The following is a 72,089-nucleotide window of genomic DNA, read 5'->3' on the forward strand; positions in this document are numbered from 1 at the left end:
TTGTATAACAGTTTCAAAACTGTTATACCAATTAAAGTTTGGTTACGTTTTCACCCAAAAAACTAAATTTTTATTTTTTGTTTATATGGAAAAAAAAATTGTTTTAATAAGTTTCAAATATTGATTTGTATAACTGTTTCAAATGATTCAGTATAACAGCTTTCATTTGTTTTATTCAGTATAACAGGTTTCAAATTAAGAAAGTCGCATTCTTAATTTGTTTTAAACATTTCATTCCTATAAAACTACTACACATACATACATATTTTAGCTGTTGCACAAATCCTAAAACTTTTATAAATAGAAAACTGTTATACCATTACAATTTTTGTTAATTTTTAAACAACTAACCCATTTTATTACTTTTGCTAAATAATGTAGAACAAATTCAATAACTAACAAACTTGATCATGTAAATTTTCACCCTCTTCTTATAAAGGTAAAAAATTTATTCCTTTATAAGTTTCGTTCTTTTTTTTAATTTTGTTTGTATAACTGTTAAACTACTTAAAGTTTTGTCACTCTTTTACACAAAAAAACTAAATTTTTTAAACAAATGGCTGAAAACTTTGTATAACAGTTTTCAAACTATATAAATTTTTTCTTCAATATTATAGTTGTATAATAGTCAAAACTGTTATACTACTTAAAGATAAGATACTTTCTTATACAACATACCCAACCCAACCAACCCAAAATATTTTAACAAATATAACCATGTTTTTTTAGATAAGCGGAAACTGAACATATAACAGTTTGAATTGATTTCAAAATTTGATCAAGTAAAACAGTTTTCACCTAGGTATTGTCCAGAAAAATAACTCCAGATTAATATTTTTTTACTTTAATTGTATAACAGTTTCAAAACTGTTATACTACTTAAATTTTGTTAATTTTTTCACAAATACCAACATTTTTTTATTATTTACATATATGGAATCTAAAAATTTTTTATAACAATTTCAATAAAAACAAAAAGAAAGCAGTTATATAATATTTTTTTTTCTTTGTTTTGTTTGTATAACAGTTTCAAAACTGTCATATTATTTAAAGTTCTGTTGATTTAAAAAAAAAATTATATTTCTTACTTTTGAATAAAATATTTTTTTACTCTAATTGTATAACAGTTTCAAAACTGTTGTACTACTTACAGGTTATTAATTTTTTCACAAAAACCTATTTTTTTTTTTACATATATGGAATCTAAAAATTTTTTTATAACATTTTTTTTTTATAAGAGTTTCAAAACTGTTATATTACTTAAAATTTTGTTAATTTTTAAATTATTTATTTTTTTTACTTTTGTAAGCTAAAACTATTGTAGAACAGTCTCGACAACTTGATAAAATATAAATGTTCACTTTTCTTATTGTCCAGGTATTCATTCTTACATAATTTTCATTCTTTTTCAAACTTTATGAGTATAATTTCAATAACTTTTGAAATCTGTTAATGCAACATTTGTCGCCTAGATGTTGTCTAGGTAAACAAATTGAAACTATATTGATTTGTTTCCAATACATTAGTTATATAACAGATTTAAAACTGTTATACTATTTAAAGATAAGATATTTTCGTATGCAAAGACTTACTTTTTTACATTTTACATATATTTAACGTTACATAAAAAATATAAAAAAGGTTTTTATACTTAAACTGAAACGGAATATTTTGTATAACAGTTTCAATAACTTATAAAATTTGATCCAATATAACAGTTTTCTCCCTGGTATTGTTCAGGAAAACTACTACATTTCTATTCTTTGTTTTTTACTTAAATAATTTATTTGTATAACAGTTTCAAAACTGTTATAATACTAATATTTTGTTAATTTTTTCATGGCTTTTACATGTATATTTTTATAACAATTTCAATAATTACAACAACAGTGCAAAAATTTTCAGTGTTATAACACTTTGGAAACAGTTATGCAAACAAAATAATAAAATTATATTATTTTTATTATTTTGAAGTGAACTTATTTCTTACACGAAACACAAGAATGACTGTCATTCTTGTCATTCGTGTGGTGTAAGAAAAAAGTTCATTTGTTTTAAAATGTATCCATTTCCTGAAGAAGATTAGCGGTGGCAATCGAAATATTGGGAAATTTTAAAATAAAACAATTAATAAAAAACACCGACATCTGTTTTTAATAATTGTACATGACCTCAAGTCGAACTATCCACGAAATTATATACTATTATAAACTGTTATACCACTTAAAATTTTGTACGTTTTTAAAAAAATTCACCAAGTTTTTTACGCTTGGAAACTAAAAATATTGTAGAACAGTTTCAATAACATACAAACTTCATTGAATTTAAGCTTTCATCTTCTTATTGTCCAGGTAAAAAGATTATACATACATAACTGTTATACTACTAAAATTTCTTTTGTATAACTGTTATATTGCTTAAAGTTTTGTTATTATTTTACATCTATATACTTTATATAAAAGTTTCAATTACTTTAAAACAAACTGCTTTCATTCAATTTGTTCTTAAATAGGTTAATTGTATAACAGTTTCAAAACTGTTACACAAAATTTTTTATAACTATTATACACAAAAGGGTTACTTTTTTGTTACGTTTATTTTATAAAATTAACTTACCACTTTTTTATTTCATTTATTTCAATAATTTTATATTCCAGTTTTTTTTTAATTTCTTTAAAACTTTGCTCCACCTTAATATACATCTATAACTAATTAAACTTTGTTGTGCTGTAGACAATCTTCATCCCACACATTAATTTTGTATTTACTTGTAATTAAAACTTTAGTTTCAATAAAAACAAAAATTTCTAAAGGATATCTCTAAAGCTAGAGATATAGCATACCTATGTTTAAGCCAAATACTCAAACTAGGATTTGTTAAAAAAGTTTATGTAACAAAAAATATCTTTTAAAGATATTAAAAGTAAGAATAACAACAACAACAATCACCATCAACTAATAATACTAAGTAACAGATAAGCTCATGCATTGACATCAACTGCTTGGAGGGAAAATGTACTAAAGGCAATTTAAGCAAATTGAATTTGGGTTATTTATGTTGAAAAACTACAAAATTAAAAAATAAAATCTGAAATCTGAAATGCATGAGTTAAGAATTTAAGGCAAAAACTAAAGAATATTTTTAGGCTTTGAAAAATAAAATACTAATAAATTTACAGAACAGCCAGTGTAACAAGGTGTCCAACGTGGTTTGTGTGGTACTTGGAACATTAAAGCATTTTTACAAAAAAAATCGATAAAAGTACAACCTATCAATGAACGACCTTACCACCTTTACATGTTCTCAAGTTGCCTTTAGTACGTTTATGCTCTTAATTTCATATTTCTGCAAAAAAAAAATACCTTCAAACCCTGACAACCTGTTTAGATAAAATAAACCATGACTTTCATCCCTTAACCTTTCATTCCAATAACTCTGAGCTATTAATTAAAGTTATAACCTCGAATTAAGAAAATGTCATCCTACAGCCAATGCCACAACGCCCTTGCATTTGATGTCTTTAGGAGTAAACAATTCAGCAAACAACTCATCATTAGGAAATTAATTAATTATTTAGTTTTTACACACAAACACGTACTCATGTACTTGTCATAAACACCTACAAATATGTGTGTGTGTGTGTGCGTTTACTCACCTTCATCCCTATCTCTGTTTTCATAGGCATGAACCGATGTATATGAATTTCTCAAGAATGATTCGCATCAATTGACTGTGTACAAAATGTCATATCACCCCCCCTCCCCCCAAACTCTTATCGCATTATCTATGCTCCCCCGTTTTACATGGAAACCCCTGTTCTATTGAAGGGTAAATAGCATATGTATTTATAAATAAGGCTATTTTTAATTAATTTCTCTTGCGAAGAAATATAAGATTGAGTTATTGATTACTTTTATAATGTTTCCTCATTAATTTGTTTACATGCTTCTTTAGCCTTTAAGTATCATATAACATCCAAATGAAGAGAAGAGAATACATCAATTTGCTATAAAATGTTGTTATTCTTTTGAAGTACCATATAAATTCCGAATGAAGAGAAGAGTGATTCTCTTCAATTTGCTATAAATTGTTGTTATAATTTCGAGATTTTACAAAACCCAATAAAAAGCCGTTGAGGAAAAAACAAAAACTATGGTAGTATAAGTTATACAAATGTTCTAGTTTTTAAATGTTGACAACAAATAATTGTTTATATTAGAATTTATTGAAGAAAAAAAAACAATGTAAAAAGACAAAACGAAAGAGAGAGAAAAAGTATTAACATATAATAAAAAATAAAATCGAATGTAAATTTATGAAAAATATGACTTTTATTTAAAAACGGTTATGAAAATTGATGAAGAAACCATACCCTAAAAACAGCAGGACAAAAATGTGGAGTGTCCTTACATTGGCTTTCTTTCTCTGTAGAGATTTTGAAACGAACCAGTAGTTGGTTGTCACAAAATCGGATGAAAATTTAGGCTCCCAGGGGCTCAAGAAGTAAAATGGGGAGATTGGTTTATATGGGAGCTATATCAGGTTATAGACCGATTTGAACCATACTTGGCACAGATGTTGGAAGTCATAACAGAATGCTTTGAGCAAAATTTCAGCCAAACCGGATGGAAATTTACACTTCCAGGGGCTCAAGAAGTCAAATCGGGAGATCGGTTTATATGGGAGCTATATCATGTTCTTGACCGATTTGGACTGTACTTGGCACAGTTATTGAGAGTCATTATATAATACTATGTCTTAAGTTTCAGCCACATCGGATGAAAATTTAGGCTCCCAGGGGCTCAAAAAGTAAAATCGGGAGATCGATTAAATGGGAGCTATATCATGATCTTGACCGATTTGGACCGTACTTGATACAGTTGTTAGAAGTCATGACAGAACACTATATGCAAAATTTCAGCCAAATCGGATGAAAATTGAGGCTTCCAGGGGCTCAAGATGTAAAATCGGGAGATCGGTTTATACGGGAGCTATATCATGTTCTTGACCGATTTGGACTGTACTTGGCACAGTTGTTAGAAGTTATAACAGAACACTATGAGTAAAATTTCAGCCAAATCGGATGAAAATTGAGGCTTCCAAAGGCTCAAGAAGTCAAATCGTGAGATCGATTTATATGGGGGCTATATCCGGTTACTGACCGATTTGGACTGTACTTGGCACAGTTGTTAGAAGTCATGACAGAACACTATGAGTAAAATTTCAGCCAAATCGGATGAAAATTGAAGCTTCCAAGGGCTCAAGAAGTCAAATCGGTTTATATGGGAGCTATATGAGGTTATAGACCGATTTGAACCGTACTTGGCACAGTTGTTAGAAGTGATAACAGAAAACTTTATGCAAAATTTCAGCCAAATGGGATGAAAAGCCTTCCAGGGGTTCAACAAGTCAAATCGGGAGATCGGTTAATATGGGAGCTACATACGTGATAAGTATGGTCCGAATCGGTTTATAACCTGATATAGCACCCTTATAAACGAATTTCTTGACACCCTGTTGGGGCGATTCTTATCTGATTTGGCTGAAATTTGGCACAATGATTTCCACTATGATTTCCAACATCCAAACCATGTATGGCCTGAATCGGTTCAAAACCTGATATAGCTCCCATAGCATGGCAATCCTTGCCCATTATCCTTTTTTGCCTGTAAAGAAGTGGGGACTAAGAACATGACCAATGCGTTCCATGGTGCAGGGTATTTAAGATTCGGGCCGGACAAACTTAGCATGCTTTACTATTTATTTTCTTCGGGAAGATACTACGGTAAGTATCCTTTTATGGCAAGTTCGTTAAAAACCAAGAAGTTTCATAGTGCGTATACATAACATTATTTATGAAAATATAAATCATACGCAATGACAACCGATTTTTTGAACAGAGAGATTCTTAAGTAATGAGCTTTTAAGCCAATGTACGAAAAAATAGATACTATTGAAAATCCATTTTTATATCAGACACGTCTAGATCCAGCGCTGGATAGTTTTTGCTACACTCTCTGCAAGACTATCCCATCTAGACCGTGAAAACTGCGTAGGATATATATAGACATAATGGTCAAGCAGATCATGAAGGCCCTGAATGACAAAACAAGAGGCAAAAAGCGACCGCTATGGAATTGACAAAACAATAAAAACCCTCAACTGCCTGAGATCGTTCTGTAATTAATTATTTATATATTTCTAATAACAATACATATCCGTTCTCATCTACGCTTCTCTTGTTATTATCTAAAAACATTACCTAACACTTCCTATCTTTTTAATTTTCTTGTGACCATTACGATGAGCTCATATCCCTATGCGACCATTTTCAAGACAAATAGCAATCATGACCATAATTACGCATAATTAAATAACTAACAGTTCGTGGTGTTAAGATGATATTCCCATAGTAGCTGTAAATGGACGAAGTGATGCCCAATCATGTCCCAAAAAAAACAAGTAAAACAAAAACAAACAAACTCTCATACAGATTTTGTGGTATGTGGCTAAAATGCAAAGCGAATTATCTAGACAAAAAATAATCAAGGAGTAGTGTCCAAAATCAGATTGTGATTTATGCGCATAAGTGTATGACATGTGGGGGAATAAGTATTTTGATCACTGCAAACAATTTGTATTACAAAAGTTCACACTAACCTATTTTCTATGAAAAAGTTCATAAGAACTTTTAGCTATAAAACAGGAACTTTCTTAATTAAAAAGTTCAAAATTAACTTTTTCCATGAAAAAGTTCATAATGAACTTTTTTCTATGAAAAAGTTAATGATAATGAACTTTTTTCTATGAAAAAGTTCCTAATGAACTTTTATCGCTAATAAAGCTTTTAATCAGTTTTTATATGAAAACATTCATAATGAACTATTTTGTATGAAAAAGTTTACAATAATTTTTTTTCTATGAAAAAGTTCATAATGAACTTTTTTCTATGAAAAAGCTCATCATGAACTCTTTTCTATGAAAAAGTTCACAATGAACTTTTTTCTAAGAAAAAGTTCACAGTAAAATTTTTTTCCAAAAAAAAATCACAATGAACTTTTTTCTATGAAAAAGTTCACAATGAACTCTTTTCTATGAAAAAGTTCACAATGAACTCTTTTCTATGAAAAAGTTCACAATGAACTTTTTTCTATGAAAAAGTTTACAATTAACTTTTTTCTATGAAAAAGTTCACAATGAACTTTTTTCTATGAAAAATTTAACAACGAACTTGTTTCTATGAAAAAGTTCACAATCAACTTGTTTCTATGAAAAAGTTCACAATGAAATTTTTTCTATGAAAAAGTTCACAATGAAATTGTTTCTATGGAAAAGTTCACAATGAACTTTTTTCTATGAAAAAGTTCACAATGAACTTTTTTCTATGATAAAGTTCACAATGAACTTTTTTCTATGAAAAAGTTCACAATGAACTTTTTTCTATGAAAAAGTTCACATTGAACTTTTTTCTATAAAAAAGTTTACAATTCATTTTTTACTATGAAAAAGTTCACAATGAACTTTTTTCTATGAAAAAGTTCACAATGAACTTTTTTCTATGAAAAAGTTCACAATAAACTTTTTTCTATGAAAAAGTTCACAATGAACTTTTTTCTATGAAAAAGTTCACAATGAACTTTTTTTTGAGAAAGTTCACAATGAACTTTTTTCTATGAAAAAGTTCACAATGAACTTTTTTCTATGAAAAAGTTCACAATGAACTTTTTTCTATGAAAAAGTTCACAATGAACTTTTTTCTATGAAAAAGTTCACAATGAACTTTTTTCTATGAAAAAGTTCATAATGGACTTTTTTCTATGAAAAAGTTCACAATGAACTTTTTTCTATGAAAAAGTTCACAATGAACTTTTTTCTAGGAAAAAATTCACAATTTTTTCTATGAAAAATTTCACAATGAACTATATAATCAAACCAGGAGATCGTATTATATGGGGGCTATTTCAGGTAACGGACCGATTTAAACCGTACTTAGCGAAGCTGTTGGAAGTCATAACAGAAAACTAAGTGAAAACTTTCTGCCAATTCGGATGAAAATTGAGGCTTCCAAGGGCTCAAGAAGTCAAATCCGGAGATGAAATTTCGCATGTGGTGTTTTGGTATTACTTCCAACAACTGTGTTAAGTATGATTCAAATCGGTTCATAATCTGGAATAGCTGTCATATAAACCGATCTTAGATCTTGACTTCTTGAGCCTCTAGAGGGCACAATTCTCATCCGATTGGGCTGAAATTTTACATGAGGTGTTTTGTTATGACTGCCAATAACTGTGCTTAGTATGGCGCGAATCGGTCTATAACCTTATATAGCTGCCATATAAACCGATCTGGGATCTTGACTTTTTGAGCCTCTAGAGGGCGCAATTCTCATCCGATTTGGCAGAAAATTTGTACAACGGTTTCTCTCAGGGCCTTCAACATACGTGTCTAATATGGTCGGAATCGATCTATAGCTTCATACAGCTCCCATATAAACCGATCTCCCGATTTTGCTTCTTGAGCCCCTACAAGGCGCCCCAATTCTTATCCGAATGAACTGAAATATTACACAATGACTTCTACAATGTTCAGCATTCATATATGTTCCCAATCGGACTATAACTTGATAGACCTCCAATAGCACAACAGTTCTTACTCAATATTCTTCGTTTGGATAAAAAGAGATACTGTGCATAGAACTTGACAAATGCGATCCATGGTGGAGGGTATATAAGATTCGGCCCGGCCGAACTTAAAACGTTTATTCTGTATGTCTGTTGAAACCACGCTGCAGTCTTTAAAAATAGAGATATTGAGATGAAATTTTGGACAGTAAGATGTGTTAGGCCACTCGACATCCTTCTTCAATTTGGCCCAGATCGGTCCAGATTTGGATATAGCTGTCATATAGACCGAACTCTCGATTTAAGGTTTTGAGCCCATAGAAAGCACATTTTTTGTCCGATGTCGCCGAAATTTGGGACAGTGAGTTGTGTTAGGCCCTTCGACACCCTTCTAGAGTTTGGCCCAGATCGGTCCAGATTTGAATATAGCTGCCATATAGACCGATCTCTCGTTTTAAGGTTTTGGGCCTATAGAAGGCGCATATATTGTCCGATGTCGCCGAAATTTGGGACCGTGAGTTATGTTAGGCGCTTCGACACCCTTCTGGAGATCCAGAGATCCAGATCGGTCCACATTTGAATATAGCTGCCACATAGACCGAAGTCTCGATTTAAAGTTTTGGGCCCATAGAAGGCACATTTATTGTTCGATGTCGCCGAAATTTGGGACAGTAAGTTGCGTTAGGGCTTTCGACATCCTTGTTCAATTTGGTCCAGATTGGATCAGATTGGAGTATAGCTGCCATATAGATCGATGTCTCGATTTAGGGTTTTGGGCCCATAGAAGGCACACTTATTGTCCGATGTCGCCGAAATTTGGGACAGTGAGTTGTGTTAGGCCCTTCGACATTCTTCTTCAATTTGGCCGAGATCGGTCCAGATTTGGATATAGCTGTCATATAGACCGATCTCTCGATTTAAAGTTTTGGGCCCATAGAAGCCACATTTTTTGTCCAATATCGCCGAAATTTGGGACAGTGAGTTGTGTGAGGCACTTCAACATTCTTCTTCAATTTGGCTTAGATCGGTCCAAATTTGAATATAGCTGCCATATAAACCGATCTCCCGTTTTAAGGTCTTAGGCACATAAAAGCCACATTTATAATCCGATTATCCTGAAATTTTGGACAGTAAGTTGTGTTAGGCCACTCGACATCCTTCTTCAATTTGGCCCAGATCGGTCCAGATTTGGATATAGCTGTCATATAGATCGAACTCTCGATTTAAGGTTTTGTGCCCATAGAAGGCACAATTATTGTTCGATGTCGCCGAAATTTGGGACAGTGAGTTGTGTTAGGGCTTTCGACATCCTTGTTCAATTTGATCCAGATCGGTTCAGATTGGAATATAGCTGCCATATAGACCGATCTCTCGAATTAAGGTTTTGGGCCCATAGAAGCCACATTTATTGTCCGATTTCGCCAAAATTTGGGACAGTGAGTTGTGATAGGCCCTTCGATATCCCTCTTCAATTTGGCCCAGATTGGTTCAGATTTGAATATAGCTGCCATATAGACCGATCTTTCGATTTTAAATATTTGCCCCATTAAAAGCGCGTTTATTATCCATACTATGCACAGTTGTTGGAAGTCACATATTGAGACGTCAAAAAAACAGTTTGTGCAAATTTTTTTAAGAATAGGACCAAGATTGTGCCCATAAAGGGCACATCGGATGAAAGATATATATGGGGGCTATATATAAATCTGGACCGATTTTTTTTCAAAATCAATAGTGTTCGTTCTTGGACCAAGAAAGAGTAAGAAAGAGTGTGTAAAATTTTTGTGAAAATCGAACAACAAATGCGACCTGTACCTTGATTACAAGAATACATGGACAGACGGCCATAGCTAAATCGAATCAGGAAGTGATTCTAAGCCGATCCGCATACTTAGCGAAGGGGTTAGCTCTTCTCCATCTTAGCGTTGCAAACAAATGCACAAATCTATAACACCCTGTACCACAGTGGTGGTGTAGGGTATAAATATTGCCTTATGAGAACGGATATCTCTTTGAAATTGTTACAGCTGAGGTGTTAGCCAGATTGTGTGCTCAATTTCAAGGCACTAGGTTGTCCGGGTGCCTTTTAACAGGCCCCTAGTGTTAGTCACCCGCTCTCACTCGGAATATTTTTTACTAGTTTTTTTCGATTTTCTCCCACTGTGCATCGTTGCTTTACTATCAATAATTTCCACCATAAGGTAAAATTTTTTTTTCAAGTAAAAGGTTAAAATGTCTCTTATGCTATAAAATGCCCTGCACAATGGTTTAGTTTACCATATTATCTGCAACCTTACTGAGTATTTCCCAGTTTTACCCATTCTACCATGAGGTTAGCACCTGGATTTTAACCCTTTTCCCAACTTCACACACATGTGCTCTTTGGTGTTTATGACGCCTATTCTTTTATTTTTCCTCGTTTATTATTTATGTTCGTTGACATTTTTTCTGCTGAAATTTAATTATAGCAACGTATAGCAACTTTGGTGCTTTTAGCTTTGGAGACATTTTATTGTTTTATTAGAAATTAGCAACAATAATTAACAAAGTATCAACAACCATTTTCAGCACCATCAACCATGAACGGCACGTTTTTGGTTTATGATTCGTTAATGCGCATTAATGATAGACCACCGACCGATGGTGTCATAAAAAAGATAACGGCAAGAAAACAAATAGAAATGGTGAACAGTAACTCCGAACCGGAATCCAACGAAACAAGTGAAATGGGGTTAAGTTCGGCCGGGCCGAACTTTGGATAGCCACCGCCTCGGGTATATGTGTGAACCACCTTTTGTCATAATCCGGTGAAAAATACATAATTTATGCCCCTATAGTCCAATTTAGACCAAATTCGGCACGAACCTTGAGTGGTCTAATAAGTACACGTCATTGTTCAATTTTGTAGAATATACACCGATCTGAATCATATATGACACGGATGTCGAAAAGCCTAACATAAGTCACTGGGTCAAATTTCAGCGTTATCGGATTAAAAATACGCCTTTTGCGGGGCCAAGATTGTAAATCGAGAGATCGGTCTATATGACAGCTATATTCCAATCTGAACCGATCTGGACCAAATTGAAGAGGGATGTCGAAGGGCCTAACACAACTTACTGTCCAAAATTTCGGCAAAATCGGACAATAAATGTGCCTTCTATGGGCCCAAAACCTTAAATCGAGAGATCGGTCTATATGGCAGCTATATACAAATTTGGACCGATCTGAGCCAAACTGAGGAAGGATGTCGAAGGGCCTAACACAATTCACTGTCTCAAATTGTGGCAAAATCGGACAATAAAAATAAATGCCCCTCAAGACCTTAAATCGAGAGATCGGTCTATATGGCAGCTATATCTGGACCGATCTGGGCTTTAAATCGAGAACAACTCACCTTTTATGGGCCCAAAACCTTAAATCGAAAGATCGGTCTATATGACAGCCATATCCAAATCTGGACCGCTCTGGGCCAAATTGAAGAAGGGCGTCGGTCCAAATCTGGACCGATCTGGTCCAAATTGAAAAAGAGTGTCGAGTGGCCTAACACAACTTACTGTCCAAAATTTCAGGAAAATTGGATTATAAATGTGGCTTTTATAGACCTAAGAACTTAAATCGGCGGATCGGTCTATATGGGGGCCATAAAAAGATATAGTCCCATATAGCTCATCTACGAACATAACCTGCATATGAACAAAAAAACAATGTGTGCAAAGTTTCAGCTCAATATCTCTATTTTTAAAGACTGTAGCGTGGTTTCAACAGACATACAGAACAAAGGTGCTAAGTTCGGCCGGGCCGAATCTTATGTACCCTCCACCATAGATAGCATTTGTCGAGTTCTTTGCGCGGTATCTCTTTTTAGGCAAACAAAGAATAATGGAAAAGAATTATCAAGTTATAGTATGATTCGAACCATAAATGAATTTAATGCTGAATATTGTAGAAGCCGTTGTGTAATATTTCAGTCCATTCGATCCCATTAAGAATTGCGCCTTGTAGGGGCTCGAGAAGCAAAATCTAGAAATCGGTTTATATGGCAGCTGTATCAAGTTATTGAACGGTTTAGACCATATTAGTTGAACTATGTTGAAGGTGATGGGAGAAGCCGTTGTACGAAATTTCTGCAAAATCGGATAAGAATTGCGCCCTCTAGTGGTTCAAGAAGTCAAGATCCAAGATCGGTTTACGTGGCAGCTATATCAGGTTATATACCGATTTGATCCATATTTGGCGCAGTTGTTGGAAGTCATAACGGAACACCTCATGCAAAATTTCAGCCAAATCGGATGAGATTTACGCTTTCTAGAGGCTAAGAAGTCAAGACCCAAGATCGGTTTATATGGCCGCTATACCAGGTTATGCATTGATTTCAACCATACTTAGCACAGTTGTTGGAAGTCATAACGAAACACCTCATGCTAAATTTCAGCCAAATCGGATGAGAATTACGCTTTCTAGAGGCTAAAGAAATCAAGACCCAAGATCAGTTTATATGGCAGCTATACCAGGTTATGCACCGATTTCAACCATACTTTACACAGTTGTTGGAAGTGATACCAAAACAGCACGTGCAAAATTGCAGTCAAATCGGACTAGAATTGCGCTCTCTAGCAGCTCAAGAAGTCAAGACCCAAGATCGATTTATATGGCAGCTATACCAGGTTATGCACCGATTTCAACCATACTTAGCACAGTGGTTGGAAGTGATACCAAAACACTACGTGAAAAATTACATTCAAATCGAATAAGAATTGCGTCCTCTAAAAGTCTGAAGAAGTCAAGACCCAAGATCAGTTTATTTGACAGCTATATCCGATTATGAACCGATTTGAATCATACTTAACTCAGTTGTTGGAAGTCATAATGAAACAACTCATGCAAAATTTCAGGCAAATCGAATGACAATTACGCTCTCTAGAGGTTCAAGAAGTCAAGCCCCACGATCGGTTTATATGGCAGCTGTATCAAATCATGGACCGATTTGGCCCATTTACAATCCCAACCGACCTACACTAATAAAAAGTATTTGCGCAAAATTTCAAACGCTTAGCTTTACTCCTTCGAAAGTTAGCGTGCTTTCGACAGACAGACGGACGGACATGTCTTGATAGCGCAAAGATAGCCGCTTGAAATTTCGCAGAGATATTTTTTATGGATGTAGTTCGTTAGGGATTGCAAATGGGCCATTTTGGTTCAGATTTGAATATAGCCCTCATATGAACCGATGTCCCGATTTGACTTCTTGAGCCCTTAGAAGCCTCAATTTTCATCCGATTTGGCTGAAATTTGGAACAAAGACTGGTGTTATGATTTCCAACATCCATGCCAAGTATGATCCGAATCGGTCTATAAACGGATATAGCCCCCATATAAACCGATCCCCGGTTTTTACTTCTTGAGCCCTTAGAATCCTTAATTTTCATCCGATTTGGCTGACAGTTGGAACAAAGATTGGTTTTATGACTTTCAACATCCATGCCATGTATGATCCGGTTCAGTCTATAAACGAATATAGCCCCCATATAAACCGATCCCCGGTTTTGACTTCTGGAGCACTTAGAATCCTCAATTTTCATCCGATTTGGTTGAAATTTGGAAGAATGACTTGAATTATAACTTCCATCATCCGTACGATCCGAATCGTTTAATAAACAGATATCGCCCCCATATAAACCGATCCCCGGATTTGACTTCTTCAGTCCTTAGAAGACTAATTTTCCACCTGATTTGGCTGAAATTTGGCCCAAGCACATATTTTATGACTTTCAACATCCTTGCTAAGTATGATCCAAATCGGTCAATTTGATGATGAATCCAAACCTAAGTACAACATGATAATATATACCTCCCTATGTACCGATATCCCGAAATGACTTCTTGAGACCAAAATAGTTCAAATGCAAACTCAGTTAATAAGGGTATATTTTTAATGGAATTCATGGTGGTGGGTTCCCAAGATTCGGCCCGGCCGAACACACTTTTTTTATACCCTCAACCTTAGGATGGGGGATATACTAATTTCGTCATTCCGTTTGTAACATCTCGAAATATGCATCTAAGACCCAATAAAGTATAGGTCGGTTGGGATTGTACATGGGCCAAATCGGTTTATGTTTTGATATAGCTGACGTATAAACCGATCTTGGGTCTTGACTTCTTGAGCTTCTAGAAGAATTCTTAACCTTTTTGGCTGAAATTGTGCACGTGTTGTTTTGGTATCACTTCCAACAACTGTGCAAAGTATGGTTGAAATCGGTTGATAACCTGAAATTGCTGCTGACCCAAGGGTCTTGACTTCTAGAGGGCGCAATTCTTATCTAATATGGTTGAAATTTTGCATACGACGTTTTGGTATGATTTTCAACAATTGTGCCAAGTATGATCTAAATCGGTATATAACCTGATATGGCTACAGCATAAACCGATCTTGGGTCTTGACTTCTTAAGCTTCTAGAGGGCGCAATTCCGATTAGGTCGAAATTTTGCGAGAAATGTTTAATTTCAACTTCCAACAACTGTGTCAAGTATGGTCTTAATCAGTCCATATATAGCTCCCGTATAAACCGATCCCCCGATTATACTTCATGGGCTTCTAGAGGGCGCAATTCTTACCCATTATGGTTGAAATTTTGCATATGTCGTTTTCGAATGATTTCCAACAACTATTCCAATTATGAACTAAATCGGTATATAACCAGATATAAGTGCCATATAAACCGATCTCCCAAATTTACTTTTTGAACCTCTGGAGGGAGCAATTATTACTCGATTTGTCCGAAATTTTGGAGGGGGTGTTTTTCTATTACTCCTAACAACCATGGTGAGTACGGTCCATAGCGGCCAATAACTTGATATAGCTCATATGTATTTGAAAAAGTCATTCAAAGAACTTGATAAATGCGCTCCATGGTGTAGGGTGTATAAGATTCGGCCAGACTGTTTGTTTTAACTGCTTTCATTACTGCACATTAAGCCATTCCAAATTTCATTAGGCTACCTATTTCCTAACTCGAGCTACAATTTTTCGAAGACAGCTCTATTCTTGGGTATTTTTCTACCCATTCGTCGTTAATGGGTTTATCCCGCCTTTTTATTAGTTTTTAACTCTTACCTTTGCAATTGCTGCCATCTATGCATTGCATATAAGTAAAATTAAACAACATTTTCGGGTTCTTGTATTAACGCCCATGTTTTTTATGGAAAATTATAATATCATCTTATTAAAATTCTTTTCTTTTTGCTACAAAAACAATGGGTTACATTTTTTGCTATAAGTATGTCTAAGATATACTCAAGAGTGTATATTTTCACATAATTAAATTTTGTATAAATTAAAAAAAAAATTTTACCAAAAGGAAAATAATTATGTTGGACACATAGAATTTATATATGCATGTGTGTAAGTTGGTAAAGTAGTGTTTGTGGTGGTGGTGGCGCTTGTGTTGTAAACTAAAAAATATAATCACTTTTGTTTTTCTTTTCTTGCAGTATGATCTATTAAGAATCTTTTGTGAAAATGAATGATTTATAAAATGAATTTACTTAAATTTTAGTAAATAATAAAAAAAAGGTTGCATGACTTCAAGAACCCTTTAGCCAGTCTATGGGAGGATTCTGCACATTCTTATTTAAAGGTGTCTCCTTAACTATCACTGTGAACCATTTTGGTAAGTATCTCGAAAACGTTTCTGTATTAACTGGTAAGCATTGTAGACTCTGTAAAGAAAGGAAAGAAATAAAGATTAATAAGTTGTGATAATACCGTCCTACAGTAAATAATAAATTGCAATTGAAAATATTTTAATTATTTTTCGCAACGCCTTAGAATATGCTTTAATTTTGTGCGGTTAAGATTCCTTTAGTGTAATACCTAACCTAACATATTGTTGTGTCGCTGCATAATTTTTATACCCTCCACCATAGGATGGGGGTATACTAATTTCGTCATTCTGTTTGTAACACCTCGAAATATGCGTCTGAGACACCATAAAGTATATATATTTTTGATCGTCATGACATTTTAAGTCGATCTAGCCATGTCCGTCCGTCTGTCGAAAGCACGCTAACTTTCAAAGGAGTAAAGCTAGCCTCGTGAAATTTTGCACAAATACTTTTTATTAGTGTAGGTCGGTTGGGAATGTAAATGGGCCAAATCGGTCCATGTTTTGATATAGCTGCCATATGAACGGATCTTGGGTCTTGACTTCTTGAGCCTCTAGAGGGCGCAATTCTCATCCAATTTGACTGAAAATTTGCACGTGATATTTTGGTATCACTTCAAACAACTGTGTTAGGTATGCTTCAAATCGGTTCATAATCTGGTATAGCTGTCATATAAACCGATCTTTGATCTGGACTTCTTGAGCCAATAGAGAGAGCAATCCTCATCTGATTTAGCTGAAAATTTGCATGAAGTGTTTTCTTATGATTTCCAATAACTGTGCTAAGTATGGCGCAAATAACTTGATATAGCTGCCATATAACTTGATATGCATAACTTGATATAGCTGCCATATAAACCGATTATGGGTCTTGACTTTTTGAGCCTCTAGAGGGCGCAATTCTCATCCGATTTGGAAGAAATTTTGTACAACGGCTTCTCTCATGAAATTCAACATACGTGTCTAATATGGTCTGAATCGATCAATAGCTTGATACAGCTCCCATATAAACCGATCTCCCGATTTTGCTTCTTGAGCCCCTACAAGGCGCAATTCTTAACCGAATGAACTGAAATATTATCCCAATTGTCTTCATGGCACATATCTTTAAATGCAATCACTCTGCTTATATATATTAGGAACAGTGTCAAAAGGTCCCCAAAGTTGGGCTATATCTCTACCACTGGTTATAATGTCTCCCTATCTCCTGTCTTCAACATTGATGGATTTTATGACGCTAATCATTGGACCTCATAACAATCTTTGAGGTCATAGTCAAAAGTAACTAATGTGGACGATATTTTCAACTACATAATGTAGTTTGAGGACATCGCCAAAAGATCCCCAAAGTGAATGATAGTTACGACACATATTTTGGGGACATTGTCAGAACGTCCCCAAAATGAAGCGATGTCTCTGCCACTTTTACCGCTTCCTTCACTTTATTTCCTTAACTCTGTATAAAATCAATCACATTACGTACTTTGAGGACATCTGCAAAAATTCCTCAAAGTAAATGATATTTCCGATACTGGTTATAACCTATTCCTATCCCCTGTCTTCAACAATGATGATGTTTATAACGCTTGTCATTGGATACGATCACCATTATTACATACTTTGGGGTCATCGCCCAAAAGTAACTCAAGAGGACGATATTTTCATCTACATTACTTACTTTGAGGACATCGCCAAAAGATCCCCAAAACGAGTGTTGGTAACGATCCTGGTTATAATATTTAAGATAGACCTTTATGGCGCTAATCATTGTATACAATCACCTCACTTGAAGTTGGATGCGACCAGCTTTTCGATATACTTTGAGGACATAGCCGAAAAGTCCCCAAAGTAGGGTGATACCTTTGACACTGTTGATCAACATCTTCCTATACTCTAACTTACTTTCTTTGCTGTTTTTATGCTACTCATACATACATACGTCATCAATATCAACTTACTTTTCTTTCGCCGCCTTGAATGACTTCTTGCGGGGCTTTTTGCTGATGGCATCTTGATTGTCGGCAGGCAGGGGCAAATCATTAGGAGATATCATCGTTAAATTATCTGTTAATTAAAATCATACACCAGATTTACAAATATTAGTGCTAATTAAAATGGGAATATTTCACAACAACTCCTAACCTGGATGGCAGAAGAAGGCTATCGAATGACGTCCGCGGGAACGTAAATGCTCTTGTTCGGGTACAACAACACGATGGGGCTGAAATTAAAAAACAATAAAAATACAAATTAATTTCTTTTTTTTTTGTTTATATAGCCTCCATACTCACCAATGCTGCATATTTATTTTGTGTCCATATGGACAATATCTCGCCACAATTTACTAAAATTGCCCCAGGCAAATGGCCAACCCTATGCCATTTATCGCTGCCGGGTAATTGCACCTCCAGCCCACCTTCTGAGTCCTGTGAGAGTAGTGTGAATGTTCCATAATCTGTGTGAGCACCGCAATGTATAACCTCGCCATTGGGCAAATGTCTTTCTGTGGTCTCCGAATTCTTCAAGGCCTCACCATCCAACTCATTGTAATCATCACGTGGATTATATTCTGGGCGAAAATCGGGCTGATTGGAGACACAACGTTGATAGCTGTATTTACAACGTCCCTTAACAAAGGCATTTTTACTGTTCTCATCATCTTCCACTATGGGAGGATAGTATAAAAGACGCAGAGTGGTCTCATTATCATGATCCCCAGACAACATGTGCGAATGTTTTTCCACAAAAAATGTCTGTGGAATATCCAAGGATATGGCCAAGGCCTGCAAAACGAAACGAGCCAAAGCTTTGAAGTCTTCCGCCAATACGGATATGTGATCGGCAAAACCAGGCAATGGCTCCTCGGGGAGATTCTTGGCATTCAGTGTGCAGATATTGAAAGCATGACGTAATTCTGGTGTTTTGCCATCGAAACGTTCAATGCCGGGACTCACATAGCCATGATTGTCATCACCCGAACGTATGTAGTGTTCTTTCACATCTGTGGGTAGATCTACAAAATCGTCTAAGTGATCCCAGGCGGTTTTTAACTAAAAAAAAAGGAGGAGGAATTTAACAAAGGTTAGAAATGATGGGAGAATGAGTTTGCCTACCTTTTCATCGCAAATACCATGATTGACCAAAAGAGCCAAACCCTTTTCTGTGAGTGCTTTGTGTAGTTGATGACCAACGCGTGTGACCACCGATTTTACTGGACATTCTTCGGTACCTATAATAAAAAAGGAAACAATTGGTGAAAATTAGTTGATGGAGAAGAAATATCTCAGGGACATTCTATTAAACTAAAAGCTAGTGTCTGATGGAAAGTAGACAAAAGTTCACCATACTTTTTCAAAAAAATATTTTTTTATAGAAAAGAGTTTACTACTAATGTTTTCATAGAAAAAGATTTTTATGAAATTTTTCGTAGTTAAAAATATCTTCATAAAATTTTTCGTTAAAAAAGTTCCTTATGAATTTTGTCAGGTAAAATTTCTTATGAATTTTACAAAGAAAAAAGTCCCTTGAACTTTTTCTATGAGAAAAATCATAGTAAACTTTTCGTGTGAGAAAGTTTATTGTAAGATTTCTCATAATAAAATTCAGTTATTAGTTTAAGGAGAACTTTTTTATAGAAAGAAGTTCATTATGAACTTTTTCATAGAAAAAAGTTCATTATGAATTTTTTCATAGAAAAAAGTTCATTATGAACTTTTTCATAGAAAAAAGTTCATTATGAACTTTTTCATAGAAAAAAGTTCATTGTGAACTTTTTCATAGAAAAAAGTTCATTGTGAACTTTTTCATAGAAAAAAGTTCATTACGAACTTCTTCAAAGAAAAAAGTTCATTTTGAACTTATTCTATAAAAAAGTTCATTATGAACTTTTTCTATAAAAAATGTTAATAATGAACTTTTTTCTACGAAAAAGTTCATAAAAAAACAGTTCACTTTTTCATAGAAAAAAGTTCATTATGAACTTTTGCATAGAAAAAGTTAGTTATGAACTTTTTTCATAGAAAAAGTTAGGTATTAACTTTTTCATAGAAAAAATATTATGATGAACTCTTTCATAAAAAAAGTTCATTATGAACTTTTTCATAGAAAAAAGTTGTTATGAACTTTTTCATAGAAAAAAGTTCATCATGAATTTTTGCATAGAAAAAGTTGGTTATGAACTTTTTCATAGAAAAAAGATTATTATGAACTCTTTTATAGAAAAATTTTCATTATGAACTCTTTTATAGAAAAATGTTTATTATGAACTTTTCATAGAAAACAGTTAATTATGAACTTATTCTTAGAAAACAGTTCATTATGAACTTTTTCATAGAAAACAGTTCATTATGAACTTTTTCATAGAAAACAGTTCATTATGAACTTTTTCATAGAAAACAGTTCATTATGAACTTTTTCATAGAAAACAGTTCATTATGAACTTTTTCATAGAAAACAGTTCATTATGAACTTTTTCATAGAAAACAGTTCATTATGAAATTTTTCATAGAAAACAGTTCATTATGAACTTTTTTATAGAAAACAGTTCATTATGAACTTTTTCATAGAAAACAGTTCATTATGAACTTTTTAATAGAAAAAAGTTCATTATTAACATTTTTTATAGAAAAAGTTCATAATGAACTTTTTTGTAGAATAAGTTCAAAATGAACTTTTTTCTTTGAAGGTGTTCATAATGAACATTTTTAAAGAAAAAATTCATTATGAAGTTTATTATGAACTTTTTCAAAGAAAAAGGATAATTTTAAACTTATAGAAAAAATTTCTTTATAGAAAAAAAATTCATTGTGAACTTTTTCATAAAAAAAAGTTCATTGTAAAAATAGGTTCGGAAAATTGGGCAATAAATGCCGTAACTTTTTCATAGAAAACGTTCATTAAGAACCTTTTTATAGATAAAAGTTCTTTAAAAACTATTTCATGAAAAAAATTCATTGAGAACTATCTCATAGAAAAAAGTTCATAATTAGAAATTAGAAAAAAATTTATTATGAATTTTTTCATAAAAAAATTCTATTTGAACTTATATATATATAGACGTTCTTTATGAACTTTTTCATAGAAAAATGTTCGTTATGAACTTGTTCATAGAAAAAATTCATTATGAACTTTTCTATAAAAAAAGTTCATTATGAACTTTTTCATAGAAAAAAGTTCTTTATGAACTTTTTCATAGAAAAAAGTTCTTTATGAACTTTTTCATAGAAAAAAGTTCTTTATGAATTTTTCATAGAAAAAAGTTCTTTATGAACTTTTTCATAGAAAAAAGTTCTTTATGAACTTTTTCATTGAGAAAAGTTCATTATCAACTTTTTCATAGAAAAAAGCTCATTATGAATTTTTTCATAGAAAATATTTCATTATGAACTTTTTTACAGAAAAAAGTTTATTTTGAACTTTTTAATAGAAAAAGGTTAATTATGAACATTTGTCGTATAAATTATTGGCAATGATCAAAAGAAAAGTCCATATACTAATATAAGCTCGTCCCAAGAAAAGGTTCTCTAAACATACAAACATCGCTTCAATAGAAAAAACTTGAATCAGTTTCACATTTAGTCACATGCTATTGTTGGGAAAGTCTTTTATTAGATATTTTAATGCAAAATATTATAATGTATATGAAAATTACTAATATCATAAAAAGTACATCGATTAAAGTTTCTCTCGAAAGTCCCTCAAATAAAATTCCGACAACAAAGTATTGGGTAATTTGCTATTTATAGCAAAAACACCCATACAAATGCCAGGGAAAATAATGACATGTGTTCTTCACATTCAATTAGGGGGATTTTAGAAAAATTTTCCTTTCGCTAATGATAATAAGAAACAATCACGTTCAGGTGCTTAACTATGAAAGGGCACACCTGATTATGGGATGATATGGCAAATAAGACATCAAATAGAAAAATGATTGAAGGGTACACGAGTAATTTTTTTATTCAACATATCAACAAAAAGAAAAACAGTTTGGGGTTTAAAAACTGAAAGTTTTTTAGCTATGCTGCCAAGGTCACATGTTCCATGAGCTATATTTTTGTTTTTATAATAATAATCTTTTACAAAAAGTTATCAATCGTAATGAATTTATAAATAAATCAATAATTGATTTAAACATTTTTTCATAGGAAAAGGAAAACCATACAATTACAAAACACCACCTCGAGAATTAAAACCATTTTTGCGGTTGATATCTACATTAATTTCACAGCGTCATATTTTGTTTTTTTGCAACGCACATGCAGTTTATGAATTCATTCATAAAAAAAACAACAGAGTGATTGCGATTTGATGGACTGGGGTTAATAGTAAATGAGTGTATTACAAAAACAAAAGCAGCAACAACAACACGCTGGGCAACAAACAGCCTGACTATGACATGAGGTAGTTGTCGAATAAACAAAAAATAAAAACTTTATCATGGAATTATTTTTAAAATATTTGTATTACCAACCAACAACAAAAATAAATCTATACAAGTTCATAAAATTCACAGCAAGGAAAAACATACTCGTGGAAATAACAACTATTCGCCAGGTAATTAGCCTTCTGCTCTCCCCCACCGACCAGCCAGCAGGCAACATTTTAATGAACTATGCGCAAATTAAATTAACTTAAATTCATTATTATGTAATTTTTTTGTTTTGTTTTTTTTTTAGTTGAAACCTAATTAAGAATCAATTTTTCATTATTTATGAATGCCAACAAATAATACAAAAAATTAGGAAAAAATACAACAACTACGATGTAGATCAAAAGTTGCTTACATACGAGTACCTATAATGTAATGCAATTGTTGCCATGTTATAGGACAATAGAGCTCAGTAGCAATGAAGTAAGGTAAATGTGAAAGGAACTAAACAATACAAAATGTGAGTTTAATTTAATCGGTTGTCCCGCCATCATATGCAAAAAGTTTGAACAAGTGTACAATACCATTCATTTCAGGCCCTCCGAAGAATATGATGAAGCTGAGACAACAATATAACAATAAAACAATTCCATTGGTGTATTAAGACATTAGCATGTTGTATTATAACTATTATACGACGACGAACTCTAACCATCAAAAATATGTAATTAGCAAAGCTATAGAATGCCTTCTATTTAATTTTTACTCTAATAATGCAAACCGTTATGGTTATCTTAAAGTTAGTTATGATCATTTTCATAGAAAAAAGTTCATTATGAACTTTTTCATAGAAAAAAGTTCATTATGAACTTTTTCATAGAAAAAAGTTCATTATGAACTTTTTCATAGAAAAAAGTTTATTATGAACTTTTTCATAGAAAAAAGTTCATTATGAACTTTTTCATAGAAAAAAGTTCATTAAGAACTTTTTCATAGAAAAAAGTTCATTAAGAACTTTTTCATAGAAAAAAGTTCATTAAGAACTTTTTCATAGAAAAAAGTTCATTAAGAACTTTTTCATAGAAAAAAGTTCATTATGAACTCTTTCATAGAAAAAAAGTTCGTTATGAACTTTTTCATAGAAAAAAGTTCATTATGAACTTTTTCAGAGAAAAAATTTCATTATGAACTCTTTCATAGAAAAAAATTCATTATGAACTTTTTCATAGTTTGTTATGAACTTTTTCATAGTTTGTTATGAACTTTTTCATAGAAAAAAGTTTATTATGAACTTTTTCATAGAACTTTCTCATAGAAAAAAGATAATTATGAACTTCCTCATAGAAAAAAGTTCATTGTGACCTTTTTCATAGAAAAAAAGTTGGTTATGAGCTTCATCAGCGATATCACAGAAATATGTTAATTTTAACCTCTTTTAAAGAAAATAGTTTATTGTGAACTTTTTCATAGAAAAAAAATTCAGTATGAACTTTTTCACATTAAATAGGTCGCTTAGGATTGTATATGGGCCATATCGGTCCGGGTTTTGATTTATCTGTCATATAAACCGATCTGGATCTAGAATTCTTGAGCCTGTAGGGGATACAATTCTTATTCGATTTGTCTGAAATTTTGCATGAGGTGTTTTGTTATGACTTCCAATAACTGTGCTAAGATAGATCCAAATCGGTTCCTAACCTGAAATAGCTCCCATATAAACCGATCTCGGATTTTGACTTCTTAACTCGCTAGAGAGCGCAATTATTATCCGATTTGGCTGAAATTTTGTACGAAGTGATTTATATGGACTTGCAGCAACTAAGCCAAGTATGTTCCAAATCGGCTCATAACTTGATATAGCTCCTATATCAACCGATCCCGGATATTGTCTTCTTGAGCACTAGAGAGCGCAATTATTATCCGATTTGGCTGAAATTTTACACGAAGTATTTTGTTCGGATTTTCAAAAAGTAAGCCAAGTATGGTCCAAATCCGCCCATAACTTGATATGGCTCCCATATAAACCGATCCCGGATCTTGTGTTCTTGAGCGCTAGAGGGTGCAATTATTATCTAATTTGGCTGATATTTTACAGGAAATATTTTGTTTGGACTTCCAACCACTAAGCCAAATATGGTCTAAATCGGTTTATAACTTAATATAGCTCCTATAAAAACCCATCCTGGATATTGTCTTCTTGAGCACTAGAGGGCGCAATTGTTATTCGATTTGGCTGAAATTTTACACGAAATATTTTGTTTGGGCTTCCAACAACTGAGCCAAGTATGGTCCAAATCAGTTCATAAGTTGATATAGCTCCTATATAAACCGATCCCGGATCTTGTCTTTTTGAGCTCTAGAGGGCGCTATTATTTTCCGATTTGACTGAAATTTTACATGAAGTATTAGTTTGGACTTCCAACAGCTAAGCCAAAAATGATCCAAATCGGTTCATAACTTGATATAGCTCCCATATAAACCGACCTTTTTGGGCCTCTAGAGGGCCCAGTTCATATCCGATTAGGCTGAAATTTTGTACAACGACTTTTTCTGTGACATTAAACATACGTTCTAAATATGGTCTGAATTGGTCCACTACCTAAAATAGCTCTCATATAAACAAATCTGCCGATTTTACTTCTTGAGGCACTATAGGACACAATACTTTTCCGATTTTTATGAAATTTAGCACAATGACTTCTACTTTGGTCTGCAATATTCAAACCAATCGGTATAGCTCCATAGCAATAACATAGCAATTCTTATCCATTACCCATTGTGGAGGGCATAAAAATGATCAGTGATCACTAATCACTCATCAGTGATCACTTTGCAATACTACCTCCTAAAAAAACACCTTAAAGGCTAACAAACTAGCACCTGAAGAGTTTTAAAATAAAATTGCAAAGCCATATTAGTTGTCATTAAGAAAAAAACAAACAAACCTTCAAGAGTTTAAAAAGGTTGTGGAGAGACTTGCAGCAAATGGCAATACAAAGGGAACAAGGGGAGCAGAGTACAAAAAATGAACACATTAAGTGGTGCTCATTCGCTTCGACACTGACACAATAATAATGCAGCACCGACAAGTCCACAACAATCCACAAAATGACATGAACACACCGGCCACCGTTTGAATTGGCAATGGGGCCTCCGTAGCCTTAGCAACACAACAATAGCAAGTAATTCCATTGACAGATAGGTAGAGGCGATAGCCACACTTGTTCATTACAAACACACAATCATGCGCTCACCTACTACTGTTGTCTGGCAACGCGGCGAAGAGAAGGAGAGAGGGAGAAGACAAATGGTGTTAAGATAACAAAATCGCATCATGTCAAGTTGGCAGAAAATGATGGAGATAATAATGAACATGATGATGATGATGATGATAATTATGATGCAGATGGAGATGCTAATGATCATAATCATACCAACAAACACCATCAACGCCATGCAGTGAGTGATTAGCAACCATGTGGTGGGCTTTAATACAAGCCAGAGATGACTTTAGACTTTGTCTACCTAGGCAGTTTGAGGTAATAAAATTTCAAAAGATCTTGTAGTCTAATTAAAATACGATGAAGACGATAATGATGTAAATAAAAGAAAAGCACTGCAGCAGGTGAAGATTCTGAGCATCATTAAAACCGCCAGCACGCCTCAACCCTTAATGATAGTCATCCCTGCCTTTGGTTAGCCTTTAGACTTTTAGCTCGTTGCCATTTTGTAGATAAGATAGAAAAATTTCTAGGAAAAAAAAAATTAACCAAAAAAGAATCTGCAACAAAGAGCCCATGATTATCTGAAAGATAAATAACAGAATACTGACGACTATCTCAGACAAATAGAGACGGAATAAAGAGTTTTTTGAAGCAATTTGTTATTTATTTTCTAGAAAGTGTTTTGAACGCGTGATTGTTTAGATTTCGAATAACTCCATCACATGTTTTGGCTAATAGAATTGCTATGGCCCAAAACCAAAAGCATGTTCAAAACACCTGCTTATATGATAAGTTGGACAAATATTTTTGTCTCAATAATTGAGTGAATCATGTTTTATGAAGAACAGGTGCACAAAATTTCCCCTTTTAACTGCTCTCACTTTCTTTCTTATGGGCAATATAATCAACGATTTTGTTTTTTCTGATCAATCTTTATGTCGGTCCGATTTCGATGGGCTTTAGCTACATTTCTTGGAATATTAACCTTATTTTCTCCCTTCTTTGTTATCACCATCACAATATAGAATGGGCCATAAATTGGCGAAAAACAAAAGCAATGGGTATAAAAATACCATTGCCATATAATTTGGTCAACAGCCCAATTATATGGGAGTGTATATAAATTTCTTGTTCAATGACAAATTAATTGTCTTTCTTTATTTTTCGAAGGCTATTAAGCCAATTGAAAAGCTTTATTACCTTCGCCAGACACAAGTATACATTTCCTTTATTTATGTTTTTTTATTATATATTTGATACATTTTTAAACGAAATTTTGTTTGTTTGGTTTTTTACGAGTTTGGTTTTATGGAATATAAACACGCCATTAGGAATTTTGTTCAAATAAACAAATTAAAAAAAAATTTATTATAAGGGTATTTCGATTCGAAGAAATATGGGGATCCCAATGATATGCTGCAAAAGAGGGGACTAAATATCCCCACGCCAACTTCATGAGGGGAAAAATTTATATTTCAGATAGAATACAGAGTAACTGACACTGAGTGTTATCCAGTTCACACTGGTATATCTGTCAAACTCGTAATGACAACTACATGATATTTGTTTTATTGACAGCTCATTATATGGTTTACAAGCCTCCAAAAGCATTTCCTTTGGATTTTCTTTCAAAATAAAAAAGTTATTTATGATGGAGTTCAAGCGTAATAGTGTGATTGCCTTTTATTGGGCTTGAAAAACACAAAAGGCTTTGTTGTCGAACTCATACACCTCAAAGCGAACAACATGTTTGTATATCGCACCATAACTTGTAATAAGGATACTGGTAGCCAAACGCCATGGTGGTGGCACAAAAAAAAATCTGCCACTTAAACTGAAGTAACGGCAAGTGAAGGCCCGAATTCAACAAAATCTACGCCGTAGTAAATGTAAATAATAAGAAATAGAAATTGACTATTACTAATCGCATAAGAAGTGCTTGTGACAATTATTCTTAAAAAAGTACCAAATGACTCGCAGGGGTACCGTGGTACCAAAAACAAATAAAGCATTTTTGAGGATTCATGCACTTTGTATATTTGGGGTAAACCTGTATTTTTTTTTTTTTTTGAAATGCTATTTGAAGATTTTTTTCAAAACTATTTTTTGTGTTTTTTTACCCCAAGAGGTTGATTTTTGCATGTAGTGTTCTGTTACGACTCCATACAAGTGTGCTAAATACGGTCCAAATCAGTCTATAATCTGATATAGCTTCCATGTAAACAGGTCTCCCCATTTGACTTCTTGAGTCCTTACAAGCTGCAAGTTCTGTCCGATTTGGCTGAAATTTTACATGCGGTGTTCTTTTATGACTTCCAATAACTGTGTTTAGTACGGTCCAAATCAGTCTATAACCTGATATAGTTCCCATGTAAACCGGTCTCTCGATCATCCTTGTTCGGTCCCTAGAAATTTTAATTTTTGCTGAATTGATTGCTTTCGAGTAAACTACAAATGAACCACAAAAAATAATATTAGTGGTCTCGCCAAAGAGAAAGTAGTCAAGAGAATATCTTTGATAAGAGAGCAACTAATATCAGGACAAAAACAAATCCGATTCTCATTTTAACTTTCCTGAGTCATCTTAGTAATTAATATTAAAACACTAATAAACCCCATTTCGTGTTTGTTTTTAGACAAAAATCCCAGCCACATATTTTTTTATCAAATTACGCTTTAAAGTTACAAGAAATAAAAACCCCCTACCATTAATTCCTGGTACTAAATCTATGTGTGGATGTGTTGAGTATGACATATTTTTTTGATGCGCAGTGTAACAGACTTTATATCGGTAACAGTAACAACTGCGGCTGTTGTCTTGCGGTCAATATCAAACGTCATTATGGCAATTCCAGTAATATTTACTACGAATTGCTCTATTTGTTTATCATTATTAGAGTGCACTAAGCGGGCGTGTGGTTGTGTGTAAGTTTGCAAAATCTTGGCGGGTGTTAACATTAACAGTGGCATTTAGCACTTGCGAGCCAATTTAAATAAGTGTGTCGATAATATTTTTGAATATAGCCCATTTTCTTCTAAGTGAAAGTGATGATTTTCAATTTGTAAATTCAAATATTTGCAATTCCCTATTTATCCTCTATCTTGTTTTTATGACGTTCCAAATGTTTAATGTTCAATTTAAAGTGATCTACTATTTCCGTCGCTTCTTTTCCATGCCCCTACCACTCCACTTCGTTGATGTCGATGACTAATAACATTTCATTGATAATTTTAGTATTTTACAATTATTTCGTTTTTTTTTTTTTGGTTTTCGCCCTGCTCTGTTGAAGACTCAGCAACAGCAGCTTTCATTCGAACATGTGCTCATATCGTGTTCTACTTATGAGTGCGGTTTTTTTTTCATTCGCCTTTAAAAAACACATACGAAACTCAAATGAATTTTTATACGCTACTATTTGAATAAGCACGCTTGTTTTAAAGGCCTGTATAGTGTTGTTTGTCTTTCGTGCTTAACTTGAAGATGCATTGGTATTATTCATAGAGTGACTACTTCTAATGGCTCAACTGGTCAGAGGGGTTTTCTAAAGAATTACGAAAGTACATGTCTACGTAGTGTGAAAATATTTCTCCAAGTGAGTAATTTTTCATTGAAAAAAAAGTTATCAAAAGGTTTCATTGAAGCTTGTGTCCAAAAAGGCTTGCCCAAGGTGGGTGATTGATAATGTTTAGCCTTCATTGACTGATGACGTTAAACTTATGAATGGAAATTTATTTTTAACATATTTGAGGAATTCAATAATTAGGCACAAGTTATTGTTTACTCAAGGAGTTAACTACGACATACATATAACATCCGGGAGTTGGGCAATTAGGTTGCGTCAAAATAAATAAAGTACGAAACAAATATTTTATAAATGGATTGGAATAGAAATGGAATTGAATGGAATGGAATGGAATGGAATGGAATGAAATGAAATGAAATGAAATGAAATGAAATGAAATGAAATGAAATAAAATGAAATGAAATGAAATGAAATGAAATGAAATGGAATGGAATGGAATGGAGTGGAATGAAATGAAATGAAATGGAATGAGATGAGATGATATGGAATGAAATGAAATGGGATGAAATGAAATTGAATGAAACGAAATGGAATGAAATGGAACGAAATGAAATGAAATAAAATTGAATGAAATGAAATGGAATGAATGGAAATTTATTTTTAACATATTTGAGGAATTCAATAATTAGGCACAAGTTATTGTTTACTCAAGGAGTTATCTACGACATACATATAACATCCGGGAGTTGGGCAATTAGGTTGCTTCAAAATAAAATAAGTACCAAACAAAAATTTAATAAATGGAATGAAGTGGAATGAAGTAGAATGAAGTGGAATGAATTGGAATGAAATAGAATGAAATGAAACAGAATGAAATGAAATGAAATGGAACGAAATGAAATGAAATATAATGAAGTCGAATAAAATGAAATGAAATTAAATGAAATGATATGAAATGGAATGAAATGATATGAAATGGAATGAAATGAATAAAATAATATATAAAAAATAAAATAAGTACCAAACAAAAATTTAATAAATGGAATGGAATGTTGAGTTGGGCAATTAGGTTGCTTCAAAATAAAATAAGTACCAAATAAAAATTTAATAAATGGAATGAATCGGAATGAAATGGAATGAAGTGGAATGAAGTGGAATGAAATGGAATGAAATGGAATGAATTGGAATGAAATAGAATGAAATAGAATGAAATGAAACAGAATGAAATGAAATGGAACGAAATGAAATGAAATATAATGAAATCGAATAAAATGAAATGAAATTAAATGAAATTATATGAAATGGAATGAAATGAAATGGAATGAAATGATATGAAATGGAATGAAATGATATGAAATGAAATGATATGAAATGGAATGAAATGAAATGAATAAAATAATATATATAAAAAATAAAATAAGTACCAACAAAAATTTAATAAATGGAATGAAATGAAAAGAAATGGAAAGAAATGGAATGGAATGGAATGAAATGGAATGGAATGAAATGGAATGGAATGGAATGGAATGGAATGGAATGGAATGGAATGGAATGGAATGGAATGGAATGAAATGAAATGGAATGGAATGGAATGGAATGGAATGGTATGGAATGGAATGGAATGGAATGAAATGATATGATATAAAATGGAATGAAATGATATGAAATGGAAATGAAATGATATGAAATGGAATGAAATTAATAAAATAATATATAAAAAATAAAATAAGTACCAAACAAAAATTTAATGAATGGAATGAAATGAAATGAAATGAAATGAAATGAAATGAAATGAAATGAAATGAAATGAAATGAAATGAAATGAAATGAAATGAAATGAAATGAAATGAAATGGAATGAAATGGAATGGAATGGAATGAAATGGACTGAAATGAAATGGAATGAAATGAAATGGAATGAAATGGAATGAAATGGAATGAAATGGAATGAAATGAAATGGAATGAAATGAAATGGAATGAAATGGAATAAAATGAAATGGAATGAAATCAAATGGAATGAAATCAAATGGAATGAAATGGAATGGAATGAAATGAAATGAAATGAAATGAAATGAAATGAAATGAAATGAAATGAAATGAAATGAAATGAAATGAAATGAAATGAAATGAAATGAAATGAAATGAAATGAAATGAAATGAAATGAAATGAAATGAAATGAAATGAAATGAAATGAAATGAAATGAAATGAAATGAAATGAAATGAAATGAAATGAAATGAAATGAAATGAAATGAAATGAAATGAAATGAAATGAAATGAAATGAAATGAAATGAAATGAAATGAAATGAAATGAAATGAAATGAAATGAAATGAAATGAAATGAAATGAAATGAAAAGAAATGAAATGAAATGAAATGAAATGAAATGAAATGAAATGAAATGAAATGAAATGAAATGAAATGAAATGAAATGAAATGAAATGAAATGAAATGAAATGGATCGAAATGAAATGAAATGAAATGAAATGAAATGAAATGAAATGAAATGAAATGAAATGAAATAAAATGAAATGAAATGGAATAAAATGAAATGAAATGGAATGAAATGGAATAAAATGAAATGAAATGAAATCGAATGAAATGAAATGAAATGGAATGGAATGAATAAAATAATATAAAAAATAAACAAAAATTAAATAAAGCAAAATAATAATATTAAATAAATTTGTACAAAATAAAATAAATAAAAACAAAAATAAAGTTAAGCTAAATAAGAAAATAAAAAAAAATGAAATAAATTGAAATAAAAACAAAAAATATATTTAATTAAATAAAATTAATCCCAGCATACTACCAATTAAGTATACCAGGCCCTGCTCTGAGAATCCTATATCAACAGTCAGACTATTTTTAGAATAAAAAACATTTCCATATGCCATCTCGGGGCAATCAGGTGATGGATCAACAAAGATTCATAGTAGATACTGTATGTTTTTGTTTGTTTTCACTTTCCTGTTTGTTTTGATTTTTATTTTCCTTTGCAACAATTGTTGCAATATTTTTTTTTTATTTGTAAAATCAGTGATAAGTGTTACACCGACATGTGTAATAAATTATTGCTAATTGATAGTCATTTTAATAGCTACAAATTAATCCATAAATTTGTTTGTTATTAAACTTTGTCCACACATACGAGCACATGTGGAGTTTACGATTGGACGTTCCCAAAAACTAGCATAGCAATCAAAATTGTCTGCACACTGAAGTACTATACTACGGTATGTAGTTAGACGAGACAAAGCTATAACAATTTGTAAGCGAACACGTTTCGGATGACAAAATTGGATGTGGTGAGGTTGCCACTTTTAGAATGTCAAAGAAAATAAAAGGGATGCAATTATCACATGAAACTACGACATTGCATCTAAACACTGAAGTAAATCACAGCTTTCGTCTAAATGTGGTCGAATATGGCCCGCAAAGAGGATTGCAATAACAGAGACATTTTCGAGCTCTCAAAATTTTACACCTTAATCATGTTATAGAACGATTTTGACCGTACTTGGCAGAGTTGTTGGAAATCATAACAAAACACTATATGCTCAATTTCAGCCAAATCGGACAAAATTGTAGCTTCCATGGACTCAAGAAGTCAAATCGGTAGATCAGTTTATATGGAAGCTATATCCAAATCTGAACCGATATGGCCCATTTGCAATCCCCAATGACCTACATCAATATTAAGTATCTGTGCTATCGTGATTTCGAAATATGGACGGACGGACGGACATGCCTAGTTCGAAGCAGAATTTCGAGACGATCCAGAATATATATACTCTATGGGGTCCTTTATAAATATTTCGAGGTGTTACAAACGGAATGACTAGATTATTATAACCCCATCCTATGGTGGTGGATATAAAAATCCTTATACACAAGTCGCCTTATACTGACTTATTGAGTTTCTAGAAACCTTTGGCAGAGGGGAGGGCTCCCGACACTTAGTGCCCAATTTCTATATGAGCATCGCGTTCTACTCCTGAATTCCTTTCATTTAGGTCCCATGTTGTACCTATTGGTCTATATTTGGGTTTGTAGGGTTTTGGGTTGAGGCGTTTTCGTCCATTGTAATACCACAGGAACACAAGAAGAAAGATGCCTTCTAGTTCCATCCAGATCGCTTTAAAAAAAACCCAATAGCTTGTGAATGTTCACATCCGCTAAATCAGACAGGTTCTCAAAGAAATGAGAACTTAAAGTGGAACTGCTTCTGACTGCTAGTGCGGGACACACACACAGAAGGTGTTCTATAGTCTCTTCTTCATCGATGTCTTCACAGCTTTCACAGCATGTTTTCCGCTTAAGCGGTGACCTGTCATAACGGACACAATGACTAAGAGATATGTTCTAGCCAGTGACAACAATGCGGTAGATCATTTCGCGACTAGATTAGGCCACATAGTTTTGGAATGCTCACAGTCCTTCGGGTCTGGTTGGAAGTCAAAATGAAATACTTGTTGCAAAATTTCATCCAAATTAGATAAGAATTGCGCCCTCTAGAGGCCAAAGAAGTCAAGATCCGAGATCCGTTTATATGGGAGCTATATCAGGTTATTATGCGATTTGAACCATACTTTGCACAGTTGTTGGAAGCCATCAAAACACTTCTAGAAAAATTTCAGCCAAATCGTATAATAATTACGCCATCTAGCGGCTCAAGAAGTCAAGATTCCAGATCGGTTAATATGGCAACTAAACCAAAACAACTATACCGATTTAGCTCATGTACAATCCCAACCGACCTGCACAAATAAGAAGTATTTGTGCAATATTTCAAGCACTAAGCTTTACTCCTTCGAAAGTTAGCGTGCTTTCGACAAACGGACAAACGGAAGGACATAGCTACATCGACTAAGAATATCAAGCCGATCAAGAATATATATTCTTTGTTGGGTGTCAGATCAATATTTCGATGTGTTACAAACGGAATGACGAAAGAAGTATACCCCCATCCTACGATGGAGGGTATAAAAATGTATGAGCAAATTTGGAAATGTTATAGGTGTTACTTCAGCTGAGCATCTACAAAAGGGATTAGGAATCACTTTTCTTGCATCTTTTGCCCAGAGTTATATTTTTCAAAGGCAAACTTTATATTTGGGATTTTTTTTTTTGTTTTCCCACAAACTCACCTCAACAAACTACTATCCTGTTCCTCACAACTATCATCTGGCAACTTCAAGCATATGCGTGTGAGTGTGCAAATGTGTGTAACCCCCTCAAGTAGTTGAGGTCAATAGCAATTTGCGTAAAGTTGTTATCGATAGAAAATTTGTTTGTGCAATTCAATTTCATACATTGCTCTAGTTCTTTCTGTCTATCTCTGTGTATGACTTGGCCGGCAACATTTATTGTAGCTCCCATTGAACATTTGGGGTAGAGAGGACTGTGCAGCCCATCTCTCCCCGCTAATCATAGGCCACATCGGCCAAAGATGGCATAAACAAGTCGGTTAGTTATTGACTTCATTGCAGGCACAACACATTCTGCTAGCACAGTAATAAACACATAATCATGTCTCCAATGGCCACAGGCAAAGTTTCTAGTCCTACTATGGGCTAGAAACTTAACTACGGCAGCAGTTGTTTGGTCGTGCATTGTGGGCATGTGGACTATGTAGCTTGGCGTTTGTTGTTCAACATTCATTTTGTAGGAAATTAGCAATTCTCGTATAATTTTCAATTACACAAAAGAAAAATTAAATTTGTCAACCACTCCATGATGAGGATGATGGGAGATAATGATGCCAGTTTGTCGATGCCGAATTCTTATAGCGCTAATAATGTTGTTGTTCTGGTTGTCTATCTACTCATAGTCTGTAGTTGATATTGATACGATGTTGGTTTGATGGAAGTTATTTAGCTAATGATCGCTAATTATTTTCCGTTCAATCAAACGAATAATTGAAAGTGCCAATTTGCTTATGAATGTTTGACATTTTTGTACATGTGTACGTGGTAATATCTTCTGAATATTGGTTTATTGAATAGGGGATATAAACAAAATTAAGTCGTTTCGAAAAAATTTCCCAAAAATGTTTATGACAGTTATTACGCCGAACACATGGAGGTTGATAGTTATCATGGCTAAAAATTCCAAAAAAAAATTGATACACTAGCTCACAAATTTAACTTTAATCAGAAAAAAAATCACAAAAATGTTTTCAATTAAAAATTTTGTTGAAAATAAAAATAGTTTCAATTAAAAAACTAATTGAATCAATCATTTTTTAATTGAATCTGCAAATTTTTCAATTACTATCGTGATTGATATTTAGACATTTCGAATTAAAAAATTAATTGATTTAATAATTTTCTTAATCGAATCTGAAAATTTTTTCAATACGATCGTGATAGAATTTTTTTGAAATATTCAATTAAAACATTTTATTGATCCAATAATTTTTTTAATTGATATATAAAATACTTGAAATTTTGCACAGATACTGCTTACTGATGTAAGTCGCTGTGAATTGCAAATGGGCCATATCGGTTCAGATTTTGACATTGCCCCATATTAACTAATCCCTAGATTTAACTTCTTAAGCCCTTAGAAGCTTAAATTTTCTTCCGATTTGGCTGAAATTTGGAACAAAGGATTGTATTATGACTTTTAACATCCATGCCAACTATCATCAGAATCGGTCTATAAACAGTTATAGCCCCCATATAAACCAATCCCCGGATTTGAATTCTTGAGCCTTTGGAGGCCTCAATTTTCATACGATTTGGCTGAAATTTGGAACAAAGGCTTGCACTATAACGTTCAATATCCATGCCAAGTATGATCCGAATCGGTCTATGAACAGATATAGCCCCCATATAAACCGATCCCCGGATTTGACTTTTTTAGCCCTTAGAAGCCTAAATTTTCATAAAATATGGCTGAAATTCAGAACAAAGGTTTGCGTAATAACTTTCAATATCCATACCAAATATGACCCGAATCGGTCTATAAACAGATATAGCCCCCATATAAACCGATCCCCCGATTTGACTTCTTGAGCCCTTATAAGCCTACATTTTCATTCGATTTGTCTGAAATTTGGAACAAAGACTTGCTTTATGATTTTCAACATCCATGGCAAGTATGATCCGAATCGGTCTATAAACAGATATAGCCCTCATATAAACCGATCCCCGGATTTGATTTCTCGAGCCCTTAAAAGCCTCAATTTTCATACGATTTGGCTGAAATTTGGAACAAAGACTTAAGTTATGACTTCCAACATATGTGCCAAGTATGATCCGAATTGGTTCATAAAAAGATATAGCCCCCATATAGACCGATCCCCCGATTTGACATCTTGAGCCCTTAAAAGCCTAAATTTTCACACGATTTGGCTGAAATTTGGAACAAAGACTAAAGTTATGACTTCCAACATATGTGCCAAGTATGATCCGAATTGGTTCATAAAAAGATATAGCCCCCATATAGACCGATCCCCCGATTTGACATCTTGAGCCCTTAAAAGCCTAAATTTTCACACGATTTGGCTGAAATTTGGAACAAAGACTAAAGTTATGACTTCCAACATATGTGCCAATTATGATTCGAAACAGTCTATAAACAGATATAGCCCTCATATAAACCGATCTCCGGATTTGATTTCTCGAGCCCTTAGAAGCCTCAATTTTCATCCGATTTGGCTGAAATTTGGAGCAAAGACTGAAGTTATGACTTTCAACATCCATGCCAAGTATGATCCGAATCGGTCCATAAACAGTTATAGACCCCATAGACCGATCCCCCGATTTGACTTCTTGAACCCTTAGAAGCCTAAATTTTCATACGATTTGGCTGAAATTCGGAACAGTGGCTTGTATTATAACTTTCAACATCCATGTCAAGTATGAACCGAATCGGTCTATAAACATATATAGCACCCATATAAACCGATCCCCGAATTTGACTTTTTGAGCCCTTAGAATATCGAAATATCCATTTTCAAACCTATAAAGTATATATTCTTATATATATATATTATGTATATATTCGTACATATTCTTGATTGTCCTAAAAATCTAAGTCTACCTTGCCATGTATGTCTGTCTCTCTGTTGAAATCAGGCTACAGTCTTTAAAAAAAGAGATATTTAACTGAAACTTGGTACAGATTCTTTCTTTTCCATAGGCAGGTTAAGTTCGAATATGGGCTATATAGAACCATATCTTGATATAGCCTCCATATAAACCGATCCACCGATTTCGGGTCTTAGGCCCATAAAAGCCAAATTTATTATCCAATTTAGCTGAAATTTGGACTGTGAGTTGTGTGAGGCCACTCGACATCCTCCTTCAGTTTGGCCCACATCGGTCCAAACTTTGATATGGTGGCCATACAGACCGATCTCTCGATTTAAGATCTTGGGCCTATAAGAGGAGCATTTACTGTACGATTTAGTTCAAATTTGGGACAGAGAATTGTGTTAGGCCATTCGATATTTGTTTCCAACTTGGCCCAAATCGATTCAGATTTGGATATAGCTGCCATATAGTCCGATCTCTCGATTTAAGGTCTTGGCCCCATAAAAGGCGCAATTATTATCCGATTTCGTTGAAATTTGACACAGTGACTTATGTTAGGCTTTTCGACCTAATGCATTGTTCACCGGATTATGAAGAAAGGTGGTTTACAACTATACCCGAGGTGGTGGATATTCAAAGCTCGGCCCGGCCGAACTTATTGCATTTTTACTTGTTTTTATTTAATTTTAATTTTTTTTTTTGCGCAAAACTTTTTAAGAATGTTTATCGAATTTGCCTTTTGATGGCCAACTTGTTCCATATGCCATACTAGAAACTTTTAATTGCCATCGGTATGTGGCAAGGCATATTTGTTTCAATCATCACTCAGCTCGTTTGCCAATTTGTTTAGACAATTTGAGACATGACTGTTGCCACAGCTCAGTTCTCTATATTTGATATATTTTTGTAATTAAATTAATTAAACAAATCAATTAATTTAGTCAGTTAACGGCAATGGGGTTGTGTCTGTTGTGTTTACAAGATTTAGCATAGAATTTAATTGCATTTTGTTTTTCGATTGGTTTGATGGCTAACAAAGCTTTTTGTCAGAGCCAAATGGAATTGGGGGATTGCTAACTGGTTTGGTCTGGTACCACCTCATCAAGAGATTGTTGGCGCTTTTGCAGCGGGGAGGACCAAGCCACTACCACTCTGGCGTTCCAAATCAATTTTAATAAATGTGTCTTTCCTTCGATTATTTTTGGTTTTGTTTTTGGATGTGGCGGTTATAAACACATAATCCGAGTTATCTGGAAATGGAACAAAAACCCGATAACAGTTTGTTTGCTTTGTGGTGGTTTGGGGTGCAATAACCACCAAGAAAAAACGGTAATTTTAAATATAACCCAAACTATATCAATTAACTGGCAAATATATGACCAAGTAACGTTTGCTGTTTATCGAACCAAGTCTTTGTATTTCAGCACGAAACAAAAGGAGTGTTGATGTTTATAGAAATCCATATGGGAATGACTTGTGAAATGATTAAATTTTATTAAAAAAAAAGTTGAATACAAAATATTTTAGGAAAAATATACCAAAATATTTCAGAGGAAAAGTATTTTTAAGACAAAGTGAAAGAAGCATTCCTTACTAATAATTTTCCGGGATTTTTATCTTTGTGAAGAACCAGAATTATTTTTAAATGATTGGTTAGGAAAAATTGCTTCACTTCTTTTCTATATTAATATTATAATATCAAATTGTGCAATATGATAAACAATTTAATTTAATTTTACTTTTTTCTGTTTTATTTTATTTTTTTATTTTATTTTATTTTTTTTTTTTGTTTTATTTTATTTTATTTTTTTTATTTTAATTTATTTTATTTCTTTTTATTTTATTTTATTTTGTTTTTTTTTATTTTAATTTATTTTATTTCTTTTTATTTATTTTATTTTATTTTATTTTATTTTATTTTATTTTATTTTATTTTATTTTATTTTATTTTATTTTATTTTATTTTATTTTATTTTATTTTATTTTATTTTGTTTTGTTTTAATTTAGTTTATATTATTTTATTATATTATTTTATTTTATTTCTTTATTTTATTTTTTATTTTATTTTATTTTATATCATTTCATTTTATTTTATTTTATTTTATTTTATTTTATTTTATTTTATTTTATTTTATTTTATTTTATTTTATTTTATTTTATTTTATTTTATTTTATTTTATTTTATTTTATTTTATTTTATTTTATTTTATTTTATTTTATTTTATTTTATTTTATTTTATTTTATTTTATTTTATTTTATTTTATTTTATTTTATTTTATTTTATTTTATTTTATTTTATTTTATATTTCTTTCAATAATTAAATAAATAGACCACGTTTGTTTGAAATTTTAATCCCTAGCCACAACACCGCCTCAACTCTTTTTGTGTCATAAAGAATCCAACCCAAATCAATTCGAAAGTAAATATTTGTTTGTGTGCTATGATTACTTTTTATATTAATTTCATTCCAAGGTCGGATATATCGTCAATCAATGACTTTCAAGTTCAAAAACATTTTCTTTAATAAACGAACAAATAAACAATTAATTTCAAGAAAATAATAATAAAAAAAGTGAAACGAAAAAAAATTTATTTTTAATACATCCAGGCAGCACTTTACTGAATCTTATATAGCCTATCGAATTCAAGGAAAACTTCCTTCTCCCTTCTCATTTAGACAACATTTCGTATGGGAGTTAGAAGTGGGAGCAGCAGTACATGTGGTCAATTTTAACCACACTAGGTAATAATTGAGCCTACTGGTTCTCAAGAAATCAAATCGAAAGTTTTGTTTATATGGGACCCATTACAGATTATGTCCTGATTCGAATCGTACATGGCATTGGGTTTGGAAAATGGCCATATTGGTTCATAGTTAAACAACAACTTTCGACATCATGTTAACATCCGTTAAATCAGACAAGTTGTCAAAGAAATGAGAACCTAAAGTGAAACTCCTTCTGCCTGCCAATGCAGGACACACACAGCAGACGTTCTGTAGTCTCTTCTTCCTCGACATCCTCACAGCATCTGCAGAAGTCTTTACTTTCAACATTCAGTCTATCAGCATTTTTATACCCTCCACCATAGGATGGGCGGTATACTTATTTCGTCATTCCGTTTGTAACACCTCGAAATATGTGTCTAAGACCCCATTAAGTATATAAATTACGGATAGTCATGACATTTTAAGTCGATCTAACCATGTCCGTCTCTTCTTTCTCTGTCCGTCCGTCTGTCCGCCCGTCTGTCCGCCCGTCTGTCCGTCCGTCTGTCCGTTCGTCCGTCCGTCTGTCGAAAGCACGCTAACTTTCGAAGGAGAAAAGCTAGCCGCTTGAAATTTTGCACAAATACTTCTTATTAGTGTAGGTCGGTTGGGATTGTAAATGGGCGAAATCGGTCAATGTTTTGATATAACTGCCATTTAAACCGATCTTGGGTCTTGACTTCTTGAGCTTATAGAGGGCGCACGTTGTGTTTTCGTACCACTTCCAACAGCTGTGCCGAGTATGGTCTGAATCAGTCCATAAAATGATATAACCGCTATATAAACCGATCTGAGATCTTGCCTTCTTGAGCCTCTAGAGGGCGGAATTCCTGTCCGATTTGGCTGAAATTTTGCGTGACGTGTTTCGTTATGACTTGAAAGTCTGTGCCAGGTATGGTCTAAATCGGTTGATAATCTGATATAGCTGTCATATAAACCGACCTTGGGTCTTAACTTCTAGAGGGCGCAATTCTTATACGATTTGGCTAAAATTTTGCATGAAGTGTTCTGGTATGACTTCCAACAACTGTGCCGAGTATGGTCTGAATCAGTCCATAAAATGATATAGTCGCCATATAAACCGATCTAAGATCTTGCCTTCTTGAGCCACTAAAGGGCGCAATTCCTGTCCGATTTGGCTAAACGTGTTTCGTTTTTGTTTGCGTGACGTGTTTCGTTATGACTTCCAACAACTGTGCTAAGTATGGTCTAAATCGGTTGATAATCTGATATAGCTACCATGTAAACCGATCTTGGGTCTTGACTTCATGAGCTTCTAGAGGGCGCAACTCTTATCCGATTTGACCGAAATTTTACTCGAAGTGTTTTATTTGATTTCCATCAACTGTTTTAAGTATGGTCTAAGTCAGCCCATATCCTGATATAGCCGCCTTATAAACCGATCTCTCGATTAAACTTCTTGTGCTTCTAGAGGGCGCAATTCTTACCCAATATGGTTGAAAATTTGCATATGTCGTCTTGGTATGACTTCCAACAACTGTTCCAAGTATGGTCTAATTACGTGTTTGTAAATTTTGCCCATGAACATTCTAACAGGGCCAAACTTCTCACATATCAATGAGTGCGGTCCGATTGAAGTTTAAGCTCAATGATAAGGGACCTCCTTTTTATAGCCGAGTCCGAACGGCGTGCCGCAGTGCGACACTTTCTTTGGGGAGAAGTTTTTACATGGCATAGTACCTCACAAATGTCGCCAACATTAGGAGGGGATAACCATCGCTGAAAATTTTATGATGGACTCGCCAGGATTTAAACCCAGCCCTTCAGTCTCATAGACGGAAATGCAAACCTCTGCGCTACGGTGGCCTCCATTTCGTATATAACCTGTTATAGATGTCATATAAACCGATCTCCCAGTTTGACTTTTTGAGAGGGTGCAATTATTACTCGATTTGCCTGAAATTTTGGAGGTGGAGTTTTTCTATGACTGGTGTTTTTATACCCACCACCGAAGGATGGGGGTATATTCATTTTGTCATTCCGTTTGCAACACATCGAAATATCCATTTCCGACCCTATAAAGTATATATTCTTGATCAGCGTAAAAATCTAAGACGATCTAGCCATGTCCGTCCGTCTGTCCGTCTGTCTGTTGAAATCACGCTACAGTCTTTAAAAATAGAGATATTGAGCTGAAATTTTGCACAGATTCTTTTTTTGGCTATAAGCAGGTTAAGTTCGAAGATGGGCCAAATCGGACTATATCTAGATATAGCCCCCATATAGACCGATCCTCCGATTTAGGGTCTTAGGCCCATAAAAGCCACATTTATTATCCGATTTTGTTGAAATTTGAGACAGTGAGTTGTGTTATGCCCCCTAACATCCTCCGTCAATTTAACTCAGATCGGTCCAGATTTGGATATAGCTGCCATATAGACCGATCATCCGAATTAGGGTCTTAGGCTCATAAAAGCCACATTTATTATCCGATTCTGCTGAAATTTGGGACAGTGAGTTGTCTTAGCCCCTTCGACATCCTTCGTCTATTTGGCTCAGATCGGTCCAGATTTGGATATAGCTGCCATATAGACCGATCCTCCGATTTAGGGTCTTAGACCAATAAAAGCCACATTTATTATCCGATTTTGCTGAAATTTGGGACAGTGAGTTGTCTTAGGCCCTTCGATATCCTTCGTCAATTTGGTACAGATCGGTCCAGATTTGGATATAGCTGCCATATAGACCGATCCTCCGATTTAGGGTCTTAGACCCATAAAAGCCACATTTATTATCCGATTTTGCTGAAATTTGGGACAGTGAGTTGTCTTAGGCCCTTCGACATCCTTTGTCAATTTGGCTCAGATCGGTTCAGATTTGGATATAGCTGCTATATAGACCGATCTCTCGATTTGAGGTTTTGAGCCCATAAAAGGCGCATTTACTGTCCGATGTTGCCGAAATTTGGGACGGTGAGTTGTGATAAAACTTTCGATATTATTTTTCAATTTGGCTCAGATCGGTCCAGATTTGGATATAGCTGCAATATAGACCAATCTCTTGATTTAAGGTTTTGGGGCCATAAAGGGCGCATTTATTGCCCGATTTCGCCGAAATTTGGGACAGTGAGTTGTGTTAAGCTCTTCGACATTTATCTGCAACTTGGTCGAAATCGGTCCAGATTTGGATATAGCTGCCATATAGACCTATATCTTGATAAAAAGCCTTGGCCCAATAAAAGGCGCAGTTATAATCCGATTTCACTGAAATTTGACACAGTGACGTATGTTAGGCTTTTCGACATACGGGTCGTTTATGGTTCCAAATCGGAACATATTTCGATATAGCTGCTATGGGTCATAAGGTATGCATTTTTCCCAGGATTTGACGAAAGGTGGTTTACATATATACCCGAGGTGGTGGGTATCCAAAGTTCGGCCCGACCGAACTTAACGCCTTTTTACTTGTTTTTTTTTTTTTTTGCAATGTCAATAACGACGACCACAACAAGAGGAAGAAAAAAAAAATGCATGGTAACCCTTTTTGTCGTGTTTAAAATTACAATGAATAAAACAAAATAAAAAATCAAACAGATAGCTTCAGATTATACAGGTGACGTACTCAAGCACATTTGTTTATATGCCACAACTCTGCGAATGAGTTTTTCTTTTTAATTAAAAATAATTATTATCAAGTATAAATATAGCCCCATTGTCAATAACTTTTAATGACAACAAAATGCTTTCATATGATTCAATTATTGTCTGACGGGGAGCGAGAAAGAGAGAGAGAGAGAGAGTTGACTTCCTCAGACATAAGGCAACTTCTGAGATACTGTCAAAATGAAATTGACATATTAAAACCAACGCTACCTAAGTCAGTCGCTCATTTGAGTCAATGACAGTTGGGATTTACCGTTGGAATTTTCTTTTTGATTTTTATACCCACCACCATAGGGATAGGGGGTATATGAATTTAGTCAAACCGTTTGCAACACATCGAAATATCAATTTCCGACCCTATAAAGTTTGTATATTTCTGATCGTCGTAAAATTCTAAGACGATTTACAGATGTTTGTCTGTCTGTCCGTCCGTCCGTGTGTCTGACAGTTGTAATCACGCTACAGTCATTAACAATTGAGATATTGACTTGAAATGTTGCACAAACTCATATTTCTTCTATACGCAGGTTATGTTCTTGAATGGGCAAAATCGGACTATATTTAGATATAACTGCCATAAAAACCGATCTGCTGATTTAGGGTCTTGAGCCCATAAAAACCGCAATTATTATCCGATTTCGCTTAAATTTTTAATAGTGAGTTGTTTTAAGCCTCCCGAAATCCGACCAGGAGGGAGGGAGCAAAGCGGTGAAAGGGTCCTGTTGGGGGATTTTTCAGGGGGTTGGGGGACACCACCACACTTAGGGTGAAATTTGTATACCAAGTTCGTACCCTACTTTTAAATACCTTTCATTTGATACCAATATTGTCCCAATCGGTAAATATGTCCATTTATGTAGGTTTTGGGATGGGGCGTCCCTCCGGGTTAATTGACCCCAAAATTTTAAACCAATTTCGTGTTTTTTGGGTAAAATAAGGTGGCATACAACATTTCGCTTAAATTGGTGCACCCATCTCGCAGATCTGGCGTTTTTGAAAATTGGGGTAAGATGGAGAGAAATTTCGCACGGATTTTCTCGATTTCGGTTTGTTATATTGGCCATCGGAACCCCTATGCCATAGTCCATCAAAATTCATAAACTAAAATCGCCCAATTTACTCTAATAGAGTAGATATAGGGTATTATATAGTTGACATTGCCGAACTTTTGTTTTTTCTTACTTGTTTTAAGTTCGAAAATATATATTTCCATGTGTTGGGTATAAAATTGAAAGCAATAACTTTTATGAAAAAACTTAATTTTGTCGCCCAGAATTTTATTTCTATACCCACCACCATAGGATGGGGGTATACTAATCTAGTTATTCCGTTTTTAACACCTCGAAAAATTTGTCTAAGACCCCACAAGGTATGTATATTCTTGATCGCCTCAACGTTCTGAGTCGATCCAGCCAGGTTCGTCTGACAAAATCACCATACCGGTCGAAAGCTAGCCACGTTGGGGATTGCAAACGGGCTTTATCGGTTTTAGATATAGGTCCCGTATAAACCGATCTCCCGATTTGACTTATGGAGCTCTTACAAGCCGCAATTTAGGTCCGATTTGAATGAAATTTTGCATGTTGTGTTTCGTTACAACTTCCAACAACTGTGCCAAGTACTGTCCGAATCGGTCCATAACCTGATATAGCTGCCATATAAACCGATCTCCCAATATTCTTGAACCCGAAGTTAGCACGCTTTTACTTGTTTAAACTAAAATTTGGATAGTTAAATATTACGCTAGGCAAAAATTAATGAGAATATTCGACTAAAATCAAATTTTAGCGAGATAAAAAAAAAATAAATCCTTGAGGACAAAAAAAAAATCGAAAATAAAATTCCAGAAAAAAAATTTTAAAAATTTCTTTTAAGGAAATTGTCTTAATATTAAACTTCCGAAAATATAAATATTTTTAAGTTATGCAAAATTGTTATGTAAAATAAAATTTAAAATACAAAATTTCAACATAATTTCAAATATTAAAAATTAAAAAAAAAAATTGTTTTTTTAACTGTTTTAAAATTGTGGTGACACAAAAATCAATTGTTTTCCTTCTTAATATAAGGCAACATTTACAAAAATGTTGACCGCAGTTTTCTTATATATAAAATAATTTTTGTTTGTTCTATACATTAATTTATATCATCTTTTATATTTTAAAGGATGTTTTCTTGCACTTTTCAACTTACCACAATGAGCCAAATCAATGATGGGCACCAAACTCTTGGCCAGCAAGGTGTCGGCTTTGTCGTCATTTGTTTTGTTCCTCAACATTTTTGCGTAACACTTTGTTCTGTTTTTTAATGGTCTGCCTTAGTTGTAATTTCTCAATAGCTTTGACTTTTTTCGGCTATTCTTTCACAAGAGTTTTCTTTGTTGCAACTGTAGCATCAAAGGTATTTTTATGAATCGGATTGTTAACAAAATCAAGAAAAAAAATCTAAAAGAAAAACAAAACAAAAAAAAAATTAATGCTGCATTACAATTTAAAAAGGAATTTAAAGAAGAAAAAAAAAACGAAAGAAAAAAAGTTTATTTTAATTAATGAAATCATTTTGAAAATATTTTTCTTTTACAAGTCATGGGAATTACCTAAAAAACTAAGTGTAAGAGTTTTTTTTCTATATTAAAAGACCACTTTTTATTTAAATTTCCGCACTAATACACCAAAATATTATTTACTTAAAGTTAAATTTTTATTTTAGTTGAACTGTATTTTTTTAATCTTTCACCTTCAACTTGAAAAATTTTAAATTTTTGTATTCACTTTTTTAAATACTTTTATTATCACTTATTTGTTGAATTTTTTTTTTGTTTCCGTTTTCAATAATTGAAATATAAAATGCACCGACGTTTTGTAGCTGCGTTTAAAATTCAATTCTATAACGTTCAATGTTCTGATGATAACTAAAACTGTGGCACAAAACAACGTTTATAGGGAATTTTTTTTTTTGTATTGTACCGTAACTCAACTGAGCGCTGAGAATTGAACTCACAATCAGCCCCACACAACGTCCCCAGCGCTCCAACGTTACCTAGTACCCCTTACTCTCTGCCTCTCTGTGTTTTCTAACAAATACACTCACATACTAGAGACCTGTTGCCGTCATAACAAAAAAACCTTACTCATCTCTCCTTCACCCCCTTTGCATTGCTTTGTTTACCCCTTTTCACTCCACAAACAGCTATTTAGTCATTGTCTTTTACCCGTATGTGAAATCGATTAAGCTCCTCTGACTTAGTTACTGAGGGAGAGTAAGAGAATATTTTAGTGATCAGTCTCTGTAAAGTTGTTGAAAGAATTTGCCGTGCCGCAGCAAAAGCATGATCTTTTATTTGTTTATTATCAATCACACTCTTCCCCCAACCATATGATTACATTATCAATTTATCTATGTTGGCAGAAGCAATTCACACGCACACACACACCCGCACAAGCCATACAAAACACACAAAGGGCGGTAATGTACGGAGAGCATTTTCAAAAAAAAAAGGAGCAAAGAGCAAATAACGGCAAAGGTAAGTAAAGTCAAAAGAGTGAGATATGGGGGGTAATCTAAATCCCCACAAAAGAAATGTAGATAAAAAGATTTTTTTTTATAAAAACAACCGAAACCATTTAATTTGTATCATTATACTCAGGTGAAAAACGTCGGTGTGACCCTGCGAAAAAAAACAAGGCAGGTGATGCTGACTCATTTAAAACGTAAAAAAAAGTTCATATAACCTTTAAAAATGTCCTAAAAATGTATGGCCAACAAAATTACAACAATAAAAAATACTTCAAAAATAAGTGAGGCCGGATTAATTTAAAGAAATCAAATGGGAGGCCGCAGCAGCATACTTCAGTGACGGTTATCACCTGTTAGTATTGCCAATGATTGTGAGGTAATCAACTGTAAGTAACTTCTCTACTACTAGTAAGTAGTGTCACTCTTCTGCCCGCCGTTCGGACTCGGCAATTAAAAGGAGGTCCCTTATCATTGAATCGGACAGCCTTCATTGATCCGATTTTGCAGTTTGCAAAACCCATTTTAAGAACACATGCTCAAATCAAATCGAGATGGACCATATAGGCTAATTTCACAAATCAAATTTTAGCCAAGTCGAACAAAAATTGAGAATTCTTAAGTGTTTAAACAGTCAAAACGAAGGGCTCAATTTATAAGGGAGCAGTATCTATTTAAAGACCTATTCGGGGCTGAGTTTGACATGGGTGTTGAAGGTTAAGATTATGATGAATTTATTTCCTGTTAAGATCATGAGACGGGCGACGAGAAACGGCTTGCGACTAACCTAAGGACTGTAGATAGAAGGACTCGAATCAGTGAATTTGAGAATATGCATCGGAATCACGGGAGCGTTGATATGCAACCTACTAATGCCTGTGTTCGGAACTGTGTAGCGCAAAGCCCTTATGGATATTAAGTATGTGAAGGGTAGACTTACGACTTAAAATGTCATGTCGATCAAGAGTATATATACTTTATGGGGTCTTAGACGCATATTTTGAGGTGTTACAAACGTAATGATGAAATTAGTATACCCCCCATCCTATGGTGGAGGGTATAAAAATAAAGAATATGACCAATGCGGAGTCCGGATGTCGACACACATGGAAATCCGCATAGTGATTATCGCAGAAGCTTTGAGAATGAGTAAGAGCCGAGGTAGAAGTCGGACTATTTTGCCCCAGTCGGAGTTAGGTTCGAAGTTAAGCATGCTTGTCTCGGCTCCGAACCTCACTCCAACACCTCACTCCGACCCGAAGACAGACTCCGCTGCTCTGGTTTCACCGGGCACTGAGCTATAGGCCAGATGGCAGCACACATCGAAATCCGCATAATGGTTATTGCAGAAGTTGTGAGGATGAGGATGAGTAGCGGATGAGAAAGACACGATCGAGCAGTAGCTTTTTTCATCTCCTGGTCTACAGACACACAGTCCTTTCCGTTTCGAGAGGGGGCGCAATGAAATACTACAATCGCTGCCATGTAGATATAAGAAGACGCACAGGACCAACGGTTAACATACACCGGGTAGACCCTTAGTTGTGAGTGGACCAGTGCTTCAGAACTTTGAACATGGCAAAATAACTCACAAATGTTGCCAACATTAGTGAAAAGATAACCACCGCTGAAGATTTTTCTAATGTTCATAGCTGTATTTGGACTCAGGCGTTAAGCGTACTGGATGCACAAGCTATGTGCGTCAAAATAATGCCAAAGATCTATCTCATGACCTCGCCGTTCTGGTTGATAATGCCCGAATGGCCGACTTACTGTCCGTGTACCATCTCACGCGTTTCTTGATCGTCCATATTTCGGCCTGCAGAACTCCTTTGGGTTAGGCCGGCGAAAGGAACTCATATTGGATTTGGCAATTCTGCGCCTTAGAAGTATAACCCAACCTAAGGGTTTTTGTCAATATGCGTAGCACGCAAGTTAAAATCACTCTTCAGTTTAGATCGGTTTATGGTGGTCACCGATTGGTTACGCGATATCACAAACACAGCTATCAGAAACACTATATTCAAACATGTTCCCCCCTATGAAATTAACTTCCCCATTATCACTTCTATCAGCGGTGTTCAAATTATGTTCTCGAAGATTTTGGACGAAATTTCAAAGCGATTTTAATTATCAAATAACTGATAAAAGATGAATAAAAACGAAATGCCGAATACCCTCTTCAAGATAGCTCTAGACAAAGATAACATTTCAAAGATTAACCTGACAATGAATGAATGAGAGAGAGGGAGAGAGAGCCTAGGTGCGTTAAATATGTATACTGACAGTGAAGACAATAACAAAAGTCTATGAAAGAAATTTTTTTGAATGATAGTCAGAAAGAGAGAGCAGATATAGTAACTGTATTTGTAGTCTGTATAGCAATAGTCATATTGAGATGAAAAAAGAGGTAATGAGGCAAAGAGTGTGTGAGAGAGCGAGAGAATGTGCATGAGTTATATTTTGACATTGAGAACAATAATCTACAATATGAAAGGAGTTAAATCTTGAACTTGACACTCGAAACTTGAACTTGGAACTATGGTACTTGAAAAATATACAACGCTTAAAAATTTTAAAAGATTCAAATGAATCAGCTACGATTTCCATTAGAAGGGGATCAAGCGTTAAATTTGAGAGGGAGGGTAAATTTTTTAATTTTAATTTTTCTACTCATAGTTTGGGTTATTGTGGCAGTTTTAAATCAGACTCACTTAGACAATTTTGTCTATTGTGATACCATAATAGCGCTTTTACTGTCCGATTTCTCCGAAACTTGGAACAGTGAGTTGCGTTAGGTTCTTCGACAACATTCTGCAATTTGGCTTGGATCGGTTCAGATTTGGAAATAGCTGCCATATAGACCGATCTCTCAATTTAAGGTTTTGGGCGCATAAAAGGCACATTTATTGTACGATTTCTCCGAAACTTGGAGCAGTGAGTTGTGTTAGGCCCTTGGTCAGCCCTCTTCAATTTGGTCCAGATCGGTTCAGATTTTGTATAACTGCCATATAAACCGATCTATCGATTTAAAGTACTGGCACCATAGAGGGCACATTTATAATCCGATTTTGCTGAAATTTGACACAGTGACTTATGTAAGGCTTTTCGACATCCGTGTCGTATATGGTTCAGATCGGTCTTTATTTGAATATTGATATGTGAGAATTTTGCCCCTGTTCCTTAGAGGAATGTTCACGGGCAAAATTTGCAATTTTTGCATTTGCACAAAAAATTTTAGTTCACTGACGCTCAAGCACGATGAAGTGAGTAGATTTGAATCTCACTCACGAAGAACATGACCCACGCCTGACATGACTACTCACGACTCACGTGAACTAACTAAACTAACTGTTCTGTTTGTATATATGACAATTAACTTTTTCCCAACATATATTCATTAACAGGTAGTGGTAGTTGCCCAACAACAAAATGTTGAGTGCACTATCTGTCAAAATCTGTAATTAGTGCAACTCTGATGTATGTAACTAGTTCGCGCCATTTTTCATTGTTTGTGTGTGTGTAATGCTTCTTAACTGTATTACACACACATAATCAAAACTAGTTGACAGATAGTGCACTTGTACTCAGCTGTTTACGGTACACTACCTGGTAAATATGTCATGCTTTTTCCTATCCATATTCATTTTCTCCTACAATATTGTTTTGCAAAACTCCCACATAACCTCTTAACTTCCTTATTTTCCAATTAACCCCAATAATTATTACCCAAAAGAGGTAGTAAACAAACACCAGCCCAGCTCAAGCATTGCAAAAATATTGTTGTAAATATCAATAACTAGGTGTCATATCGAAAATTGGCAATGTCAACTTAACATAATTTAAACGAACTGTTTACATGGAAATTAGCTTGTGATTACTGGGTGCGCTCAATTGCTGCAATACGTTGATCGTAAGTAAATAAACTTTGACGTAACCGGCGCCATATCAGTGTCACCAGCAATTACAAATTACACAAATTACCAGTATATCAAAACAAAAACAGAAGAAAGGCACGTGCATGAATATGTTTTACTACTTACCATGTGGTGGTATACCGAAAAATATCAATCATTTGCCATGTGAATTCAGTAGGGGGAGAGAAAGAGAGAGAGAAAAAATCAACACCACGCATGAATGGCTTCACGCCGTTCATAAACGATGACGCCACTGTAGTGATATGATCGGAAAATCGTATGCTAGCGTACAGTTAGTTGCTTTCGTTACTTTACAACTTGTTGTTGTATTGTTTTATGATAATTCGTACTTTCAGCACTACGAACTCTATACATGATGTTGTTGTTAATAGTATTTAGATTAAGAATAAAAGCACACGCTTCCATACACGCTCTCCGGCAATTAGATAGCATTTAATCGAAAATTTGTGATAAGCAAATTAGCACTTGAAGTACCCTCGAAAATAGATTAAGAAAAAGTAAAAAAGAAAGAAACTTAAGCATATAACAAAAGCAAGATTGCAAAGATAACTATCTAAGGAAATGTTGGCAAGTTTGGAAATTCCGTCTGTATTGGGGATATGGAATAAAAATATTGTATATAGATAAGCTTTGCTAGGTGGTCACTACTGATTAGAAAGCGAAATTTGTAGAATAATTTCTTTGGGCAGTTATATTAACGAATTTATTTCCTTGAATTATTTATAATACCACCACTTGGAGAGATATAGTGTTTTATGAGCCCCCCCTTCATTGTTCTGAAGACGTGAGATATTTTTCTTGGGCATGACCATGCGGATTTTAGAGAAATGAAGAGAGTTTAAGGAAATTTTTAAGAGATATAATTTGATTAAAATTTCTGAGAAATGGATCTTATATGCCCATAAGACACATCTTTTCAATTCCACTGTCCATCTCAGATATCAATCAGTTGTCACAGCAAATAAGTACCATCGTATCAACATACAATAACATGCAAAATTAATCATGCATAAAAATGCTCCAGTCTGTCCGGCTATCTGTCGTCGGCTACAGGCAAGCCCTTGATGCCAAACAGAATGATATACAATCTTTCTTCAAACAATCAACCAACCAGCCAGCCAGACAGCCATTGCTATGGCACAAAGTCGGTCAGTCACTCCATATAATTTGCCTCATTCATTGAGTTTGTGTGATTGCATTTTACGGTTGCAGTATGTCAAGTAAGTGCTTTGTTTTACCTGTTGTCCATGAGCGATGGTAGTAGCGTCCATACATGGATCATTTTGCCAACAAATCTCCTGTAAACATAGAATCTACCATTAGCGTGTAAGATGATGATAGCGGAACAGTGGCTCAAAAATCGGAAATGTAACTAATAAAAGCTTATGACTAGAGCTGGCAAACTGTCGATAATGCAACATTCGATAATTTCGATAGTTTTAATTATAAACATCGATAGTATCGATACTATCGTTAATTTCCCATCACCTATATTTCAAAAGAAAATGAGAAGCATAAATCATGATATCGATTTATATACAAGTAATATCAGTGCACAGACCAAACAAAAGCAAAGTAAATAAAGTCAGTTGGAAGTCATGAGAGGAATCATTGTACAATATGTTAGTCTAATCGGATGAAAATTGCGCCCTCTGTAGGCGCAATGTATCCTAAAGTATACATTCACTGTCGAATTGCTTATTTTTGTTAGTTTTGCAAAAAAAAAAATCAACTTTTGCGATAGTATCTATCGGAAAAATATCAATGGATATTCAGTCAAGAAATTAAATATCGATAGGGCCATCGATATTTTGCCAGCTCTATTTATGACTTACACTTAGTGTAATGGAGGGATTTCAAAAGAAAGTGAGAGAAGAAAGATAGGAAAATGTAGTCACTCTAGATAAAATGGAGGCAAGCAGGAGCCTGAAAAAAGTTCGTAAATTTTATCAGGCAATAAAATATCAGGCTGTTGGAAGGAATAAAACATCATTCCAAAGCAGAATGAGCGCGTTGACCTTGGTTTTTGAGCGTCGCGTTGCTCAAAATGCATACAAATTCCACAACTATGCGCACGCATAGTATGTAACGAAACCTGACGATAACTTGACAAAAGGGATGAATATCGCCTCACTAATGATGGCAACATCTGTGAAATTATTAAAAAAAAACTTCTCTACATGATGTACGTCGTCAGATGTCCCCGTGATGTTATGATGGCGACATCTGTGAGGTTATTAAAAAAACGCCACTACATGATGGGCGTCGTCAGACAACGATAATTTTTAGAAGAGGACAGCAGGATGAAAACAGGAAGTAAGTGAAACCACCGCTTAACTCACAACAAAATCGCAAAAGCAATCCGGGTCACAACCCATCCGTTAAGTTTCCCCCAGATCATCAGACCCAATTAACGAGCGTTCCTTGCAGGTTGCAACAAGTTGTAGGAAACTCTTTGGACGTATCTTCACTTCCTGGGAGCTCGATTTCATGAGAAAGAGGGATATTCCCCAACTTACAAAGGCGGCGGCCTTCGTCAAAAGTTGGGGCACAAAGTTCATATTGTCCCTTGTTCAAACTGAGATGTGTTGTGTAGTGGACTACATGGGACATGGGAGAAAAAAACGCATTTTCTTTCAGGATACAATGCAGACATCGATATTTAGGAACAATGGAGTTGATCGAGGGCCTTCTTTGCGCATTTCCTGTGGTGGTTATTATCTCCTAATGCTGGCGATCTTTGAGGTACTATGCCATGTAAAAACTTTTCCCCAAAGTGGTGTCCCACCGCTGCACGCTGTTCGGACTTGGTTATAAAAAGGAGATACCATATCATGGAGCTTAAACTTGAATCGGATATTTGCATTTACTTTCGGCAGCCTGACCATTACACGGTTTTGGAAGCGCAAATACGAGAGATCGCGGAAAACGTGAGATAATACAGCAATAGCGCAAGGAAGAAGACTGTGATAGTATATAGGCAAAAGCAACCACTACCTTAGGGTAACGAATGGCCTTGGGATATAAAGAAGCCATTAACACCTACTCCGAGTACGGCACAGTCGGCATCAGTTGCATGCCATAACGGAGCAAGGAGGAAAGACCAGAGGACTGCTGTCGACAAACATGCAAAAGCGAGATGAGAGGAGAGGTCTATGTAAATATTCCCATATCACTACCCACTCCAAACTAACCACTCCTAACCTCCTAATGACAAATAGCACGTATGAAAGACCGTTGACGGTCTTCCTCGCCATGAACATGTCCTTATATATATGATATGTTGATGCGATGTCTCCATTTCCTGGAATAATATTGAGTCCGGAAACCAAAGTCAGTGTTTTATTATGACCCTGAAGCATATATTGATATTCTGAATCCACACTTTTGCCTCACTCGAGTTCAAGGCTTTGAGCGCCGCCATACTATGTGATAGATCCATTTAAAGGATTTCATTTACCGCTTTCGTAGTGGCACAGATCTCTGTTGTCCGTTAGTCTCAGCGTCATACCGATATCAAGCCCTCGTCTTCATTAGTGAAGACTTTACTCTCAGCAACATACCGACATCAAGTGCATTGTGGTAGACCTCGTCTACATCAGTGAAGACTGAGGTTTATCGTTCTCAATCACAGTTTCTGCCTTCCATTGCGCTTCATCGGGAAAGGGAATTCTAGGGATTATATCTAACAAAAAATCTTTCAGTCTTCCCTTCACATATTTAGCATCCAGAATGGTAATGGGGTCGTACACATCTCAGAACGAGCTTCCTCACCCTGAGCGCAATTTTGGCTGGACGGTTCCGAACATAGACCTCAATAAGTTGCGTATTCGGCATTGCTTCCAAATCTGCCGCGGTGTGAACCTCAAGTAACCCAAATTTTCTATGTAGACCAGTGATTTGACCTTTTCTCTCTCTCTATAACAACGATGCCCAAAATGAAAATGTTACTGTATGTGTGAAATACTCTATTTAAGTATTTTTAATTCTCTCAATATGTAAAAAATTATTTTTTTATTGGTGTTATGCAAGAGTAAACATAAAATAAGAAACTTTAAATAATTTTTTATATATTCCAAGCGTTTAATCAAGAAATATCATTGTTTTTAAAATAACAACTGAAAAACGATGGCTATACACCTGTGCATGTTCATTCGTTTCTGTCTCAACAACGTCTGAAACAAAGAGCGTAAGAATACATGTGACTTGCCATCAACGCTACTGTAAAGGGCTGGTGCATCACTGCTCTAGAAAATGTCCTCCTATATACACCCTTCCACTATAATAGTACCCTCTATATTTTATGCACACCGTCATTATCAGTCATCACTAGGTTAACTCTCAACTTCCTAGCGAATATCCTGCTCTACAAGTGGGAGATCCACAGACTTCAACGGCTTCTTTCTTTCATATCAGGACAATTTTGAATTAAGGACTAGAACCCATAAAGGTTAAAGGCTTTGGCAACAATCCAGTGACGTCCGTTTAATATGAAATTTATTCACCGCGGGTTAGTGAACCGATTTGTTACCCATTTTGTTATTGAAATCCCTACAATCAAGGCACTACCGTAAAACAAACAATTTTTTAATTGTTTCACGGCAAACACTCATATAATTCTTGACCTCCACTGTGCGTGGATGTCAGTACATCATCAAAGTAATGCAATAAAAGAACACAAATCCATACACATTCACACACACACACGCACACAACACCTCAAACAAGCAGATCAACAACCTTTTGTATGAGATTGGAAAACAATGAAAGCAAGAAGAAAAAAATGGACGGCAGGTGTTGGATTCATCGGTACAATATGCATGTGCAAATGCATACGTATGTATGGATGTGTGTAAGCTGCATCAAACAGGCCTCGTTTGACAAAACGCAAGCAAGGATGGATATTCAAACGAATGGGTGGTGGACGGACAGTGTGAAGAGTATTTTGCGAAAACATTATTCCCTATCCCTCTTTAAACACACACAGAAAGTTATCACACGCACACTCATACAGTAAACATATGCATGCTCGCCCGCTCTCTTGCCTCCTTTTCTGCATTCTTCAAATGTATGACTACGTCCATGTCCAAGAACGACAATATGTGCGCCTCTGATTTCACTTACTTGATGGAATAAAGATCATTAGCTGTTGTTGTTGGCCAATGAACTGAAAGTTACTGCGGAAGAAAAATTCTAAGAATTGAAAAAATCACCCATGCAACCAACACACACACACACACACAAACCAAGAGTTCTTAGAAAGAAAGTAAAACGGTATCGTGCAGAGTTTCCCACACCTCCTAATTAAAGATCGTAGGAAAAATTAACACACTTTTGAGCAGTGTTTAAATTTCCAACGTAGCCTCTTTAATAATCCAAAAAGGAAAGGAAGAAATAATGAAGGAATACCTTGACTTATCCAAACATTCGTAATCGTATTTAGGGTTTGTTAGAACATATGTTCCTGGCCTCCAGCCATGCTGATACATAGGCTGATATCTTCAGTACTGTTTAACCTCTAGCTATCTATCATACTCTATTCCAGACGGCATCGAGATCTTATTCTATGCGGATGATTGTACAATAATGAACACAAGCCCACGCAATAAAAAATCTGCAATAGGTTAATCGGATAATAATTGCGCCTTCTAGGACTCAAGAAGTCAAGACCCCAGATCGGTTTATATGGCGGCTATATCAGGTTATGGACCGATTTCAACCATACTTTATATGGCAGCTATATCAGGTTATAGACCGATTTGACCCATAATCGGCACAAATGTTGCAAGCAAAAAAAAAACATTCGGCCCAGCGGATCTTCATGCATTTTTACTTGGCAAATAAAACCCGTTGTTAATTATTTTTCCTTTTTCTATAAAAATTACCATCCAGAATTTTGCAAAATATTGACGTCACTCCTTAACAACTTGTCATAACCAAAATGTTTAAAACAACTGTCTTTTGTCACATGTTCTCAATTGACATACATTTCAATATGCGTAGTGATCTTTAAGAAGTAGGTAAAACGTATTAAATATTGACGTCACACCTAAGCCAGCTAATTTAAACAAACATTTGCGGAGCATTGCTAAATGCCAGTTATTCATTATTTCTATATTAAGTTATGTAAAGGTTGGTATTCTGTTTCTCTTTTGATGCGAAAATCTGTCAAACTCCATATAAAAAGAAACGATTAGCTAAAAACATGTGAAATTATTAAAAGCCTTTTTTACGCCAATTGCATAAAAAGAGCACTTAAAAACAATTAATCCTAATGTTTATGCAAAAAATTATGCTAAACAGAATACTATGCTTAAGGTTTGGTATTCTATTCGGCTTTTCACGCGAACAACGGTCAAACTCCATATAAAAAACGTGTAAGCTAATAAGTTGTGAAAAAAATAGATACCTTTTTATACCCCCACCATAGGATGGGAGTATACTAATTTCGTCATTCTGTTTGTAACTCCTCGAAATATGGGTCTAAGACCCCAAAAAGTATATATATTTTGGATGGTTATGACATTTTAAGTCGTTTTAGCCATTTAGTCCGTCTGTCTGTCGAAAGCACCCTAACTTTCGAAGGAGTTAGCGTGCTTTCGACAGTGTAGGTTATTAGTGTATGTCGGTTGGGATTATAAATGGGCTATATCGGACCATGTTTTGATATAGCTGCCATATAAACCGATATTGAATTTTGACTTCTTGAGCCACTAGAGGGCGCAATTCTTATCCGATTGGGCTGTAATTTCGCATGACGTGTTTTGTTATGACTTCTAATAACTGTGCCAAAAATGGTTCAAACCGATCCATAACCTGATGTAGCTGCCATATAAACGGATCTGGAATCTTGATTTCTTGATCCTCCAGAGGGCGTAGTTATTATCCGATTTGGCTAAAATTGTATACAACTGCTTCTCGCATGACCTTCAAAATACGTGTCAAATGTGGTCCGAATCCGTCTATAGCCTGATACAGCTCCCATATAAACCAATCTCTCAATTTTACTTCTTGAGCACCTAAAAGGCGCAATTCTTACTCGAATTGGCTGAAATTTTACACAATGACTTCTACTATGGTATTCAATATTCAATTCAATTATGGTCCGAATCAGACCATAACTTGATAAAGCTCCAATACTAATCAATTCTTTTCTTTTGTTTGCCTATTAAGAGATATCGGGAAAAGAACTTGACAAATGCGATCTATGGTGGAGGATATATAAGATTCGGCCTGACCGAACTTAGCACGCTCTTACTTATTTACTCTAATAGCTTAAAAGAAGAACCTTAAAGCAAATAATCATTATGTAGAATGAAGGTAAGACTGAGTTTGTTCAAAAAAATTCAAGTAATTATGTTTAACAAAATTATGATATTCTGTTAAACTTTTTCACAACAATTCCGAAACCTGAACATAATACTCTGCTTGAGGCATCATGATACTCGTAACCAAAATATCAATATATTATTCCATGAAATTGACATTTTACAATGATTTAATGAATTATCATACAAAAAATATTCTGCAATTATTTCCATGACATTTGTGTGTATGTGAGAGGTTAGCACAGATGGCAATATGATGTTGAAATCAACTCTTTGTTGTAATCTTGAGAGTATAAGAACAAATGTAAGCATAAGAGAGCATTGTAATGTAAAAATAACCCAACAAAGATCAATGGCGTGTTGTTCTTGTTTTATGTGCATATAATGCACAGAGTTGCCAACATATTAAATTGAGGTAATTCAGCAGCAAAACGAATTGCAACAAGTAGGGAAAAGAGCTTCATAAGGTAAACGTAAAACAAACAAATATAACTGATTTCAATTACAATAAGCCTAGTACTGAGTTCGACTTCTGTCCCGAACAACTATCAAAACGCATTATAAACAATGGTGACGAAGAAAATGCAAACACATTGTGCAGAAGTGGTATTGAGATCTTTGAGTAAAATACCAGCAAGATGTAAATTTCGCTTCAATTAATTGCAAATGTAATTAATTGCTTACGAAGTGGTTCACAAACAACTCGGCTTCAATGTCGTTGCTTTTGTTGTGTAGGGTTATATGAACATTGTGATTTGTCATCTAACAGGACTTACTGAATAAGGTTAAGCCAAGCGATCAGCAAAAACATAAAATTTTTTTAATTTTTGGTAGTACTTGCTCTCTTTTAACATTCGTTCTTTATTAACGTTTTCTTTTACGTTTTTTTGATGACATTTTTAATCAGAAGTTTTGACATCCTTAATGATGTTCATGGGGCCTATCCACTTTATGTTTTCGCAAGTGACGTAACCTTATATTAGTGAATCCTGGTCGTCCAACAGAACGTGGCATATTTCGCAAACAATCAATAGACAATGTTCGTGCGAATAAACTAAGTACTATAAGTACAACAACAGGTGTTTATACTCGTACATCTGTCAAAACAGAAGTGACAGCTACATAATTGCTGTGTTTTATTTAGTTCTATATAGTGCAATTCAATAAAATTTGTATTAAAATTACATCTATCTATTGCTGGAAGAACACAACAGCCAAATCGGACATAAATTGCGGCTTCCAGGTACTCAAGAAGTCAAATCGGGAGATCGGTTTATATGGGAGCTATATCAGATTATAGACCGATTTGAACCGCACTGAACACAATTGTTGAAAGTCATAAGAGAAAACTCCATGCAAAATTTCATCCAAATCAGACAAAAATTGCGGCTTGTAAAGGCTCAAGAAGTTAGATCGGGAGATCGTTTAATATGTGAGCTATATCAGGTTATAGACCTATTTGAACCGTACTTAACACAGCTGTTGGAAATCATAACAGAACATTACTTACAAAATTTCAGCCAAATCGGACGAAAATTGCGGCTTGTAAGAGCTCAAGAAGTCAAATCGGGAGATTGGTTTATATGGGAGCTATATCAGGCCATAGGCCGATTTGCACCGTACCTGGCAGAGTTGATGGGAGTCATTACAGAACACCACATACAAAATCCAAAATCAACCAAATCGGACAAAAATTGGGACTTCCAGGGGCTCAAGAAGTAAAATCGGAAGATCGGTTTATATGGAAGCTATATCTAAATCTGAACCGATATGGCCTATTTGCAAACCCTAATGACCTACATCATTTTTAAGTATCTGTGCAAAATTTCAAGCAGCTAGCTCTACGCGTTCGACCGCTATGGTGATTTACAAACGGAATGACTATATTAGTATACCTCCATCCTATCTATTTGTCGGTTTGTTTGTTTCGTATAAACTCAAAAACGGCTGAACCGATTACCTTGAAATTTTCACAGATTGTGCGGACCTTCCACCTTACCCCAAAAGTACTACCCAAAAATAAAAGTGGACCGATTAGGACAATATGGGACTCAAGTGAAAGGTATTCAGGAGTAGAGTTCGAATTTCATATTAAAAATTGGGTCCAAGTAACTGGGGGGCCGCCCCAACTCCAAAATCCCCTAAAATAGGTTTATTGGACGATCTCATGACAATATGGGACTCAAATGAAAGGTATACGGGAGAAGATTACGAACATGGTCAGGAAGGAGGAATAAGCTTATAATTTGTTGATATCGGAAGGGGGCGGACCCTCCCCCTTTACCCGAAAAACACCCAAAATTAAAATTGGACCGGTAAGGACAACATGGGTATCAAAAAAAAGGTATTGAGTATAATACGAATATGGTATTAAAAATTGGATCCAAGTACCCAGGAAGTCGCCCTGACCCCAAAACTCCTCCAACCAGACAAATTGCACGTTGCTATCAATTTGGGGCTCAAATGAAAGGTGTTCGGGCGTAGATTACTAATCTGACATACAAAATCAGGTCGAAGTATAAGGGGTCACCCACCTCCAATAAAAAACGACACAAATGGGCATATTAGCCAATCCCGACTCCATGGACTCGGTTTGTTTGTTTTTTCCTTATAGACTCAAAAACAGCAGAACAGATTTTTTTTAAATTTTCACAGATTGTGAAGGTTGGTCTGGAAGGAAATATAGGCTATATAACTTTTCGATATCGGAAGAGGACGCAACCTCTCCCTTACCCCAAAAACACCATCCAAAATCAAAAGTGAACCGTTCGAACAATATGAAAGGCATTGGAGAGTAGAATACGAATATGGTATTAAAACTTGAGTCTAAATACACAGCGGGCCGCCACAACCCCAAAACTTTACCAAAAAGACATATTGGACGTTCATGTCAACATGGGACTCAAATGAAAGGTATTCGGGTGTAGATTGCGAAAATGGCAAAAAAATTAAGTCCATGTAATGGGAGTTTTCCCCACCCCTGAAAACCGCCAAATGGCTATATTAGCCGATCATTGCTATATGGGACCAAAAATGAAAACAATTTCGTAGAAGATTGGGAAATTTTCATTAAAATTTTTGGTAGGAGTATTTAGGTGGCGCTTAACCTCCTTAAAACACCTCAAATAGGTTATTTGACTCATCATGACAATATGGGACTCAAATGAAAGGTATTCGAGAGTAGAAAGGGGCCAAGTGTTTGTGGGTAAGCCCCAAAGCACTGTTTTCCTGAACATTTCAATATGGGGCTCAAATGAGCCTATTTGATACATATTTGAGAATATAGCACGCAGCTTATATTTACTTTAAGGGTTAAATGTCTGGCTGGCCACCTCACTCCCAAAATAAACCCCAAACCGGACATATTTTTTATCCACATATGTTTTTAAAATTTTAGTTATAAAAGCTACAAATATTTGCACTTTTTTCTAGTATTGTTCTGACAGGTTGGCAAATGGTGTTACCACTGATGGCAAACAAAAATACTTACACTGGAACCTTTTTTGCGTTCTATTTTTGCCCTTCACGGCTTATCTATCCAGTACTAAAATAAAACACAGCCAATATTAGTTTTATTGACAGCTCATTTTGCTTTTTTTGTTATTCGTGATAGAGTTTAAGCGTAATAGTGTGATTGCGTTATATTTCGAAAAACCCACCCGGCTTCTGTTAGTGAACTCACACATCTCAAAGTGGACAATATAATACCGGTTCCAAAAAAAACTGCAACAAACTGCAAAACTTTCTAGCCTCGAATTCAACGAAATCCATGTCATATTGACCATCAAACGGCTATAGAACAGAAAATATACCGTGAAAGAGTGCAAAAGATACATGATCTTAGATCAAAGCAAGAAAAAGTTAGACAGGAAAGAGCAAAGGAGTTGCTGCGCTTGCACGAACATGGTGAATTTTTGAATATCGTGTTGTCTGACGAAAAAATTTTTCTAATTTAACAATTCGCAAACTCCCAAAATGTTACGAAAGCACGAAAATTTGAGCCTGCGAACTGTCCAACAAAGCAATTTTCCATCCAATTGATGGCATGGGCAGCTGTGACCACCAAAGGCCCTTTTCCAAACGTTTCCATTGATCCAGGCATCAAAGTTAATGCGATTTATTATCGGGAAAACATTTTGGATGCTATTTTGGAATTGTAGGTACGCAAACATTTCGGTCATAGGCCATTTTAACTAAAAATGGCTAAAAAATCCTGTTCCGCACTGTATTTCGTCCACACAGTTGCTGTCAAATTCGCCAGATACCAATCCAAAAGACTTTTCAAATTGAGCCATTTTAGAGAGCAAGTTAAGGACTTAAAACTAAGCCAGTATGGATGCGCTGCAGAAAATCATTGTACGAGAATGGCCCAAAAATCCCTTTTTTAACCGACTCAAAGCAATAGTCAAAGCAAAAGGTGGTCATATCGAGCAAAAGTGAATGGATTCGGAAATTTTGATTATTTCCACACATTTTTGTTATTTGAATCAATAAAAAATGGTAATTTTATTTTTTACGTTATTTTCTCAAATTATTACAAATCTACACATTAGGCAACCCTGATTGATATCTCATAGATACTACCAGTTTATGAGAGAGAAAGATATGTACTCACCATTTGAGAGAAGCAAAACAAATAGAACCAAACATAACGAACCAGAACTTGTCGCAGAGTAATAACACAACTCCAAACTAAACAAACAAAAGAATTCGAATAACAAAGAACCAGACAGTAGACATTCTCAACCACCTCTGCAAAAAAGGAAAACAACAACAAGAGAAACAACAACAACTCTTCCATTAACGATCTATTTATAGGGGTTAGATATTAACATGTGAATAGAATTCTAAACCATCACTGTTTGTAATGCTCTAATTAGGCAATCAAATAACATTTAGTGTTAGTTTAAATTGTTGGGAAAGAAATTTTAAATATTTTATCAGCTTGAATGTTTTGCAATTAAACTGGAGTTTGAGACATGTTTATTCAAAACGAATCAAATTTAGCAGGAAAGCGTTGCTTGCTTGCGAAAACTAAAATGAAAATATGTATGAAGTAAAGATTGATCACTCACGCAGCGAGTGGCCAAACAACCACCGCCTTGGCTAAATGGTCATATAGCAGCCTGGGTTGCCGATATAATTATATAAAAAAACATGGTGCAGCTTAACCAATTTTTTGAAGACCTTCAAGTGGAGTACGCATCCTAGACATTTATGTCTCCACTGGAAAATAGTTGTATAGACTACAAGATGACGACAAACATCGATTAATAATTTTGACCGATTTTTGAATTATTTTCACCCTGTTACGCGAAGAAAATTTCATTTGAGCTGCGTTACCGAAAATTTCGCTTAGGATATGTCAATGCATGTCTTAAACCCCGTTTACACTGCTCATTAAATTCGGATTTAAGGCCTTCGTCAGCTGACTTTATAAAGAGAAAACAGGTGATCGAGCCATTAAATCCGGATTTAAAGAGCAGTGTAAACAGGGTTGTATGATAACGAACATTCTGCCAAAGGTGCGTACTGCCCTTTAATCCGAAAATTTATTTATATAGCAGTAAGGTATATCCAAATATGGCCCAATAAGGACTACGTTGGGCAAGGATGTGGAGGAGTCCAAAACAATTCACTATTTCAAAATTCGTCTAAGTCGGATGAATGAAAAAAACACCTTTAATGAGATCAATTTCCTAAAGGGCAACTATATACAAAATTAGTCCGATCTAGGCACAGATTTTTGCAGCTACATCTTTATTTCTACTTTGAATTGGCAGTGTATTTTTTATATTCATATTTTCGTAATTTTAAGCCCCACGGCCAATTTATAAAATTGCAATAGAACTACACCAAAGGCATACAACACGTAAAGATAGTGCATTTTAATTACGCCTTTTGGATGCCAGATGTCGTAAGTAAAAAAGAGCCCCATCTTTCAGTTATATTGTAGTTATAAGTAGTGGTAAAAAGATGTCGTTGGTCAAAATAAACCCAACCTTTTTCAGCGATTTTCCTAAAATTGGATGTTTAAGGTGTAGTTTTGCATCAGTGAGCTCTTCAATAAATTAATTTATTGATTAAATTAATCAGCACATGCGTTGGACTAGAATATATCCGTGATTGGGTAATGTGCCAAATGAGTCCCATATATCCGTGATTGGGTAATGTGCCCATTTTGGGCGTTTTTGTGGGGGTGGGGTGACCCCCTATACTTCGACATGAATTTCTATCCCAGATTCGTTATCGACTCCCGCATACTTTTCATTTGATACCCATATTATCCTTATCGGTCCACTTTTGATATTGGGTGGTGTTTTTTGGGGTAACGGTGGAGGGTCTGCCCCCTTCCGTTATCAATAACTTATAAAGCCTACTCCCACTTCCTGACCATATTCGTAATCTACACCCGAATACCTTTCATTTGAGTCCCATATTGTCAAGATCGTCAAATAAACCTATTTTAAGGGGTTTGGGGCTGGGGCGGCCCCCCAGGTACTTGGACCCAAATTTTATTATGAAATTCCCACTCTACTCTTGAATAGCTTTCATTTGAATTCTATATTGTTCCGATCGGTATACTTTTAGTAGTACTTTTGGAGTAAGGGGGAGGGTCCGCCCCCTCTCGATATCAAAAAATTATATAGTCTATGTTTCCTTCCAGACCAACAAACACAAGCTGAGAAAATTTCAAGGTAATCGGTTCAGCCGTTTTTGAGTCTATACGGAACAAGCGAACAAATACAAATTGAATTTTATATATAAAGAAGATGTGTTAGTGGTCCCATCCCAATGAATACAAAACCACCAATGCGTTTAAAATTATCCCTAGTCGAGCTTTGCTAATGCGTTATCTTTACATATGGTATGCCTTTGACTACACGGTTATTTATCGCCTTGGTAACCCTGAAACGCATACACACTTAGCTAAACCTCACTTTCTTCGGCTGCTGCTTGTTAATGTTGTTGTTTGTGTTATTGTAAACCGCACACGCAAAGGAGGTTAGCAACAGTCTGCAATTTCTGTTTGTTTTAAGCCTTTATGCCAATTTGTCTTTGTCCACAGACCTATTTCTACAACATACTCAGATACTTATGTATTTCGTTTAACACTTGATTGCATTACGAATGAGCAAGTTAAGTTTATTTCTTATTTTCTTTAATTTTTGGCAGAGAAATACGTGGCGTTTCGAAATCGCTTAGAAAATTTATGCACACAACCAACATTGAAGTTAAAACACTTTCGCATAGTACACCCATTCATCATGATATAAAATAACAATAAACAACAAATTTTCTTCATTTTGCTTTTATGTCGGTTTGGTGGTGGGTAACAAAAACAAACAAATATTTTTTTTTTAAACTTTCTATATCAAGCTTACATTTTATTGAAACTGCCTCTCTGCTACAGTAGGCAACAATTCACAACTGCAAACTGATTTGAACAAATTTGGAATTACGGTAACGTCTGAAGGTTTTTCGATTAGCAAATTTTAACATTAAAATGCAAAAATAGCCAAAGTCATCCACGGAACAACTACCGTATTGCCGTTTCCACTGCCTCAACTACAAACTTCACTCACTACACTACAGTTGCGCTAAATCAGTCAGCAAACGATCGAATGCCACCAGCAACCACACTTCACAACATTTCTACAGCACTGACAGATGATCAGTGTTTTTGTTAACTTTTATCTTCCTTCTGTATGCTCACACACACTCTCGCTCTCTCACTGGCATAAACCCAGTGGGAAAATGACGAATGTATTACATTTGCACAGAAAAAAATAAAAAACGGTTTCAATCATGAAATTAATTGATCCAATTAATTTTTGAATTAAAACTGCTTCAATCACGAAAATGATAATATCAATATCAATGTTTTTGAAAAATTGATTGAAAATTTTAATTCAAAAAATATATGCATATATAAATATGATATAAAATTTTCAAATAATTATTTAAAAAATTATGGAAATTTCAACTAATTTTACGATTGTTCCAATATGAAATTATTGAAATTTTTTGAAAACTCAACTTCATTTCTGTATTCCGCACACAGATATTTACCTCCTGAAACATGAAACTGAGGTGCATTTTTAGGGAAAAGCTCCGTGGGAAGCCATATAAAAAAATTCCCCCGCGGGGGTTCTCCAAAAAAATCTGGTGTCGAGTAGAGGTGCCCTATAGATTTGTTGTTGTTGTCGTAGCAGTGTGTTGTGCACTGATGCGGTAGCCCTTGGCCGATGAAGGGCTCTATCGAGTTAATACCGCAAGTAGAACCGGCTGTTATGGTATCAAGATAAATCGATACAGGTAAGTAAGCCCAACAACGAAAAAATGGAGTGCACTATCTGCCAAAATCAGTTATTTGTGCATGGTACAATTAAGAGGTTCCGTCATTAGCACAACAACAAAACTCTTCCCCCAACGAAACTACCGTAAATTGAAAAGTCAAATTGGTTTAAGAAATAACCTTTGTTTTACAACTTATCTTCTTCAAATGTGTTTATATTTGTATTTTTGGAATATCGAATCAAATAGAAGATATTAGAAAAAAATCACAGCTGTGTCATCAAGTCTTTGAAATTTGGATTTACTGCAAAATCAAAACAAAAATAAAAAACATTTTACTCAGCTGTTCGCATGACCTCACCTTATAAGTGCATCCTGGTTTTGTGCCATACTGATTTTGAGTATGGCGAAACAATTAAAGGTGGTCTCATTTATACAACAATCCCAATTGATATGGTTTTGCCAACACACGCAAATAAATTTATGTGCGTGTGTATATACGCATGAGCGCAGAATATGCGAGAAAGAAGTTAAAAACTTCTGTTGACAGCTGTTCGTGTGAGACCACATCTTTAAATCCACCTTGGTGCACTGCTAAGTACAACTTAAAATGTCAAATGCTTGTAAAAACAGCTGTTATTTTTTCTAAAATCTTAAAATGATTTTTATTTTATCCTTTTACACACATAAGCAAGATATGACGGTATTACCCGGCTCGGGAAAGTTGTGAGCACCACACAGGCTGGAACATTGAGGTCCAAACTGTATGGTGTTCATTGCTGATAGTGCGATCACTCCACTACGAAGAAGCTGCAATTGCTGTCGCGGACAATTAGCGGTATCGAGCGGAGAGTCTCGGTGAGAGGCCGGGCGGCACCGGCTCCTGCAGAAGTACTGAGTGCCTATGATGCTTGATATGACAAGGCGAATTATTGGCGCATTAAAAAAAAAAAACAATGGCCAACCTGTTCCCGCGAGCTTGCTCACCTACAGGAGCTTGACGAGGATTTTCACCTCCACATACAAATGTGACTACAACAACAAAATATTTTATACAGCAAATTTATGCACCAACACAATCATGCCATCATAATACACTAGAACCCCGTTTACACTGCTCTTTAAATCTGGATTTAAGGGTTCGATCACCTTTAATGAATTTAATGATTAGTGTAAACGGGGTTTAGGATTAATTGTGCCTAATCGCTACTTTTAAGTCATTAGCAAAAAAAAAATCATTTTAATTTTTCACACATTTTTCATTACGTGTACACGTACCCGATTTTAGCCGTTACTTGACGATCCGTCATTTACTATTTGCACAGCAGGCAACTTCTTCTTATTAGTAGGCCTGACAACTGTATAGTGTCGCTGCTCTCAAGAACTGTCATTTGGTGAAGGAAATTGTTGATTATTTTTTACATAACCGCAACTGACACACGAGATAGAGATTTTGTTGAATTAAAATTACATATTACAAGCAAAATGTTATCCTCCCGTGTGTTATTAAGACAATTGGCTTCATGTTCAGCACGTCGCATGTTTGCTGTCGAAGCTGCTGCTCCTGCTGCTGAGGCTGCCAAGAATCTTACACCACCACCACCCGAAGGTGTAGCTAAGCCGGTGAATCCAAAAATTGAAAATATTGCCAATAGCATAGCTGCCCTCAATTTGTTGGAAGTTTCCGAGCTGAGTTCGTTGTTGAAGAGTAAACTTAATCTTCCCGAAACTGCTTTTGTACCACAAATGGCTGCAGGCCCAGCCCGACCATCTGCTGCCAGTGCTGGCGAAGAGGAAGAAGAAGCTGCCCCTAAGAAAGTGCAAACCTCGTTCAAAGTCAAACTGGTGAAGTTCGATGAGAAACAAAAAGTGGCGTTGATAAAGGAAGTTAAAAATCTTTTGGAGGGCATGAATTTGGTGCAAGCCAAGAAGTTTGTGGAAAGTGCCCCAACTGTTGTTAAGGATGATATACCCAAAGATGAAGCCGAAAAACTAAAGGAGGCCTTAACGAAGGCTGGTGCTGTTATTGAAATCGAATAAATACATGTTACATGATGATGGTTAAATGATTTCATATATTTTTAAAATTATTTTGTTAATATTAGTTAAGGTTGGCATAACCGTTGAGGTCAAAGGAATGGCAGGCTATGTTTTGGATAATAATCATCAACTGTTAATTTAAAGAAAACATCTTTGTTTAGGAAATAATAGATTGTTAAGCTCAAAATCTTATTGACCATAGGTCCGAATGGAAAAATGTGCTATATTCAGATAGAAGATTCCAAATACCGCCGAAGTCAGTCTCCGACGAGTCCACCGTAGCACAGTAGTTAGTCCGCCTATAACGCTGAGCGCCTGGGTTCGAATCCTGGCAAGACCATCAGAAAAAATTTTCTGCGGTGGTTTTCCCCTCATAACAACATTTGTGAGGTTCTATGTCATGAGAAAACTTCTCTTCGAAGAGGTTTCGCACTGCGACAAGCCGTTCGGTCTCGACTAAAAATGGAGGCCCCTTATTATTGAGCTTAAACTTTAAACGGACGGCACTCATTGATATGTGAGAAGATTGCTTAGTGGAATGTTCATGGGCAAAATTTGGAAATTTTTTGAAGTCTCCTTCGAACGGCTGAATCAATGTGGTCACAAGATTCCATGGCAATGTGTCCATATTCACGAAGATCTCTGCAAAATAGAAGCCCAAGAATCTGCCCTCAATACTTAATATCGCGAAAGGCCCATCGACATTCATTAATAACAATGCTTTAGAGCCAAATTATTAGCTGTGTATCCCACCCTTTCATCAAGAACCAATCAATTTCATCAGCTTGCTGTTGTTGTTGTAGCAGTGTGTAATACATCCCTTGCCGATGAAATATTCCATCGGGCCAATCCGGTACCTATAACCGGCTGCCATTGGTGTCTATCTTGAGTAGCTTTCTCCAGCGCTTGGCACAAGGTGTGAAAACTTTTGTCACTGTTTGGCAGTGAAGCTCTTCGCATAGCATTTCAAGGAACCTGCAACGATATTCTTCTCAAGAGCCTTCACATAACCGGCAATAACGCGTTCGATCTGTAACTATCCAAGCGGCCGTTAAAATACCGATCCCCAAAATATCGTATACATTACCTCACCTTGAGAGGAAACTCGAGTTCATGTTCTATTGTCAGAACTCGAGTTTCTTTAAAAATTTTATTTTCCTGCACAGACAAGAATATTACAAATAATAATGTAGTTAAAAAAAAGTTTACATTAAAAAATTAAATAATTCAATGGCCAACCTTTTCCAGCGGCGATTGGTCCTTTGGGCTGGAACGAGCTTGCTCATCTACAGGAGCTTGACGAGGATCGCCACCTCCACACAAAAATTTGGCTACAACAACAACAAATAATTCATTAATTTTTTTTATTGAATCTGAAGTTTTTTAAAATCCTATCGTGATTGATTTTACCATTCTCAAATAAAAAGTTAATTTCAAAAGTTTTTTTTTTATTGAAAAAAATTTCAATTACCTTTTTCGCAAATTGGTCGATATTACCATTTTCGTAGTTATATCAGTTTCATTTGAAATATTAATTGGATCAATTAATTTCGTGATTCAAAGCGAATTATTTTTTCTGTGTAGAAAATTTCACCAAATTGAATATAGTAAAATTTTGACTAATTTTGATTTCCATAAAAATTAAATTTTTTCAAAATTTTATTTGCTAGATAATTTTGTAAAATTTTTATTTTCCTAAAACAAATTTTTCAAATTTCGAATTTCGTGGAAACTTATGTCACAATTTGATTTTCTTAAAAAAAATTTTCCAAAATTTTATTTTTAATTTTTTTTTTCAAAATTCGATTTTAAGAAAATTTTGTCTAACATTGATTTTCAAAGAAAATTTTGTCAAAATTTTACTTCTATTGCCAAAAATTGTACTTCTTTGGAAGAATATGCCAAAATTAAGGTTTCAAGAGAAAGTTTTGTCAAAATTTTATTTCTATAGAAAATTTTGTTAAAATTGAATTTGAATAAAAAATTTTGGCGAAATTTTATATCTATAGAAAATTTTGTAAAAATTATTATTTTAAGAAAGATATGTTAAACATTGATTTTCACAGAAAATTTTGTCTAAATTTTACTTCTATGAAAAATTTTGCCAAAATTTTGCTTCTTTGGAAGATTTTGCCCCTTATCGGTTCCTGGTGGTAATGTTCTCAGTAGGGGAGGGATAGCATCTCAGACATTTGGACTCACATATGTATATCAAATTCTAATGGCGTTTTTGAGGTGTGGCGGGAATCCCCATACTCCGATCTGATTTTGTATGCCAGATTCGAAATCTACTCCCGAATACCTTTCATTTGAGCCCCATATGAAATAAACGTCGAATATGTCTGTTGGGGAAATTTTGGGGTTGAGGCGGCCAATGGGTACATACATTCAAATTTTAATGCCATATACGTATTCTACTCTCCAATACCTTTCATTTGATACCTATATTGTCCCAATCGGTCCACTTTTGATTTTGAGTTGTCCTTTTTAAAGCCGAGTCCGAACGGCGTGCCGCAGTGCGACACCTCTTTGAAGAGAAGTTTCACATGTCATAGTACCTCACAAAAGTTGGAAGCATTAGAAGGGGAAAACCACCGTTGAACATTTTTTCTGATGGTCTCGCCAGGATTCGAACCCAGGTGTTCAGCGTCATAGGCCGACATGCTAGCCTCGGCGCTACGGTGGCCTCTCTTCCGTTATCAATAAATTATAAAGCCTACTTCCTCACCATATTTGTAATCTACACGCGAATACCTTTCATTTGAGTCCCATATTGTCATGATCGTCAAAGGAACCTATTTTTAGGGGTTTTGTTGCTGGAGCTGCCCCCAGGTACTTGGACCCAACTTTTATTATGAAATTCGTCCTCTACTCTTGAATATCTTTCATTTGAATCCCATACTGTCCTGGTCGGTCCACTTTTATTTTTAGGTAAAACTATTGGGGTAAGGAGGGTCCGCCCCCTTACCCCAATATTCTATAGAATATTTGGCGATTTCCATAGGAAATTGTTTTTTTTTTAATTCAATACGTTTATGGCAATAATGTCATTGCGAACAAGTAACAGCTTTCCATCCCTAGACTTTCTCCAGAATTTGATTTCACAATTGGCATCTCTATTTTA

General features: G+C 34.7%; 2 protein-coding genes across 3 annotated transcripts; one reads left to right on the forward strand and one right to left on the reverse strand.

Annotated features, from left to right (window-relative positions):
• Positions 1–15,798: 15,798 nt before the first annotated feature.
• On the reverse strand, positions 15,799–52,597 carry LOC106082127 (uncharacterized). 2 transcript variants are annotated; one of them, XM_013244468.2, is made up of 7 exons: positions 52,538–52,597; positions 46,042–46,292; positions 19,403–19,518; positions 18,581–19,339; positions 18,432–18,510; positions 18,248–18,353; positions 15,799–16,344 (listed from the first exon to the last, which is right to left on the reverse strand). In XM_013244468.2, exons 2-7 carry the CDS (start codon positions 46,124–46,126, stop codon positions 16,278–16,280), a joined length of 1,212 nt encoding a protein of 403 aa, XP_013099922.2. In that variant the 5' UTR covers positions 46,127–46,292; positions 52,538–52,597; the 3' UTR covers positions 15,799–16,277. The 2 variants fall into 2 exon arrangements, with proteins under 2 accessions (XP_013099922.2, XP_013099923.2); XM_013244469.2 differs by lacking the exon at positions 52,538–52,597 and adding an exon at positions 46,445–46,740.
• Positions 52,598–68,293: 15,696 nt separating this feature from the next.
• Positions 68,294–68,994, forward strand: LOC106082128 (large ribosomal subunit protein bL12m). The gene has a single exon (XM_013244470.2). The coding sequence runs from the start codon at positions 68,411–68,413 to the stop codon at positions 68,963–68,965; it is 555 nt and encodes a 184-aa protein (XP_013099924.2). The 5' UTR covers positions 68,294–68,410; the 3' UTR covers positions 68,966–68,994.
• Positions 68,995–72,089: the final 3,095 nt, after the last annotated feature.

This window comes from Stomoxys calcitrans, chromosome 2, assembly GCF_963082655.1.
Source record: "Stomoxys calcitrans chromosome 2, idStoCalc2.1, whole genome shotgun sequence".
Classification (NCBI taxonomy): Eukaryota; Metazoa; Arthropoda; class Insecta; order Diptera; family Muscidae; genus Stomoxys; species Stomoxys calcitrans.

What these genes read in the sequence shown, in the direction of transcription:
- LOC106082128 (XM_013244470.2), top strand. Translation starts at nt 68,411, where the DNA reads ATGTTATCCTCCCGTGTGTTATTAAGACAATTGGCTTCATGTTCAGCA.
- LOC106082127 (XM_013244468.2), bottom strand. Translation starts at nt 46,126, where the DNA reads ATGTTGAGGAACAAAACAAATGACGACAAAGCCGACACCTTGCTGGCC. An exon ending in CATTGATTTGGCTCATTGTG is followed by an intron (nt 19,519 to 46,041) that starts GTAAGTTGAAAA and finishes TTTTTATTATAG; the next exon opens with GTACCGAAGAATGTCCAGTA. An exon ending in ATGGTATTTGCGATGAAAAG is followed by an intron (nt 19,340 to 19,402) that starts GTAGGCAAACTC and finishes CTTTTTTTTTAG; the next exon opens with TTAAAAACCGCCTGGGATCA.